Source organism: Furipterus horrens, unplaced genomic scaffold (genome assembly GCF_987537825.1).
Source record: "Furipterus horrens unplaced genomic scaffold, mFurHor1.1.pri manual_scaffold_7, whole genome shotgun sequence".
NCBI lineage: Eukaryota > Metazoa > Chordata > Mammalia > Chiroptera > Furipteridae > Furipterus > Furipterus horrens.
In genome coordinates, this window is record NW_028327177.1 from 101,852,570 (window position 1) to 101,923,949 (window position 71,380).

A 71,380-nucleotide genomic window follows, 5' to 3' on the forward strand; every position below is an offset into this window, starting at 1 on the left:
ACATGCTTCCAATGGGTTTTCCCCACACCACCAAGCAATTCTGTGACACCAGCTGAGTGTCCTATAACTCAACTGAATTCTGACACTAACTCCCTGGAGTTAGCCTCAGACCTTACAGGTTAAGGGCTCAGTCCCACAAGATTATTTCCCAGATACATTTCAGATGTCGATCACATATCCAGGTTGTCACGTGGGCTTCTGACCAACTGACTATAGATTAGAGGTCCCCACGACCCCCTCCTTCGGTTCCATGAATTTGCTAGAGCAGCTCACAGAGCTCAGAGAAGCAGTTTACTTACGAGGTCACAAGTTTATTATAAAAGGATGTATCTCAGGAACAGCCAGATGGAAGAGGCGCATGGAGCAGGGTATGGAGGAAGGGAACAGAGCGTCCTTGCCCTCTCTGAGCATGCCACCCTCCCCAAATCTCCATATGTTCACCAACTGGGAAGCTCTCAGATCATTGTTCTTTGGGGTTTTTATGGAGGCTTCATTACATAAGCAGGGTTGATTAAATCACTGGCCACTGGTGACAGAACGTAATGTCCAGGAGGTTTTGGGTGTGGGACTGTGCCAGGAATGGGGATGAAGACCAAATTATCTGTTATTATAAATCACAGTATCACACTGCCATTTTCCCACAACCTGGCCACATCCTTCCTGCCCAGGTTCCTTGGCTCCAGGGAACCAACCAAGCAGGCCACTTTTTGCCTGGTCCACTAAATGGGGATAAAATCAAAGTCCATTCAAAGGGTATACTATTCCCCCTAATAAAATTAATTCCTCCTACACGAAAGCACACAAACAGCAGATGTACATGTGCATGCTGGTAACAAGTAAAACAACTTAATGCCAGCTCTCAAACATATTGAAATATTACAGTGGTATCCTCACATGTCTGAGCAAAACAAAGACTTCTTATATATCTAAACAAAATAAGGACCAACCGCAAACCACAAAAATTCTACTTCAACAAGAATGGCTTTTATTTATAGGGCAGATGTGCCAAGTCCATCACATAAATACGACCTCAGTCTCCTTTGCTGCTTCAATTTAATGATACAGTGATACTATTGAATATGTTAAAGTGTTTCTTCCTGGCTGACCAAGGACTCTTCTTTTCTAATACACAGAACTAAACTTCCCACAGTGATTTCCTACACATTCTGTTATCTTTCCTTCCTTTGAGCTGGGGTTAAATTTAAGCTAGTACGGGTTGGGACATCTTATTTCCTTCCAGCCCCTGTGCAGCTAACCCTGCTCTTCTCATCCTGACACCAGCCTTGGTAACAACCAAAGGCCATTTCCCTAGTTTCCAATCTGACAAGCTTCTTTCTCATTGTAAATATACGTTTTGTAACTCTTCTTGTCTGAGTTTGGAAAAGGATGTGCTGTTCCCCATGAAGGAGCAATCACAACTAAGTAATTTCACAAGAATATCAGCCTTTGTGTCCTCAGGATGTCATCTGCTCTTCTTACTCACAATAGCTGTTTTAGCCCGTGTCATTTTTAATACTAAACTCGGCCCCTTCTTCCCCATGACAACAGGCGCATTGGGATATGTAAAGCTCTATGAAGATGAGGAGCAGTCACAGGGAGGAGCCACATTGCAGACCAGATGGCACTTGCCCCCAAATCCCCACCATGAATCCCTTCACTCCCTCAGTTGGCCTCCTAGGCCCCAGCTGCCAGACGGCCGCACGGCCCTGACCTCCTTGTCCCCACTGCTAGACTGCTGGTTCTGAGACTGGAACTCTGAGAGGAGCTTTAATAATGACTGATGCCAGGTTTTAGCCCAGAGGTACTGCCATCCATAATTGATGTGGACTGTGGCCTGGGCATTGAGATTCTTCAAGCCCCTGAGGACTGTAGCCCCTCAGGCCTGCTCTGCCCTTCCTCACTCAGGCAGAGCCATTCAGCAACACCCCCAAGCTTGCACACCCAGCTCCTCTCTGGGGAGACGGGGCACATGACCTCCAGTTTTCCACAGTCCCACCACTTCTTATTGTCCCCTACGCTAGGAGTGAGCATCCCTTGCTACCATCATTAATACCTGCCCTGTTGGTTTTCCCACAGCTAAAAGGAAAGTGGTGTGTTTCTTGTCTCCAGGTCTTTCAAGAGAGAATTGACCCCCAAGACCCTGTGTTTCTCCCATCTGGCCTACTTCATTCACCTCCCTTAAGGGCACTTAAGTTTGTGACTTTGGCATTGTCCTGATGCTGTCCTGTCAATATCATTCAGAAAACTCAGGTTCAAGGTCATACAACACAGAGCTGGTAGATCCGCTCAGATCAGTTTGACTCAGAAGCTCTTAAGACCTCCAGGATTCTGCTTTCTCCAGTGAACTACCTATCCTATTCTACTCTCCAAGAGCTCTGGCTGTTGGAAGTCCCTCCTTATGCAGAGTCCCAACTCTGCTTCACATCTGCAAGCATAGCATTCATGTGAAAAGAAGAGGGAAGGAGGGTCTGGGAGCTGGGTGCATTTCGGCTGCCCGGTAGGCTCTGCTCAGCTGGGGGCCTGCAGTGTCTTTCTTTGCTGTCCAGACAGACTGCCCTGGCACATGGGGCCCCAGAATTCCCACAGAGCCAGAGATTGCTGGCTTGAAAGGAATCAGGGGCTCATATCCCAGCAAGCAAAAAGTGAAAGATCCCTGGAGACCAGAAATGTGGAGTTTGAGGGGGACTGGGAGGGCAGAGGGGAGGCAAGAGCCTAGAACACAGCCCTAAACAGAGACTGAAGGGATGCACTTGGAAGACAGAGGCAGGGGCCACGGACCGGAGAACACATGTGGCCTCTAGAAGCGAGAAAGACGCAGAATGTATTCTGATGGCCTGCTGACTCCAGAAGTGTAAGACAGAAATGTCTTGTCATTTTTACAATCGGTTTTCACTCACTACAGCTACAAAAGGAAACTAATACAGTTAGCAGTTTGGGTCCTTCCACCATACATTTGTTTCATAGGATTGTAATGAAGGACCACAGACAGAGTGGCTCAAACAACAGAAGTTTATTCTGTTGTAGTTCTAGAGGCCACACATCCGAGATGAAGGCATCTGCAGGGCCGCACTCCCTCTGAAGGCACCAAGGAAGGGTCTGTTCCAGGTGTCTCTCTTAGCATCTGGTGGTTCCCTGGCTGTGGCAGCAGAACTCAGATCTTCACCTGGTACTCTCCCTGTGTGGGTGTTTGTCTCTGGGTCCACATTTCCCCCTTTTTGTAAGGACACAGTTATGTGGGACACGGGCCCACCCTAATGAGCTCATCTTAACTTGATCATCTACAAAGACTCTATTTCTAAATAAGTTCACATTCACAGGTATTGGCAGTTAGGACTTCAACAACTTTTGGAGGGGATACAGTTCAACCGATACACAATATTACTTCTGAGAGTTGCCCACCTTTACTAAACTGGAGGGAGAAAGCCCACAATTCCTCTCCTGCAAAGCAGGCCATCCTAACATCTTCCTGCACCTCTCACCTCGCTCAGGGCAATGGCGTCTACCCAGCTGCTCACTGGAACTTCATCACACTTTGCAGGGTCTTTGGGTGCTGGACTGTCTCTCACCTCCTACTAGGCAGTGAAATCCTCCCAGGCAGGAATCATGTTGGTCCCTCCTCCTGTGGCTTTCTTCTAATGTTTGCCCCCTGCCTACATGTGCAGACAGTGCTGGGCCCTCTGTTGGTCACTGTCTTTCCTTGGCTGCCTCCTCAGCAGAACTGGGCCATCTGCCAGGTCAGGACCCCAGTCCTCTTGTCCACTGTACCCTCAGGACCTGCGATGTGCCCACACTCAGGAAGTGTGCGTTGAAATAATGCATTGTTTATCTTTCCTTCCCATCCGCTGAGCCTAGCAGAAACAGCAGCACTCAGTCACTGCTTAGCGAATGGAAAAACAGCCCTGGGAAAACTTCCTTGACACAGAGGAGCTGAGCTCAACCTGTTTTCAAACCAGGCATTGTTTGCGAAGTAAGGGCATTCTCAGAATCACCACCGCTTGATCTGCAGGTCAGCTCCACAGCTAAGGTGGGATTAAATTGGAGCCAATGCTTTCTGCAGCCAAGACATGATCCTACAGGGAGACAAAGTAGACACATACAGGAATATCTTAGCCCCTGTATAAACGCAGCAGAATGATGTTTCAGATCAAAACGTCACCTCCAGGGCACCCTGTCTCTGGGGCAACAGTGGGGGTCTGGATCAGCCACCATGCCACTCAAAGAGAAATGCAGAAATCAAGCCAGCACCACCTTTTCAGACATCAGGTCTCTATGAATTAATGAAAACCGAGCTGAACGCAGAAGCTCCTGCTGTTCTCAGAGACCAAGCTGAAAGAAAACAGCCAATGCTCTTCCCCTCCAAGCACGTGCACCTCCCCTTCCATTCCCAGGAGCCTGCTCCACTGTGGTGTCACAACAGTGTTGGGGTCTACCTCTTTTCTCTCAGCCAGGAGGAAAGGTGGACTCCAGCTGAGCAGTGGCAGGGCCGGTCTCCCCTGTTTTGGTAACTACCTTTGAGGGAAAGAGGGCAACTTGGGTTCATTTACTCCAAAGGGATGGAAGGATTCGAGGCATCCTGATGAGGTATGGGACTCAGGCAGAGGTATTCCTCCCCCAGGTGGGACAAGGCAGGAGAGCAAAGCTGTGGTGGCTCAGACATGGACTGAGGCTGGCCAGGCATGACTCGGTGGCTCCATCCCAGGGTGGCTCTGACGACCATCTCAGGACTCTAAAGCCGGGTCAGCAAACTACAGCCCACAGGCCAAAATCTGCCAGTCACTTATTTTGATACATGAAGTTCTACCGGGACACAACGATGCCCCGGGATTCCCGTACTGTCTGTGACTGCCTGTGTGCTACAACGGCAGAGTTGAATCACTGTGACAGAGACAGCACAGTCTGCGAAGCCTAAAACCAGGTCAACTTCACGGGCATGTGACCCCCAGCTTAGAAGATGCCCACAAGCTTGGTTTAATGCTTTGCTGCTGCCATATTGAAATTCTTAATCATTTTTTAACAAGGGCCCTGCATTTTTGTTTTCTACCAGGTCCTGTAAATGAATGTTCCCCAACCGTTTTGGCACCAGGGACCGTTTTAGTGGAAGACAATTTTGTCAGGAGGGTAGGGGGATAGTTTTGGGGATGATTCAAGTGCATTACATTCAAGCTCACTTCCTGCTATTGGCCCGGTTCCCAACAGGCCCAAACTGGTACCGGTCCACGACCCAGAGGTTGGGGACCCCTGCTGTAAATGTGGCAAGATCTGCCTAAAATATTTACTGTCTGGCACCAAAGTTTACCTGTCCCTTGACTTTTCCAATCCTAGGCTGCCTTTCACTCTCTGCCTTAATAATTCTGGCCTCAGGAAGCTCCCCCTTTCTGAAGCAATCTGTTACACTTCTGGAAAACTGAGAGTCAGTTTCTCTGGTACCCTTAGCGGTAATCCTATCAGCTATCATTACCAAGAGGGACTATTATGAGCCAGGCACTAGGTTGAATGAAGCCAAAGGCTTCCATTTAATCACCAGTCCTTGGAACCATCCAGAATAAATCTCATCCTTTAAACCTTCAAGTATTTGAGTTAAGTTCTTCTGTCCTTCCTCCATGAATCTTCTCTTTCCAGCCCCAAATTGTTCTGTTTCTCATAAGACATTTCAAGTTCCTGCACCATCTTACCCTCTTTCATTAGGATCTAATTTCTCAAGACCCCTCTTAAACCATGGAGCTCAAACAAGGCTCCAACCGTAGTCTGACCAGTGGAGGGTTGAGTAAAAGAGTCACCTCCATCATTCTAGATGATGTATCTCTCCTAATGCATCCTGAGATCACATTGTCCTTTTGGGAAGTATCCCAAAAATCTCCAAAATATCTGGTAGGAATTGAGTACCAAAATCTGGTAAGAAGAGATGATTTTCTTATCCTCAGTACATAGATGAGTAAAGTAAAGCTTGGAGGAGAATGACCTGCTCTCTGGCATGCAGCCAATTTTTCCCAGTTCTCTCTCCAAATGCCCAGCTCCCCACTTCACCAACTAAGACTCTTCAACTGTCCATTTCTTCATCTGCAAAATGCAGGAAATGGGTCTCTTCCAGCTCTATAATGTTGTGATTTGTCTTCTAAAGGCAAGCTCTGAAAGCCAAATCAGTGAACAGAAAATAGAAGATCTCTGCCTAGATCTAAAACTCCTAGGGGAAAAAAAAGTTTCCTTTTCTACTACTCAACCTAGCCTTATATTTTTGTAAGTGATATATCTTGCTGGTTAATGGCAGCTCTAAATTTGAGAGTTAATTGAGTCCTTAGATTGAAAAGCTGTGACTTCCTCAGTGAGTTTGGTCTCTATATCGTCTTTCCTAATATTTCCTCTTTTCACACTCCACAAATTTGTTTCTTCTTGCACATCCTATTTTTAAAGATTTTTCTCTCTCTCTCCCAAATAACAACAAATGCCTTGAAAATAAGCAGAGCCCTCCATAAAACCTCAGGCACAGAACGGGCTTTGGAAAGTCGCTCTCCCTCCTGGTTCTTCTGTCAGAAGCATTGTCCTGGGGTTGACTTGAAAGCTTCATTTTTCAGTGTGTTCTTCATAACATTCTGTCTGCGGGTACATGGGTCTGTTCGTGCCCCGTTAGGTTTGCTCCCTGCATGTGAGAAATGAGGCAGGTTCCCTATTCACATTTCACAGGTGAGAACACTAGGCACGGAGAAGGCAAATACCTGAGCCCAAGTCACAAAGCTGGTTAGTGATGAGGCCACAAAAGACCTCAAGACTAACAGTTCCTGGGTTAAGTGCTCATCCCACTTCTTTATCTTTGGATTGTCTTAATGAAATGAGACACAGCTCTGCCTCTGGTGTCTTCCTCTTTCCACTCTGCCTCTCTGATCCCCATCATTTCTTCTGGTCCAGCTGAAGTGCCACCACCTTCAGAAAGCACTCCCTGGTCACCTCAGGCCACAGCAGTTCCTTCCTCTGAAGTTCAGTACCTGTATTTGTTGTCCCACAACCATGGCCCTCAACACGGATCATCAGCTCAAAGCTGCTACACTTTCATGTGACAAATGAACCAACGTACACATGCCATGGGGTTTTAGCATGACACCAGCACTCAGTGAACCTCAACAGACAGTAGTAGTAGCTATGGCTTCTAGTATCACTCATGGTCCCAGGTATTATGACTGTGAAACAAGCTACCTCCAAATTTAGTGACAATTAAAAAAAAAAAAAAAGTCTAATGCTCATGGACACTGTGGTTTATGTATTTTTAAAAGGTACAGAAAAAAAAACATCTGTCTCTGTTCCATGATGTCTGGGCTGCCACTGGAAAGCATGAAGGTTTAGGAGTGGCTTGAAGACAAGACTGGAGCCATTGAAAACCTCATTCATTCCCACGTTTAAAGGCTGACGTCAGCTGACAGCTGAGGGCCTCAGCTCCTCTCCTGTGGTCTCTCTCCACGTGGGCGAATTGGGGCTTCCTCACAATGTGGCCACTGAGTTCCAAGGGCAATAATCCTGAGAGGACAGAGCAGGAAGCTGTATCCTTCGACAGCCTGGCTCAAAGTCCCGTCCCGTCAGTTCTGCTGCTCTCTGTGAATCAGAGTCATCTAAATGCCTGTCGCAATTAAAGGGGAGGAACACAGACCCAGGAAGGAGTGCCAGCCCTGTCGTAAGAGCACAGATGCAGCCATCTTTGAAAAGGACAATCTTCCGTAACCATTACTATCATCTGCTTTAGGATGAGCCTCTTCCAGGTGGCTTCCCGCCTCTGCTGACAATACTGCCACCCTCGCGACAGCCCCAGATTTGGCTGCCCCAGCTTTTCACATGTCTGGTCCAGCAGTGGACAGCGCTCAAGCTCAGGTCCGATCCCTGTCATATTCCACATGAACACAAGCAACAACATTTCCGTTGTCCCAATCGTTTTGCAGGAAGAAGCATTTATCCCCGGGACAGGGCCCAGACAGACAGATAAAACTACAACAGAAACAGGAAGTTCCTAAGAGATTTAGCAACAGAGTGTCTAGTCGCCAGTCATGTATCCCTAGTGGCACCGTGGGGACTGACAATGTGCTCAGCTCAAAATCTACTTTTCTAGCCTCCTTTGCCATGAGAAATAAACAGAAATTGTCAAGAGCGGTTTCTGGAAAAACTAATGGAGCTGACTTAGCTGGCAGATGCCTTTTCCTCCCCCTGCCTCTGCCTTTGTTCTTGTCTAGACTCAGGTATGATGGCTGGAAGAGCAGCAGATACCCTGTGCCTGTGAGGTGGCTTTGAGAAGAGCAGGACAGAAAGACGGAGGTCTGGGTGCCTAATGAGGCCATGGAGCCACCATAAACATCCTGAACTACCTATTTGTATTACCTGAGAGACTGAGAAAGAGAGAAGTCCCTACCTTGTATAAGCCATTATTATTTTACATCTTCCTTATTAGTAAGAATCCAAGCACAATTACTGATAGAGTGCTGATTGCCTCCAGATTTTGATTAGTCTCCCTGCCTTGAAATTCACCCACTTCTAATAGCCAGTGATGTTCCTCACACACAAATCTGATAAAGACTCTCTGCTGCTCTGAAGCCTTCCATGGCTTCCCAGCACCTCTAGGTAAAATCCACACTCTTTAGTACGACACTCAGGATCCTTCAGACCTAGGCCCCAACAGAGCCATAACTCCTTCCCTACACCCCAGACAACCCATACTCCAGCCACCACACACTTACCAGCACTCTAGTTCACACCAGTCCTCTGATATCGACAGTCTTCCCATGTCAAATGTTTCATGTGATGAACTCCTGCTTGTTCTTAACATCTAATTCTAAAGCCACCTCCCCCAGGAAGCCTTCCCTAATGACCTCAGAGTGAGCCATTGCCTCCTATGGCCTTCTAAGGCAGGTTCTTTGTAAAATATCTCTTATCTGTAGCACTTGCTGCACTGTATTATAATTATCTATTTTTGATCAGTCTCTGAGTTCCTTAAGGCAGAGACAGAGCCTGATGGGACTGCTTAGCCCCAACTAGTCGCAAATCCTGAATGAATGAGTAGGTGGGTAGGTAAATGGATGCATAGACCCTGACAATTAGGGACTCAGAGTCTTCATTCTTCATGCCATGGAGGCTTCGAGTGATGACTGAGTTGGAAGAGGACACAAAAAAACTGAGCAGACCCCTAAGAGAGGTGCACCCCAGTGATGCCGATGGTCCATGAATACCCTGGAGGCTATCACCAGGGGTAGTTCAAAGGGCAGCATAAGCATGGACTTCACAGCTCCACCTGGCTCACATGAAGAAGGCAGAGGAGGGTGGGCAACCCCATCAGTGGTCTCCTTCCCTGTCTCACCCCCACCGCACCCCATGCCACAGTCCATCAACTCCCTGTCCAGGGAAAACACCAGAAGTAGGGAAACCTCAGCTTTGTTCAGGCCGCCAGAGAGTAGGGCCAGGCACAAAGTACTCTAGCACAAGTCCCTCGCAGGAGGCATTTCAGTGCCTTTGTGAAGCCCTTCCTCACACTTGAGCTTGCCTCCTCCTTTCCACAAGGGTAAGCAGAGCCCCAATTATTATATTAGGGCCCCATTTCACAGGTGGGGGGACACAGTGGCTCAGAGAGGGGAGGTGTGTCCAGCTCACATAGCCAGGCAAGAGGCAGTGCTTGGGCCCTACGCACCCCCACCCCCAAATGCTGACACAGTGGGACAAATTCCAGGACCTCACATGAACAGCCGAGTTCTGCTGCCCAGTGGCAGCAGGGGAAGCCAGGCCCTCTGCTCCTCGCGTGAGGCCCAGTGCCCGCAACAGCCCCCTTTAAGGGGTGCTGGGCCATCCAGCAGAGCGCCAGTCTTAATTTTAGCTTGGAGGCCTGCCACAGAGGCTTTAGTGAGAGGCAGGCTGAAGTTATGTGGGACAGCTGTCAGCTGGCATGCTGGGTGGGGCCTATTTAGTCGGCAGGGGCACAAGTCTGGGGACACTGAACTGGTGTCCCTGCCCCAGGTCTTTCCCACCCGACCGGCCACACGGCTCACATCTCCCCCCACGGGTCCCCAGGCTCCACGATGATGGCCGACGAGCACACAGACCTGGAGGCCCAGATCATCAAGGACATTCACTGCAAGGAGATCGACCTGGTGAACCGAGACCCCAAGAACATTAATGAAGACATAGTGAAGGTAGGCTCGGTGGGCCTGCCCAGGCGCCGCCTGTCCAGAGCGGGTGGGGTTTGCCGGGCTTGGGGCGCTGGACAAGGGAGGGCTGTGCTCCACACACCATCAGCTCCCTCTGTCTTCTCCAACCCCTCCCTGAAAAGCCGGCTTGTGCACCCCCGCAAAGAACCTGTACGTAAACAAGACCAAAGAGTTAGCTAGCCACACAGGCACAACCCAGGCACTGACTGGGCAAGGAAGGCACGTCAGAGTCCTTACTACTCTGCAGCTCTTCCCATTAGCTCCTGGCCATTGTCCCAGGATGAAGGCGAGATAGCCAATGTGGATTCTTTTCCGTGCCAGGGGCATTTCTATGGCCTCCACAACAGGCACGGGGCTAATACCCAGAGGGCGGCTTCCGGCAGGGCTGGTGGTCCTCTCAGGGTCACTCACCACCTCTACCCCCTGTAGCACTGCCCGGCGCTCATGCCAGCTCCCTGCCTGAGCCCTGGTTCAGTGGCCAAGCCAGGCCAGAGGCCTCTCAGAGGGCACCCACAGCCTTGAAAGGAAATGCTCAGGTGAAGGGTGGGTGGGCAGCCTTCAGGGAGTGTCCCCCACCCACGGCCACTGCCTGAGTCAGGCCCCTTTCCTTGACTGGCTGCCTCCAGGCCCACAGCCTCACTCCCACTTCCACTCGGTACCCACAGGGATGTTCCTACAGCAGAACTGCTGGGGGCAGGGCGCCCAGCCACCAGCATCAGCGTCACTGGAAGGGCTATTAGAAGGGCAGGTGCCTGAGGCCTCCTGGGTCCCACTGAATGCCTCAGACTTCAGACAAGTACTGTCCGATAGGAACATAATGCAACCCATTATGCAGACATCCAATACAATTGTATATTTTCTAGCAGCCATGATTTTAAAAAAGAAAAACAAATAGGTGACATTAATTTTCATACGTTTTATTTAACCCAATACATCCAAAATAGTATCATCTCAACATGTAATCAATTAATATAAAATGCTTATCAAGGAACTACTGCCCAGTCTTGCTTCATCTGCAAAATCCAGAGTGTTTCTTAGACTTAGGGTACATCACAGTCCAGACTCTAAATTTTTATCAGAAATCCTTGTTCTGTATTTAATTGCATAAAAGGTACCGTTGAAATGCCCATATCTATTCACTTGCCCAAAATGTTCCAAACTTTCTTAAAAGACTGCCAACTCTAGAACTGAGTTATCAGTTTTTACATGACCACTGATTACACAGTGTGGCTAAGGACTTGTCCCAAAGCATTCCTGCATTGCCATCCTTCAGTGGGACACCCCCCATGCTGGAGAAAGTCTAGCTTTCAAACCTCACCATGATCTTGGCCCCAACCTTCTCCTCTCCTCCCACCTTCCAGCCACTATGCTAGGATGGCCACACCAACCAGAACACACTCCTGTGTCTATGCCAGGAGCACCCACCTCCTGGCATAGCCTGCTCAGCCTTCAAGAACAAACTAGACTGTCACCTCCTCCAGGGAGCCTTCCCCAACTCCTGCAAGCAGCTGGTAGCTGGCTCTTCTGTGCCCCTACTTTCACTCAGGGCGTTTCTCCAGAAGAGCTCATATTACACTATTATTGCATTTATACATATAAAATTAATGGTGGATGTAGGATAATTACAGCACAGTGTGAAAAGTACTACAAAGGTACAAAGGGGATATTGGGGAGCAAACTTTGCAAGCTGAAAAGCACTATATAAATGGAAAATAGTATTTATCATGGTTTGCACAGTGTGGTCTAGAGGAAATACTCCTGGACTTGACTTTTACAGATCTTGTTTCAAATCTAGGCTCTTGTACCTAAAAATGACCTGGGCAAGTCATGTAGGTTTTTTGAGTCTGAGTGGCTTCTGTAAAATAAGCATAATATCATTTGCCTTCACCAGATAAACGAATCTCAGAGCAGCACTGTGCAACAGAAATACGCTGGGAGGACTAGATGAAACAAGGAATTTGCAAGGGCCTGACACAGTCCCCAGCACAAAGCAAAGACGTGATCAATGCAAGCTGAGTGGGAGCCTGGAGGAGCTTGCAGGATAACAGAGCTAAGCCAGAACCAGCCTTTACACCCAGACCCTCCTCTGGTGGTCCCAAGCCAACACTAGGTGACAAGTGGAGAGAGGCTCTTCAGTCCTGCTGAGCCAAGAGGGAGCCAGCTCCAGGCTCTAGGCCCAGATTATAACCTGAGGTGGGGGGACCCCACAGATGCAGCTGCTCATGCACCCTCCCCTGGGGGTGAGCCCCAGAAATGTATCTCTCACAGGCAAAGAAAAGAGGCCCTGCAAATAATCTTGTCAATATTATTTGGTATGGTTATTGGACATTCCCTGGTACGGGTAGTTATTTAACTTTTTCTTTCTTTCTTTTTTTTTTTGAGAAATGAACATGTTTTGAAATTTAGAATGGGGATCTTAAAATGAAGTCAGATAAATACCACAAACAGGTTCAATCACACTTCGGAGTGGTGTGTTGGTCTGTGAAAGAATCCAGAGAGGAAAGGAGAGAGGCAAGCACGGATCACCTGGGTGTCTTTCATCAACTGGGGAAACAGCAAGCTGGAGGGAGGAGAAAGGCAAAGGGGGTGAGGGGTGAGGGAGACGGAAGCTGAGATGAAGACTTGGAAGGCACCTTTCAGGGTGGTTTCGTGAGTGGCAACAGGCTCCATGTGGCCTACAGTGAGTGACAGAGTAAGATGCTGAAATATAGACCAGGCTACTGAGACCCAAGTTCTGGTCCCAGCCCTGACACTAACTTGCTGTGTGATTCTGGGCAATCCTTTCCCTCTCTGGGCCTGAGTCCCCGGTGTAGATAGAGGCTGGGTGGAAAAGAGGGAGACGCATCCCCTCGACCAGTTACTGAGGTTTCATACAGAAAAGCCAAAAACAGAAAGTAGGGGATACACCCAATATGTCCATGGATTTGTTCCCCAGCAGATGGGAGATGCTCCCTTTTACCTTTTCAGAGTTAAAACCTCCCCAAACTCCCCTGAGCAAGGCCTGCTGCTGCCCTTGAAACACGTGGGAAAATAAGTGCTAAAGACAGAGGGGAGCCTGTACAGCCTAACACACTTGAACTGTGTCTCCAAGGTTTGGGGCTAGGCCTAGGGCAGATGGTAGGCTGACAGGGGACTAGATCTGAGGAGCTGGGAAAGCACACCATTCCTTTTGCCCTCCACCATTAGCACCATTCAGGGAACATTGACTGACTCCACAGATTGTCACTGAGTGCCTGCTAGGTGCCAGGCACTCTGTTGTGTCAGAGGAGGTGGTGATAAGCAGGACTGCCCCCCATGCCAGGCTCTGGGGGGTTGCTGAGTGTGTGTCAGTGGTCCTGGGGCTCTGCAGCTCACCAGTGAGGGCACCTTTCCCTTCAGACTGAAGGTGTAAAGCCTCCAGCCCCCCTCCGCATGCATTCCTGCAGGAGCACAGCCCCGCCCTCATGCCCGGAGCCGTTTCTGAGAGGGCTCAGGGCTGTCTCATCAGCACCACCCACGCTCCCTCCCTACCTCACCCACACGCCCCCAGGGGCTCTCACAGTGATACCTGAGCCCAGAGGGTCAGGCGGGCCCTTCAGTTTCTAGCTTCAAACTCTATCTCCTTAGGCACTCAAAGTTGGCCCTTCAGACAGGGCAGGGGACAGACATGACCCTGGCCCAGCAGCCTAGAACCCACCCCACCCCCAACCCACTCTTGCTGCCAAATGCCCTCCTCCTGCAGAAAAACCACACAAACAGCCTTTGCTGCAAACACCCAGAGCACCCAGCAGCCCACCAGCTCTACAAGCTCTGCTCCCAGCGTGGGACCACCTGGACATCTTGTTCCAGAAAGATCAAACTGACCTGTACTTCCTCCTTCTTCTTGAGAAGAATCCAACCCAGCAGATGAGATGAGACTGAACTAATGAAAATACAGGGAAGGTGCTAAACGCCATAAATTACTGCCAGCTGAAGTGTCACAGGTTAAGGGAGGAAGACATTACTTTCATCTGGGAAAATCAGGAGCCAACTTCATGGGGTGGGGGTGGGAGTGGAATCCAGATGCATTAAAAAATGGGGAAAAATTTTAAAACATTTTAAAATTTATTTTTAAAGAGAGGGTAAGGGAGGGAGAAAGAGAGGGAGAGAAACATCGACGTGTGGTTGCCTCTCTCGCACCCCCAACTGGGGACCTGGCTTGCAACCCAGGCATGTGCCCTGACTGGGACTCTAACTGGGGGCCTTTCAGTTTGCATGACAATGCTCAATCCAGTGAACCACACCAGCCAGGGCAAAAAAAAAAAAAAAAGGGGGGGGGGGATTTAAAAAGTGAAATGGGGGAATAAGGCTTTCCCAGAAGTGGAAACAAAATAAGCAAAGGCCGCATCGTTGAGAAGAATCCTGGGCAGAGCCAGCACATGTGAAGGATGGATATTGCCCTTCCCCAACCTGTGTCCATGGCAGACATGACCAATGGATCATAGCACTTTTCCAGGAAGCCACAGCCCATCAGCTAGGCAGAGTTGGCACAAAGATAAAATCTCTTTGCTACCCTGTCTGCAGGAGAACAAGGGGACTAAGATAAAGCATCCGACAGGGAATTTGTGGGAGAGAAGGCAGAAGGGGCAGGTTGAAGTTGAATTATGGAAGGTCACCCAACCTTCCAGTCATTCCACATTGGCAATTCTTTCCTTTCGGAAACATCTTGTCATCTGTCAAGTATCTCTAGGAAGGGCTACATTGGACTAACTCACATTGAGGTATTTATAAGTTAGTGTTGTAGGGAGTTCTGGCTATCAACTAGTCTGGAGTTCTTCAAAATATAGTACATTTATTTGGGGAGCTTGTTAAAATGCAGATTTCTGAGGCCTGCCACTAGAAATTCTTATTCAACAGGCCTGGTGAACGTTTTGCACTTTCAAGTGCAAACAAGTTCCTCTTATCCTATAGAACATGGAATCCAGAGTTATCACCAGTCTTCCCTAAAGATACACTGAATTAGTTATCTGTTGCTGTGTAACAAATCACCCCAGAATTTGATGGCTTAAAGCAACCACCATCTCACAGTTCTGTGGGTTGACTAGACTCTGCCAGGCAGTCTATGGGGCTCACTGACAGCAGCTCCTGCAGCTGCAGTCAGATGCTAACGGGGGCTGCTATCACCTGGGGCTGCTTCTGCACTGGGACACCCAAGATGGCTCCCTCCCAGGCCTGGAGTCTTGGCAGGTACAGCGGGAGGTGGCACTCTGCTCTGATGCTGGGATATCTCCATGTAGTTTTGGGGCTCTCCCTTAACATGGCCTCTCCACCAGTCTCTAAAACAGGGTATCGCAATGGATTTGTAACCACACTTGTCTCTAGATTAGAATATAAGAGTAAACTAATAATGGTAGCTCAGAGCTCCCCAAAGCAGAAGCTGCCCGACCACTCAAGGCTCTGGAAAAGGCACAGCACCCCTTCTGCCTCGCTCTGGTGGTTAGGGCATGTCACGGGGCCAGCCGAGACTCAATAAGGATGGGGCTATGGAAGAACATAAATGCTCAGAGGCATGACTAATTGGGGGTTATCTTTGGATACTAGCTAACCACCCACCAAAAACTGGTGCACGGCCAAGCCTACAACTCAACCCAGGGCTACTTATACCACTCTCCGTTCTACCTGCACCAACTTTCCTGAAGGCAGAGACTGAGAGGGCAGGAGAGACAATGGGACGCGATGGGCAGGAGGGAAAGAAAGGACAGGGCTCAGGAGACCCAGTGGGGGGTTTTCTGACAGGGCCCCTTCTCTCTCCCTGAAGCCCTCTGTTATCTCGATCTCTTCACAGCTCTTTTACTAGAACTCAAGTGCCATTACAACCCTGCCCAGATGCCCCAGATCCCCCCTGTAGCGTCCTATGGACCTCAAGTTCCAGTGCATCCCTGACCCCTCCTCGTGCCCTCAGAACTAGCCTCTGCTGCCTTCTGTGCCTCGGCTGCTACTGGCATACCAGTCCTGCGATGACTGTGGCCAGGGAGAGGGCAGAGGAGATTCAGAATTTGATGTCAGGCCAACGTGGGCTCCACCCCTGCCTGTTCCATACATGCTGGGTGAAATACTGGATATAAGATGCATGGCCAGAAGTCAACATCTACAAGGGCCAAATTGTGGGTGTTGCTATAGTTATCCCAGATTGTACAGAATTCTATTATTGTTAGTACCAATTACAACACAAGAAGCAACGCTTTGCCATTTTTCAGCTGTTTTGCTGCATTCACCCCATTTAGCTTCCTACTTTATAGACCAGTGTTTCACAAACTATCTCAGTGAGGGCTAGTTTTATTACGATTATTCCAATTTGTTTCTACACCAATACTTTTATAAAATTTAATAAAAGTTAATTACTAGAAAAATCAAATTAAAAAAAAAAAAGCCATCCATAGTGTAAGTTCCAATTTTTAGTATTCTTAGAGTCAACAGACAAGATTACCAGGTCAAATTGCTGAGAATATTTCTAAATGCTTACTCTCAACTTCTGCACCTGCCTTGTTGTGGAGGGGCAACTGACTGAGGACCACCCTTGAAGTCACAAGGTAATGAGTAAGAAAACTAAGACCCAGCAAAGCTAAGCCACCCTCCTGAGTCTTCTGACTCCAAAATTGACTCCGCCTCATGAGGGATCTTGGCCCAACCCTCTATGTGTAGAGTTAAAAATGAAAACAAATACAAAACAAAAAACAAAAAAATCCCAGTGCCCAGAAAGGGGAAGCCTCACCCCAAATCACACAGCAATAACTCAGTGGTCAAGTGGAGACTGGAACCAGATGCATATCCCCCTGACAGGAGCTGTCCCCCCACCACAAATACCGTCTGAATTGCCCAGGGCCCTGGACGCCCAGGGCCGAGTCATCCGGGGGAGGTATTTTTGACAGAGGGTGGCTGCTGGGCGCCCCCGCACCCTCCAGCACGCCTGGCCCCGCTGTCCTGCACCAACCCTGCCCTCTTAGAGACTGCGGGGGCTGAGCTGGCTGGTTCCGATTAATCAACTGCCTCTCTTGCTGTTCCAAAAATAAATAAGCCAGAGAAGGGGACACCAACTGAATGAGCAGCCACATTCTCCACCTCCCACCCCCAGCCCCTCCCTCCAGCTCTGCTGATAGATCCAGGACCCCACCCCCGACCCCGTCCCACCACCCTCTCTGAAAAGAGCCATTTCCCCATCTGCTTCTGAAAACAAATTAAGAAATGAAGTCATTGTGTGCTTCTGATACACTGGCACGACTGCCTTGCACTGCCTGAGCTGGGCCTTATAAATACCTCCCCGAACTAGCACCCTACGGCCATCGCTGTCTCCACGCTTAATCCTGGTTAGGGGAACAGCTGCCTCCTCCCATCGTAGCCCACCCCTCTGAGGGCACATTTTCTGATTCACAGAAAACAGGTCAGCTCTCCCATGCATCGGGCCTGAAGGCAATTATTGGAAGTTAATTCAAATATCAGCATCAATGGCATCTGCAATAAAATGATAATTAAAAGACAGAGCAGTAGAATCCTTGGGGGTATAAATATTACCATAAACAGAAAATAAGGGAGGAGAGGGCCCATCCATTTTATCAGTGCAGGCTGAGGTACATGTGCGCACACACACTTACGGCTAGGTAGGTAGGCTATAGAATTGTACTTATGATCTCAGGTATCAACAGATTTTCTGAAATATGCTTTCATAGGAACTTCAGAGCAATTGATCAAATAATTACTATCACTGAGTGCCTACCACATGCCAGATATTGTGAGAAGCACTGCCTAAGAAGTGGTGTGCCTAGCACAGAGTAGAAGCTGAATAACTACTTGTTGGTGTGAGTGGATAGATGGATGGATGGATGGATGGATGGATGGATGGATGGATGGATGGATAGATGGATGAGTAGATGAAAAGTTATTTCTATTCCTCACAGCAAGGTGGTAAGAAGTGGCAAACCCAGTTTACAGGTGAGATAATGAAGCTCAAAGATGTTATTTACCTAAGTCACTCATCAGATCAGCAACTGCACTGGTGTGCAAATTCAGGATTGGGACTCTAGCTTCAGGACTTTAGCTTCCTGCGTAACCACCACTGCCAACAGCAGCTAAGAGTTCATCAGGTGTTCTGTGCCAGGCAGTGTTTGGAGTATTCACATGTTTTAACTCATTGAATCCTCCGACAAACCTTTTAAGTCGAGGGAAAGGAGGCAGGAAAGCTAAGCCACTCGCTAAGGGTCACAGAGCCAATAAGGAGCGGAGCTGGACTCAGACCTGAGTGGTGTGGCTTGAGGCAGAGTTCCTTCCCACTCTGTCACTTCTTAGAGGCCAGACACAAATAATCGAATGTGTTGAATGGAGGAATGTGCTGGGATAAATGAACAAAGCAGGCTGGGGACATTGCTGACTGCTGGGAGTAGGGTATGTAGCTGGGAAGAGGGAGCCAGGCGCTGTGGTGGGGCAGGTCTCTGGCTGACGAGGACCACACCCCAGAGGGGGCTGTCATCCTCCCTGACAGCCAGCATCTCCCTCGGGGTCTGATGCTGGCTGGAGCAGTGTGAAGCCCTTAGATCCAACCCAGGCCCTGCCTCCCTCCTCCAGGCCTGTCTGCCCACCTGTAAGGTAAGGAGGCAGGGCTGGGTGATCTGTGAGTGGAGAGGCACCCTCCTAAGGAACAGCCACAAGAAAGGTAGGAGAGGACCCAGGTGCTCAGCAGGGGAGAGGTGGAAGGTGGGAGCGCTGGCTGGGACACAGGCAGGGAGGCACGTCTGCGCAAGTGCCGCCCCCTGCTGGCAATGTTCCTGAGGCCACAGCACTGCAGAAGCCGGCCTGGGTGCTAAGAGGCATGAGGCAGGAGCTGGGCATTGGCCACCATGGAGGAGGGGCAGGCAGCAGAGCGCAGAGCATCTCACCAGCAGATTCCAGGCTCCAGGAGTTTGACTGAACCTCGATAATCCTGGTGGGTATACCCAGGTCAAGGCTGGAATGGTCCCCAGGCCCATACACCCCAGTTCCCCTAAAAAGCAGCAATTGAGTTTTTGCCCCATGCAAACCAGATGTAGAAGATGCCAGTACTTTCTTTCTGTCAACTCTTCAAAGCCATGAGGCATTCCCCAACCAACTTGGGCTTTCTTTTTGAAATATCCAGCACACCAGTTTTTCATCTCTGCCTTGTAACCCAACAGTCTCCTAAATCCCCAGCCAGCCACCACCTACTGGAAGCCCTCCAGGAGTAAGTGCCATCCTTCCCATGTGATGAGGACTATATATTCCTCCCCTTCCATTCAGGGGGCTTTATGAGGCTGAGACTTACAGGAGGGGCCTGGCAGGCCTTACTGACTCCCTGGGCCAGCTTTTCCACTTCCCCTGCAGCCTGGAATCTCACCCTTTAAACTTCGCTCCCTGTTAACCTTCCACCCTAGGTGGGGCCTCATCCAGAGCTGTCCCCAGGGGAATCCAGGGATCTAAAGCACGGCACAGGAGCCCAGAACCTAGTCCTGTGAGAAAATCAGGACTCAAACTTGTATATACAACGTGGTTATATCTGCTCCCTTCCCCCAAAAAAGTTACACTGGAAAGAAAAACACCAAAGCCATAATATTTTTAGTGCCAGAGAAATACAAATAGGAGGTGCTTTCGTTTTCTTTTTGCGCGTCCCCTAATTTTCTTCAATGTGGCTATGTTATTTTATAATGAAAACTAATTGTAATAATACTGTTGTGCATAGAGGAGAGAATTCCCTCCCCCCAACGAAAGTGGGGAACGGGGCCCACCCTGGAAGACTGAAGTTTGAGCTCAGGCCCCACCAGCCCCCATGAGGGTCCACCTCCCATTAGTCTGATTAGTCTGTGCGTTCATTCAACCAACTTTCATTGAATGGGCCTGAAAACATTGAAGATGGTCACTCCCCCTATTTTACAGACAAGACAGCTAAGGCTTAGTGACACTAAATGACATCACATATTAGAGAGTAGCCACAACAGTGCTTAGTGCCTCGTAGGGACTCAAGAAACGTTAGTTAAGTGACTTGGCTGGAAGTCATCTTTTTTTTTAAGTCATGTTCCCACTCCCCAAGTGGGGTCTTACCATTTCAGTAGGATGTATGAATCAGATTCCTTGAGTATCCATGTTCCTTCCAGCTGCAAAGAGGGCTGTTGTGGGCAGTGGGGGGAGGAAATCTGAGGTCCCTGCAGAACTAGGTCAAGGAAGACAATTCTGCCTTCTCCACAAGGTGCTGCAGGCCGGCTTGGCCACACTCAGATACCAGACTCCCTCAGGCGCCAGAACAGCAGGGCCCTCACTTTGCCACATGCCAGGTCCTAAAATAGCTCTCAGACCTGTGCACCTCTCTAACTCATCACCACCACGCCAAGCCAGGCCACCACCAGGTCCTGCCCAGACTGTTGCAATGGCTCCCAGCTGGTCTCTCCTCACCGTTACCCCAACCGAGTGGCCAGAACGAGCTGCTCTCTGCACAAAAGACCTCAGAGACTGTTCACCATGTGGAGGCCTGTCCTGTTACCTCTCCAGCCTCACTCCAGTCATCTTGGCTTGTACTCAGCCTCCTGGAAGCACCTGCATCTCCCTGAGAGCACACACTGTCTCCCCCAGCTCCTAGCCCCTAGCAATTACTCTCCTTCTGCCCAAAATGCTCTTTTCAGCCCACAGTCTTTCCCTCTACCTGACTACTTAAGATACCAGCTTAGCTAGATGTCTCTTCCTCCAGGAAGCCTTCCCTTTCCCCAGGCTGAGTTCAATGTCCTCCTGTGGATGCACACAGCCCCCGGTCTTTCCTTTACCAAAGCACTTACCACTGTGGTACAACTACCTGCCATAAGCTCTAGGACGGCAGGAACCTTTGCCTGTCCATCACCTTATTGGCAGGCACCCAGTGAACCTTTTCAGTGTGACTATCGCTGTCCAACTCCGTAAGATCATAAAATAATAGCATTTGAGAATCGTGCCCGTAGGCCCACCTCTGACTAATCTCTGGCATGAAACAAGTCCCTCAGCTCCGCAGGCCTGCTTACCCACCCGTAAGGTGAGCAGTCTAGTCTCCCTAGGGACCTGCGGGGTCAGGAGTCCTCCAGGGGGTTCTGATGCTCACACACCAAAGCTTGAGAAGCAGGTGGGTGCTGTGATTGAGGATCCCCTTCCTGCCCCTGCAGGTGGATTTCGAGGATGTGATTGCGGAGCCTGTGGGTACCTACAGCTTTGACGGCGTGTGGAAAGTAAGCTACACCACCTTCACTGTCTCCAAGTACTGGTGCTATCGCCTGCTGACCACGCTGCTGGGCGTCCCGCTGGCCCTGCTCTGGGGCTTCCTGTTTGCCTGCATCTCCTTCTGCCACATCTGGGCGGTGGTGCCGTGCATTAAGAGCTACCTGATCGAGATACAGTGCATCAGCCACATCTACTCGCTCTGCATCCGCACCTTCTGCAACCCGCTCTTCGCCGCCCTGGGCCAGATGTGCAGCAGCATCAAGGTGATGCTGCGGAAGGAAGTGTAAGGCCAGGTGAAGCAGGGAGGCCAGGCAGGGGGAGTCAGGCCAGGCCGGCCCCACGGTACTGCTCCACGGGAACTGCTGGCGAGCTCTTTCTCTATAGGGACTGCTGTTTCCCCCCAAGACAGGAGCACAGAGCTTAGGGAAACCAGAATAAGAAGACAGCCCTGCCACAGAAGCACAGTGGCCCCACCACGATAGCCCCATAACTGGGCATGTGGGAGATCATTTGCTAAGAGGCAGCTACTGCAACTCTTCGTGTTCACGTGTACTGTAACAGCACAAATCAGCACTCAGTTCCCACCCGGGGTCGCCGCCCGGGAAACCCACCAGTGACTGTCGGCTTTGGGACAGTGGCTCCAATAAAGGGTTTTGGCTGCATTCGGAGAATGCTGTGTTTTGTACATGTCCATAAGGTGTGTGAATGTCCTGGTCAGTTCCAAAAATGTATTTCACTGCCCGAAGAAACAGATGCAGGACAAATTGGTTGGGCCCTTCTCTTGGCCAAATCCAACAACCAGAACAGAGTTTGGTTTCTATTGGGGTTCTTCTTGTTATCTGGGTATCTGCTCCCCCATGTTCCTTAGGAGATTATTTCTCACTGACTTCTGTTTCCTCAGGACCAGCTAGTGATCAACAACAGAGGAAAATAGCCTCTGAACTAGAAGAGGTAGAGGACCTTCCCTGGCAACACTGAGGTGAGGGCCTGGGTTCAAACCTCTCGTAACCTCCCTCATGGCTCCTCAGACAGGCCCCTGGCACTGCCAGATGTGATGATGGCATAAGGCCTAACGGGTGCATGTGTGGACTCAGAATGTAAATAAGAAGCAACAGAAAGGGCATGTCTCACCTCCCTGGCCCCTAAAAGAAAAAAGAAACACTCAGTAATCTTATATTCTTTAGGGATGCTTTTCCCAGCTGTGTAATCAGAACTTAGTCCTCAAAAAACAAAAAACAAAAAAAAGGAGGTGAAGGCTTTTGTGGTTAAATTTATTTTTAAAATGTTATGTATTTCTCTTAAAGATTTTCAATAGACATTAGCATGTTAAAGGCTCTGAGAAGTCCTGCAGTAAGAATCTTGGTTAGGCCAATATCTCCCAATCCTATTTGACTTTCTTTTTTAATGCAGTACCCATTTAAGTCTCATAAAATTAAGGTCCCACGGCACTTTTCAAGTTTTCATAGACATCACCTTTTTCGTGTCTGGCCATGACCCCAAGGGGTTGCGGGACAGTGTGGTGCAATGGACCCCACACGACGGAGAGACGGGGCACAGGCAGCCTTGTTCTTGTCCCGCCTCTCCTCCTAGTTGCCTTCTCTGGCCTCAATTTTGTCATCCACAAAATGATCTCTAATGTCCATTTCAGCTCTAAAACTCTGCCCATTTTTGTTTTTTCTAATATCGGATGAAATTTTCAAACACGGAGGGAATTTGGAAGGGTTTGTGGAGTCACCTACACACACACCATTTAGGCTCCACAACAAACATTTTATGGCTCCTGTTTTGTCACATCTCTACCTACCAATCTCGTTTTTCTCTATGCATTTTAAATAAGTTGCAGGTATCAGTATATTTTGCTTTTGAATACTTCCTAATTAATCCCTTAGTTTTTTCCAGATGAGAAAGTTACAGCCCAGAGAGGTCAGCAGACTTGCCAAAAGGTGCACAGCTAGCCAGAATCTGCACTGTGCTCCCACCTGCTGCTCTTTGCTCTGCCCCCTGGGGCTCTGCACATTCACAAGTGGACTCAGACTTGGGGAGCCCAGGCTTTCCCTGCTGAAAAGGACTGAAGCCAATTATACTGACAACCCCCTCAAAGGGCCTGCCCTTCCAAACACCTCTTGAAATCTACAGGCCATCAGTTTCAGACTTGTAATCTTGGGTTATGCAGAGATTTTTCATCATCTTGGCATTTGCTGAAACCCGATTTGACTATGACGCCAATTTTTCAAGCTTGCTCTCTTTCACTGAGAGCAGTGTGACAGGAGCTCAATTACCTGTGAAGTGCACAGAACTGGAGAAAAGACACACACTTAGACACATGTATATCTGAGGAGTTCTGTTCCTTCCAGGAACCCCCTTGAGAAGCAGAACACAGAACTGCCCACCACGGGTGTGACGTGAATGGGGCAGAGGAGGGCGGTGGAGTTTCACTCTCTGTGTGCTACATCCAGGTAATGAGGAACTCTTGCTTACACGAAGGTTTGGGGCCCTAGCTCCAGAGTGTGTGTGCTTCAGTAGTGGTGCCCAGGAATGAACACAAACCCCTTTGTGATTTCACAGGGGGTCCCTATATCCCACTTGATGAAACATTTGTTGGGGTCCTTTCAAGGTGACAATCTAGAATCCTATTAACTCCCAAGTTAGACTGTGGCACACAGTGTGTGTGGTTACATCATACAAGAGGTTTATTTCTGGGATTTAGAGCATTTTCCGACAGAATTCTAATTAATGAGAGCACTTGTGCCCAAAGACAGCGGGACCAGGACCACCCCCCTGCCACAGCCTAGGTGCACCTCGCTAATAATCAGGCAGATAAGTCTGCAACCACACAAGGGAATTCAAGTCTGCAAGCACCAGGTGTGGTCACTATTCTTGGGATGGAGAAAAAGGCACAACAACATATGAAAAAAGACAAGTTTATTAAGTGCACCTTTTATAAAGCAGCTAATGAAGCAGACATCTCATTACTGGCCACACTATTCACCAATGGGCACATTTCACGAGGGTACCACAGAAGTCACCACAGCAGAACAAAATCAAGGAATTCACATTTTGCATTAAGTTGTGTTTCACTGCAATTCAATTCAAAAAGGTTAAACACTTTGAAACCAGAATCTTCATAAAAGGCAGCCTCCTACAGTCTCAACCCACAGACCTGTCTCGAAAGGACACCAAATTATATGACAGATTTTTTTTCAGGGCCGGAAGAAATAGGGCTCAGAGTCTTCAAGTATTCACATTTCACATTTGACCATCAGAACAACACAACATTCCAGAAGAAAATCTGCATGCTCCACTTTATTGACACCTCCAGCCACACGCTGGGTTTGTGAACTAGAGGGCAGAAATGGCGGAGCTCCAGGTAGCATTCTGGACCCCACATGCTTTGTTTTGGGCTTTTGTTGAAGACTGAGACAGTGAAAATATTCTACTGGATGAGCCAGGAACAGAAGAGGTGTACATCCAGATGTGGTGCTAAAATCAAATTGTCACTGATTTGCTACAAAACACAGATGCCTGTGCCATAATGAGACCCGAGGCACCACCCAGAGCTTTCACAGAACTAATCAAGTATCCTAGTTGGTTCTGGTGCCCAAGAACCTCCCAGCTCTAGGGTTCTCAGGAAGGTTGTGCCTGGTCAGAAAAATCCACTATGAGTCACTGTCTCCTTGGTCCCAGTGGCTTTTGTAGGCTGCTAGGATGGCAACTGCCCTGGGAACAGCAGAGACAGGGGCATCTCTGGCTGGTGAGCAGAGCTCAAATGCCAACAGAGCCCACCATTGCCACATGTGCAACCAGAGTGCCCCATGGTCCTGTATGTGGACAATGAGAGCCCCAACCAGCATCCTGTTAGCTTCCCAAAGAGCAAGGACTGGCTGGTGCTGACACTATAAGCACCTGTCACAGCAACACTGTGCAGTGACTCTAGGCCCGAAAATAATATTTATTGTCTTCAGCTTCCAGTTAGTACTGCAGATCTTGAACTAAATGCTGACTTCCACCACTGGGATTTCAGTGCAGGTCTCTCTTCTCCCTGAACACCTACTAGCTCACCACATTGTGTGCATGCATGCGACTGTGTGTGTATGTGTGTGTGTGCGTATACTGCCATGTGGAGGGGGAAGAAGAAAGCCTATATGGAGGGAGTAGCCTTTGGGAAATGCTTTTACTGTATCACAGTGAGCCCAAAAGTATTTGTAGAAATTTTTAAAGTTTTTGAAGTGCCCCAGAGAGCTGACCAGTCTGTATGAACACATCTGATCTATAATGTCCTGTATTTAACAACTTGAAGGTATTTTTTGGACACAGTCATGTACTACCTCAAGGCTGAGAGGACATTTGAGAACATGTTTACCAGGTAAGTAAAGCCTTTGAGACCCCTGATGAATTGTTCCTCTAAATAAAACACAACACTTGAAGCCACAAGGCACCAGGGTTGGCGTATCATTACTGCTGGCCCTTTCGGTCAAACTGGAAACACCATCTCTTTCAGAAAAACTAAGTAAGAAAACCATGGGATTCCTAGAAATGGTGAGTCATAGAGAAACAAAAGTGCTGGGACATAAGAGATTCCAAGGAATTCATCCTTCAGGCTGAATTCAGCTGGTAAAAACTTTTGAGTGTTCAATGCAGTGGTTTTTAGAATATTCTCAAAATTGTGCACCATTCACCACTAATTCCAGGAAATTTTCATCACTGAAAAAAGAAATCCTATATCTATTAGCAGTCATTCCCCATTCGCTCCAGCCTCCAGCTCCTGGCCACCACTATCCCATGATCTCTCTTTATATAGATTTGCCTCTTCTGGACATTTCACATAAATGGAATCATATAAGTATGTGGCTATTTGTGATGGCTTCTTTCACTTAGTATACTGTTTTCAAGGTTCATCCATACTGTAGCATAATCAGTACTTCATTTCTTCTTATTCTGAATAACATGCTATTATATAGATACAACACATTTTATTTTACCTACCCATTCACAGTTGATAGATATTTAGGTTATTGTCGTTTTTTGGCAATTATAAATTATGGTGCTATGAACATTTATATACAAGTTTTTGTGTGTACGTATGCTTTAATTTCTCTTGAGTAAATACCTAGGAGTAGCATTTCTGGTGCTTTAACTTTTTGAGGAATTGTCAAACTGTTTTCAGAAGTGGCTGCACTATTTTATATTCATTCCCACAAGCAATGTATAAGCGTTGCAATTTCTCTATATCCTTGCCAACACCTGTTATTGCCCATCTCTTTTATTACAGCCATCTTAGTGGGTATGAAGTGGTATTTCACTGTGGTTTTGATTTGCATTTCCCCAATGAATAATAATACTGAGCATCTTTTCATGTGCTTATTGGTCAGTTATATTATCTTCTTTGGAGAAGATATAAAAATATGTCTTCAAAAAATATGTCTATTTGTTTATTCAAATACATATTTTGTTCATTTTTAAAACTGGTTTATTTGTCTTTTTATTAAGTTGTAAGAGTTCTTGATATATTCTGGATACAAGTATGATTTGCAAATATTTTCTTTCATTCTGTGAGTTGTCTTTTCACTTTCTTGAGAGTGCTTTGAAGCAGAGAAGTTCCATGCCCGGTTTCTATGAGGTCCATTTTACCGAGGTTTCCTTTCCTTGTGCTTTGGGTATCATATCTGAGAAACCATTGCCTAATCCAAGATCACAAAGATTTTTGCCTCCACTTTCTTCTACAGTTTCTCTAGTTTTAGCTCTTGCATTTAGGTCTTTGATGCATTTTGAGTTAATTTTTATATAGAGTATGAGGTAGGGGTCCAACTTCATTCACTGGCATGTGGCTAGCCTGTTGCCCCAGCACCATTTGTTTAAAAAACGATCTCCCCTATTAAATTCTCTGGCCACACTTGTCAAAAATCAATTGGCCATAAATGTAAGGATTTATATCTGTATTCTCTATTCTATTCCATTGGTCAGCATGTCTACCCTTAGGCTAGTACCAGACTGTCCTGATTATGGTAGCTTTGTAATAAGTTTTGAAAGCAGGCTGTGTGAATCTTCTTTTCAAGGTTTATTTGGCTATTCTGGATCCTCTGCATTTTCATATGAATTTTAGGATCAGTTAATCAATTTGTGCAAAGAAATCAAATAGGATTTTGATAGGAATTACAATAAATCTGTAGACCAATTTGTATAGTATTGTTATCTTAACAATATTTAAGTCTCTGACATATGAACACAGGATGTCTCTCAATTTATTTGCTTTCTTCAATTTCTGTGAATGATATTTTGTAGTTTTCAGGGTATAAGTCTTGTATTTTTTTCACTAAATTTATTCCTATTTTATTCTTTCTGATGCTACTATAAATTAAATTATTTCTTTTTTTTACATCTTTACCTGAGGATACGTATATTGACTTTAGAGAGAGAGAAAGGGAGAGAGGAAGAAAGGAGAAGAAACATCAATCAGCTGCCCCCTACACGTGCCCCAACCAAGGATCCAACCAAATCCACAATCTAGTTATGCACCCAGACTGGGAATCGAACCCCCAACCTTTTTGTATATGAGATGACACTCCAACCAACTGAGCCATCCAGCCAGGGCTAAATTAAATTATTTCTTAATTTTATTTGCATATTATTCATTGCTAATATAAAGAAATACAATTGATTTTCATATATTGACCTTGTACTCTGCAATTTTGTTGAACTCATTAATTAGTTCAAATGTGGGTATGTATGCATTCCTTAGAATTTTCTATATATAAAATTGTGTCATCTATAAAGAGTTTTACTTCTTTTCCAATTTGTATGCCTTTTCTTTCTTTCTTCCCCATTTGCTATTTAAATATTAGCTTGTTAAACATTATTAACCCAAGTTTTAATCGACTACCTGTGCCCAATCGTCTCTTCAGAGAATCCCCTTCTCCTTGGGCCATCCTCTGACAAGCTGGTACCCAAGCATGCTGCGCTAGATCCACTCAAAGGCAAACACACTCTGAGGGGTCAGGAGGATATGAGCACCACCTCCCTATCTGAGATCCCATTCCAACTCCTGACTCCAAGCTCAGGACACTAAATTTCCAAACACAATTGGTCACCAATCCTATACTTATTACCTTTTACAAAATCAGAGAATAAAGGAGAAAAAAAGATACTGGAGTGAAATTACAGGTCCAGGAAACATAAACCACCCATCCAGCAGCCAGGGGCGACAGTGGCATCTAGGGAGCAGAAGTACCTGCAGGAACTCACTGGAGATCCAAGGACAGTCTGGTGGCTGAGTCACCCTATCATCCTCCCCGAAGGAGACCACTTCCCCACCCCGTGTCAGCATCCCCCACCCCACGCAAGCTGCCCCAAGGTATGGAGGTGTACCTTACACACATACATACACGGCCACCAAGCGGCTGACTGTCCATGTCACACATCCTGATCGAAGGGAGGCCATGCAGCCCCAGGCTGGTCACACCGAGGACAGCTGTGAGCTGCTCCTCTGGCTGGAGCTGTGCCGGCTCAGGAAAAAGGTGGACGAGTTGCTCTTTTTGCTTACACTTGTCTCTCCCGGCCGGGAGCCCCTTAGGTAGCTGGAGGAGCAGCAGAGGAGGCGTTGTGCCAGCTCGTGGAAGAGGTGGCCCGTGAAGAGCATGTAGATCCAGGGGTTGCAGCAGCTGTTGAGGCTGGCCAGGAGCATAGCGATGATGAAAGCCGAGGCTACAGGAAGAAAGAACAGGGCATCAGGACTGGAGTGTTAACCACTGTTTCCAGTACCAGCAGCTGGGCCACCAGACCGAGTACTAAGAAACAAAGTCTCTCTTCCCTCCACATCCTTGCTCTGGTTGGGCGCTCAGCCTGCCCCCCACCCCCAACCCCCCACCACCCCAAGCCCTCCTAGGCTCAGCCAGCCCTGGAATAATCCCGATCCTTTCTCTCATCAGACACTTCCCTACTGTGTGCTTCCACGTGCAGGAGCTGTCCTCCTCATGGCCACTTATTCAGTCATCGCTCACCCAGCAGGTATGAGTGCCGACTGCTCAGAGTCAAGGGCACAGAGTCCGGCAGCTGCCAGACCTCATTTGTATTCTAGCCCCACCGGGGACAAATGATTTTAACTTCCCCTCAAATTGCTGTTTTCCAGTCTCTAAGTGGGGACAAGAGTACACAAACCTCACGGGAATGCTGCAAGGACTAAAGAGTACCTGGAACACAGTGAACGCCCAATACACTGGCGGCTACCATCACAGCCACATGCCAGGCAGCAGGCTTGGCACTGGAAACACAAAAATAGAAGGAGTAGCACCATGAAGTGGGCACGACATGGTTCAGGTGAGCACACCAACCAGGGGTGCAACTCTCTGAGAGAAAGTCATGGCCGGCCCCACAGAAACCAGCACTGAAGCTGACACCTGAAGGATGTTCATGAACTTTCCAGGCAGAGAAGGGAGGGAAGGAATGGCATGGGCAAAGGCATGGTGGCCAGAAAGTGGATGCTATCTTCATAGCTGAGAACATTGCAGGCGTTTCTGTAAAGATGCCCTGCAGAGCACAACTTCAACACAACAACGGATTTATGTAAAAAAGAAAAAGAAAAAAAATAAAATAAGGGCAGCAGTACTAGCCCTGACTAGTGTGGCTCAGTGGGTTCGACATCATTCCGCAAACCAAAAGGTTGCCAGTTTGATTCCCAGTCCGGGCACACGCCTGGGTTGTGGGCCAGGTCTCAGGAGAAGCAAGACCAATATTTCTCTCACACATCAATGTTTCTCTCCCTCTCTTTCTGTCCCACTTCTCCTATCTCTAAAAAATAAATTTAAAAAATATATTTTTTGACACTCAAATTTTAAGAGGCACTATGTAGAAGCCATTACACTGAGTACGTATTGAGTTTCAGACAGAATTAATAATCAGAAATCAACTTCAAAACATTGCCTGTCACAAATTTAAGTTTCAAAGGGAAAGAAAATTCCTAACCCTAAATATTTTTAAGTAGAAAGAAAAAAAATCTGGGTTTCTTTCAATGGACTTAAATTGGACCAACTTCAGACATCTTCCACCAACAGAGGAAGGCAACACCTCCAGAAACCCAAGGAAAACAATATTCCCAAGAATTGGGTTCACAACCATTTCCTCATGAGGGCAGGCAACTGCAAAGGCTCAAAAAACCCACTTGTCTTTGGTGTTTTCTGAGAAAAGTTTCCAAAAAAATAACTCCAGAAGTCTACAGCTAAATCCAGGAGAGGATTTTTCATGAGGATGCTGGAGTTGTGAGATCTAGATGCCACTGTGGACAAAAGAGGGGCCACATACTAAATCTGATGACCTCAGGGGAGGCCTGCCTGCTGCGCCTTACAAACACAGGGACCAAAGGGAACACACAGGGTGGTCTGAACATAGAAATTCCTAACTAAAAGCGTGTCATGGCAGGTACTCACATCCTAGGCCTGTAGCTTCCTTGACAAAGGTCAGTCTTTACCTTACATCAGACTATGTTCTATCTTTGTATTCGAGACAGCAACCTTTGCAATGGCAGAGGAACCTCCTTTTCCAGATGCCTCAGGGCACAGGCTCAAAACCTTGGACCACTCATTGTCGCCTTGCTCCCTGAATACTACCCCTATGTGCTATAAACTTATCATGTACCCACCCATGTAAAATAAGTATGTGTGCATTTTGCTTTTTATCTAATACAAGATTTCCCTGCTTTACTTCCTCTAACCCCCTTAATCTACCAACAATGGATTTCATGCATGTCTTCTCCTTTGATTCTAATGTATAAGATAAGCTGCAAAACTGCCATTCTCCAGAGCATTTTCTCAATCCATTGAGATTTTTCTTTGGCTCAAATAAACCCATAATTCTCTATAGGTGTGGATGTTTCTCATGTTGACAGCACCATCAATGCAGAGTGGAGTTGTTCATCTGCACCAAAGGGAGGAGAGCAGTTGTTTGTGAGACAAATTCAGTGGTTCTCAAAGTGGGGTACCCTGGAACATGTTAGAAAAGCTGGTTCTCAGGCACCATCCTAAAATTACTGAATCAGATTCCTGGGGGCAAGGTTGAGTGATTTGTTGTAAACAGCCCTTCAGGGGACTCTGACGCACACCCCAGTGTGAGAACCACTGTTCTTATTACTCGGGATTCCTCGAATCAAAACAAACTACGACAGTCCAAAAAGTAAAAAAAAATCTTGCAAAAGAAAAAGTTTGGAGCTTCATCTGACCAAGATGGAGGCGTAGGTAGACAAGCTGCACCTCCCTCCACAACTAAGAAGGAATTTACAACTACCTCAAAACTGGAGACAATCAGAAGTTCCAGAAAATCAATCTGCGTAGAAGTCCAACAAACAAAAAGATAAAGAAGGAATACTCATGCAGACAGATAGGAGGGGCAGAGCTGGGGCAGAGAGGATGCAGTGTGAAGGTGGTGGCAGTGACAATGGCTGTAACCAGCCAGTGGAAAGTGCAGTCACACATTTTAAAAAGTACGAAGAGACACCTTGGGGGGTGCTCCCAGCACCAGACCAGACTGTGTAGCTCATGATGCCAGCACCAGGGAAAATAAGCCTCATTGCTTCTGACTGTGAAAACCAGTGGGGGTTGGGGCAGTGGAAGAAACTGCTGGTCTCTTCAGAGTCCATTTGTTTAGAGGGCCCCCATGGTCCTAGAATGTCCGAAAACCCACCCACTCTGGGAACACGGCCAGGGCAACAGCTAGAGGGGAACCAATCCCATACGGAAGTGGGAGAAGTGCTTGGAAAAGGAGCGAGTGCTGAGCAAGCAGCATTGTTCCCTCTCAGACCCCTCCCCAACATACAGCGCCACAACATGGTGAAACAGATCGCCCCACACTGATGAATACCTAAGGCTCTACCCCTTACAGTGTAACAGGTGCAACAGCTCTACCTAAGACACAGAGGCAAACACAGGAGCTTGTCAAGTTGAGGAGACAGAGAAGCATGGCCCCAAAGAGGAAACAGATCAAGGTTCCAGTGGGAGAACTAAGTGACAAGAAGCTAGCCAACTTAACAGATGCAGAGTTCAAAACATTGGTGATAAAGATGCTCACAGACTTGACAGATATGCTTGAGTATAGCAAACATAGAAGGGAAAAAGTGAAGGCTAGGCTAAGTGAAACGAAGGTAAATCCACACAAAACCAATGGTGAAGGGAAGGAAACCTGGGTTCAAATCAATCATTTGGAACATGAGGAAGAAATAAACAACCAGTACAGAATGAGGAAACAAGAATTGAAAAAAACAAGGAGAGGCTTAGAAACATCTGGAACAACTTTAAACATGCCAATATCCAAATCATAGGAGTCAGAAAGAGAAGGAGAAGAGCAAAATTTGATAACTTATATGAAAAAAATATTAAAGTAAAACTTCCATAATTTGGCAAAGGAAATAGACATACAAGTCCAGGAAGCACAGAGAGTCCCAAACAAGCTAGACTCAAAAAGAATCACACCAAGACACATCATAATTAAAATGCCAAAGGTGAAAGATAAAGAGAGAATCTTAAAAGCAGCAAGAGAATAGAGTTACCTACAAAGTGGTCCCTATAAGACTATCAGCTGATTTCTCAAAAGAAACTTTGCAGGCAAGAAGGGACTGGCAAGAAGTATTCAAAGTGATGAAAAGCAAGGACCTACAACCAAGATTACCCTATCCAGCAAAGCTATCATTTAGAATGGAAGGGCAGATAAAGTGCTTCCCAGACAAGGTAAAGCCAAAGGAGTTCATCATCACCAAGCCATTATCATATGAAATGTTGAAGGGACTTATTTAAGAAAAAGAATATCAAAACTGTGAACATTAAGATGACAACAAACTCATACAACTATCAACAACTGAATCTAAAAAATAAAAACAAACTAAGTAACCAGAACAGGAACAGAATCATAGGTATGGGATCATTTGGAGGGTTATCAGCTGGGAGGGAGAAGGAGGAGAAATCGGGAAATGGTGTAGGGATTAAGAAGCATAATTGGTAGGTACAAAATAGGGGGAAGTTAAGAATAATATAGAAAGGGTGAAGCCAAAGAACTTATATGCATGACCCATGGACATGAACTAAGAGGGGGGTGGGACTGCTGGAGGGAAGGGGGGTGCTGGGCAGAGGAGAGCAAAGGGAAAAGAAATTGGGACAACTATATTTTTCCGGCAGCCGTCCGTCTCAAGAGACGATGGTGTAGCTTCTTAAGAGTCTATCTGCACCGCCGAGAATGGCTGTGCAGTCCAACTCGGGAGTGACACGGTATCTGTCTCCTCCCGTGTTGAATCGACATCTTGCGATGATGCTGGAGTGTCCTCTCCAGTGAAGCTGAAGCTACAGAGCCTGGGCAGGGTGATATGGAGGGTCTGCTGTTGCCCATGCCCGTCCGTCTCGAGAGACGATGGTGTAGCTTCTTAAGAGTCTATCTGCACCGCCGAGAATGGCTGTGCAGTCCGACTCCGGAGTGACACGGTATCTGTCTCCTCCCGTGTTGAATCGACATCTTGCGATGACGCTGAAGCTACAGAGCCTGGGCAGGGTGATATGGAGGGTCTGCTGTTGCCCATGCAGCAGACCCCCCCTCTCTTCGCAGCTGAAGGGTCCAAGGGAAAGACGGAGTCAATACAGCTTGGCTTCAGGTGCGCCGCAGGAGTTGCCGGTGTTGACTACAATGTCAAACCGCCTTAGGGACTCTGGCTCTGGATTTTCTGTCGGGGTTTACTCCCTTAGCCTTTCCCCTGAAGAGGTATGCCGCAAGGCAGCGGAGGTTTTTTGGAGTCAGAGTTTTCCTTCTCTGATGTACCCTGACTGGAAGATCGAACCAGCGACACTTAGCTCGCAGGCCGACGCTCAATCCACTGAGCCAAACCAGCCAGGGGTAGGACAACTCGTCGTCGTCGGCAGCCGTCCGTCTCGAGAGACGATGGTGTAGCTTCTTAAGAGTCTATCTGCACCGCCGAGAATGGCTGTGCAGTCCGACTCGGGAGTGACATGGTAGTATCTGTCTCCTCCCGTGTTGAATCGACATCTTGCGATGACGCTGAAGCTACAGAGCCTGGGCAGGGTAATATGGAGGGTCTGCTGTTGCCCATGCAGCAGACCCCCCCTCTCTTCGCAGCTGAAGGATCCAAGGGAAAGACGGAGTCAATACAGCTTGGGTTCAGGTGCACCGCAGGAGTTGCCGGTGTTGACTACAACGTCAAACCGCCTTAGGGACTCCGGCTCCGGATTTTCTGTCGGGGTTTACTCCCTTAGCCTTTCCCCTGAAGAGGTATGCCGCAAGGCAGCGGAGGTTTTTTGGAGTCAGAGTTTTCCTTCTCTGATGTACCCTGACTGGAAGATCGAACCAGCGACACTTAGCTCGCAGGCCGACGCTCAATCCACTGAGCTAAACCAGCCAGGGCGGTAGGACAACTATAACAGCATAATCAATCAAATATACTTTAAAAAAAAAAAAAAAAGAAAAGTTTAGAGCAAAAGACAGGAATCTAATCCTTAAACTAAAATAATTTTTAAAAAGAAGAGCGAACCCTGGCTGGTGGGGCTCAGTTGGTTGGAGTATATATGGTGCCCGAAGGGTTTCAGGTTCAATCACTGGTCAGGGCACATACCTAGGTTTCAGGTTTGCTCCCCCCAGGGGTGCGTATAGGAGGCAACCAATGAATGTTTCTCTCTCACATAGATGTTTCTCCCCTACCCCTCTACAAAGCAATGAAAAAAAGTGTCCTTGGGTGATGATTTCTTTTTTTAATTTAAAAAGAGAGAAGAGGGAAACAAGCCAATAATTCCGAATTCTTCACTTTTTGTAAAACATAATGAAAAAAAGTTTTGCTCTGATTTGAATGGACAAGGAGAAGATGAATTTAAGTTTAGGAATTCTGGTGAAATATCACCAAGACTAAGAACAGGATGTCTTCAACATCATAATTAAACATACAAAATGAAAGAGGCAAAATCAACACATAAAAATCAGAAATTTAAAAAGCATCGAAAAGTAAACTATCAAGACACCAGGGGAAGAATGTTGGTGTGTAGGCCATATAAATGGGATAGAATGAAGTTCAGGCTTGGACAGAAAGGCACTGTTTTACCTAGCTGTGCAGTTACATGGTACAATCTCCGCTGTTCATTTAAGCTACTTGCCTTACTCTTTACATTCGGATCTTTTAAATTTGGGTATCCTATTTGTTAAAAAAGAAAACAAACAAAAATTACATAAACAACAAAAAAAGTCAACAGTCAATGAATTACTGAGTGGCTGGCCAGCCCGAGTGGGAGAAGCTGGGGCCACGGTCAGCACCCCTGCCCCCACCTGATGGCCACAGACACAAATAACCTGCCTGGCCTGGCTCCTGGGGAACAGATGACCCTCTCTAAGCTGAACCTGCTCACATCAAGTTGCCAATGCTAAGGCACATTTGGACTTTTTTTATCTAACAAATATCCTAATCACCCAAGACATGAGTCCCCAGTGGTGGAACTGCAAGCCATCAGCAGGAAAGAGAATAATCTGGGAATGGAAACAGGGGCCATGGAGGACATCTCGAAGGGAAAAGGCATCAGGAATAAAGACATGGAAGTGAGAATGTCCAAGGATATTCAGGGACTGCCAGAGCCGGGGAAGGGAAGATTCGTGGAAGAAGAGACTGGAAAGAGCCAGGCTGCAGAGACTCGGAATCCAGGCTGAGGCTGAACTTTAACTCTCAGGCACTGGGGAGCCATTGATGGTCTCTAAGAAGACGAGTGACTGCACTCACCTGCTCTCTGCACTTACTATATCTTGTTTAGGCCACAGCACTGCCCTTTCATAGGATTGCAGAGGAGCAGGAACAGAACAGAGCATGGAAAATATGTCCTTGCATTTCACAACTATATTTCCAGGGAACACATGACAATGTAGCAATGTTGCCCATTTACATTACCAGTCAAGCTCACACAGAACAGGAGAGTTTTCAAAGCAGCCTTATCCCCATTTTATAGATAAGGAAAGGGAAGCTCAGAGAAGGGAAGTGTCTTCCCCGAGGACGCACATTAAGTCACCCTATGTTCCTATCTGAACTTAACAAAGTCTGATTCCTCTTAAAACTAGGTCTGCATTCACACATCAGGTTGAGTGAGTCCAGGTAACAGATCCTCTGTCCCAACGCAAAGGCACAGGCTGGATGGGTAATCACCCACAAGGTGTGACTTGAGGAATAGTCAGAGCACAACTTGCCTGTTCCCACAACAGATGTAGGTCTCCTCAGAAGCCAAGGACTGCCCATTCGCCAAGGATGGTCTTTTAAAATCCAAATGTAAGTGGGAAGAGAAACAATTGCCTCTTATCAGAGCACCATCCTTCCTGGCAGAAGTATCTCCTAGTCTAGACCAGGGGCCAGCAAACTACAGCCCAAAGGCTAAACCCTGCCTGCAGCTTATTTTTGTAAATAAAGTTTACATATTATCTATGGCAGCTTTTGCACTACAAGGGCAAGGCGAAGTAACTGTTACAGAGATCTTATACCCTGCAAGCCTAAAATATTTATTGTTTGGCCTTTTACAGAAAACCTTAGCTCATCTTGATGCCTACAGGAGGAGCTGATGTTTAAAAGCATAGAAAAAAGTTCAGAAAAGGGGGGGGAGGCAGACCCAAATGGCAAACTCAGCCCACTTCTCCCCAAATTACTAGGAGCAGAACTTTGCTTTCAAGCTACCGAGGCCTGGCTCAGACACTTTGCATCTGTGTGTTCTTGGACAAATTACCTATTGTCCATCTGTGAAACGGAAATAATGAAAAGAACTTCTTTACAGAATCATTGCCCAGTTTAATTAGACAGGATTCCAAGTGCTCACCATGATTCCTGGCACTCAACACTAGTAAATACTTAATAAAGCTTAGCTACTGTCCTTATTACTACAATTATGTGTATGTGCACAATAAATTGTTATTTTTCTTACCAATAGCAGAATTAGTGACAATGTGTTCATGTCAAACAATGGAGGAGGCTGCTCTCTGGGCTGGTCTGTGTCTTGGAATCTGAGGCAGCCCAGGATGGGGCACAGAACACAGGATACTCACAAGGACTTTGGAAATTTTGAAAAAAAAAGTGTAAAAGGCTTTGTGAATGGCAAAGTGTTGATTCAAGTAATTAGCTTTATTATTATTAATGTGTATGAGACATGATTCATTGTATAATTTTTTTTTTTATTTTTTTATTGATTGCAGAGAAAGAAGCGGGGAGGCGAGGAGGAAAAGGAGAGGGGCAGGGAGAGAGAGAAAAAAAAAGAAAGAGAGAAACATCATCGACGTGAGAAACATCAGTTGGCTGCCTCCCACATGCGCTCTGACTGGGGATCTAACCCACAACCTAGGTATGTGCCCTGGCTGGGAATCAAACCAGGGACTCTTGGTGCACAAGACAATGTTCCATCCAACTGAGCCACACTGGCCAGGACTGACTAACTGCAAAAATTTTTAAAGCCAAAGGTCTGGAGACTCCTGCTCCCAAGCAAATTAAAAACACTGTCCTTTGCCCTTTTTCCCATGACTTTAAAATATTAAAAAAAAAAAAAAAAAAATCAAAACTGAGAGCCCTTGGATTGGGTTAAGTGACACCAAAAGAACTTCAGATTTTGGAAAAATCTTACTCTGCCAGCGACATAAGAAACCCAAAAGGGAAGGTGGCAGCAGCTCTCCAACTGACCCTCCATAAAAATAACACCTTTCCCCCAGGACCAGCCCCAATGTCTACGCACTGCTCTCTGGTTCCTGCCTAAAAGGGAGGGCAAGTGGGAGGCACTGGTCCAGGGACTGGCATTCACACTACCTGACCTCAAGCTCAGAAGAGGAAGTGGAGGAGGGGGAGGATAGTGGGGAGGAGGGAGATTATGAGAAATGCATCCTTTCATGCTACTCTACTGGGTTCCAGCCACTGAGCCAGACCTGGGGACCTGCCCTCAATGGATTTACAAACACCAGTGGGAAAAACAGAGAAGTACAAGACAGGCTCTCAATTAAACAAGGAGTTACAGCATCTGGGGGAGGGGCTGGTGGGCCCAAGACTGGGGACCACAGGTAATCGTCAAGGGGGGAACTCCAAGCAGGGAAGGTGAGAAGAAATGGCCACACACCAAAAGCCAACATCCCGTGCTGAGCAACTACACCTCAGGAGACAAAAATAACTGCACTGCCACTCAGCACCGTGACTCACAGGCCACGGAGGGCCACTCCAGGCCTTCAACCCCCTACCAGCCTGGCTTTACTGAAACCCCAAGAACTCCCCTGTTCAGATCTCAAGGCACTCCCTCCACTCAAATTTCCAGTGAAGGCCCGAATTAGCCCAAAACAGCTGACATGCAGCTGCCCCAGGCCTCTCTGGGATATGTTGTTCCTGAGGCATTTCACATACAATTCAAAGGCTTGGCTCATCTAACATCTCTCCAAATCAAATCAAGCTCATCAACTTTTATACTCCAGAAACCAATCACTAGGTTCAAGGCCTCCTCATCTCCCACAGATCAACACCCTTTCTCTTCTTTCCCCACAACTCCGCTCCAGGAGATCTGGAATTCAGGTTTAAGTCTTTTATTCCTACAGGGGCTGTGTAGAATTTGGGACTTGTAGTCTAAGGAAGACTTTTTTTTTTTTTTATGTACATGTATTATAAAGACGGAAGACCAGCTATTTAAACTGGACCAGGTATAAAGGTATAGGTAGACACACTTCTCCTTCTCGTACAACCATAGAAGATTACAATTAACTCAAAACAAACAACAACCAGAACTGCCAGAAAACCAAACTGTATGGAAGTCTGACAACCAAAGATTTAAAAAAGAAATATTCATCCAGACGGGTAGGAGGTGGGAGACAGGAAGCTGGGCCAGAGAGGATGTGGTGAGTGGGAGTTATGCAGCAGTGGCAAGGAGCGGCTGCGATGGTGGAATGAGGGGTCCCACATTCACATGGGGCAGAGAAAAGCCGGGAGGGACAACGAGGGAGCAATCGCAGCCCCAGGCTAGACCACACGGCTCACAGTTCCAGCACCGGGTGGAATAAAGCCTCATAGCTTCTGGCTGTGAAAACCAGTAGGGTTTTGGGAGGTGGAATAAACTGCCTATCTCTCAGGAGAATCCATTTAGAGGGCCCTCACGGTCCTAGAATGTATGCAAACCCATCCACTCTGGGAAGCAGGTGAAGTGACTGGAAAAGAAGCAAGTGCCAAGCAAGCAGCATTGTTCCCTCTTTGGCCCCTTCCCTACATAGAGTGCCACAACATGGTGAAACAGGTAGCCCACACTGACAAACAACTAAGGCTCCGCCCCTCACAATGTAACAGGTGTCGCAGCTCTATCTAATACACAGAAGCAAACATAGGAAGGCTGTCAAATTAAAGAGATAAAGAAACATGGCCCAAATGAAAGAACTCATCAAAACTCCAGAAAAAGAGCTAAATGAAATGGAGATAAGCAGTCTATCATATAGAGAGTTCAAAACACTGGTTATAAGGATGCTCAAGGAGCTTAGTGAGGACCTCATCCTTATTAAAAAGATCCAGTCAGAAACAAGGGTACACTAATTGAAATAAAAAATAACTTACAGGGAAACAACAGTAGAGTGGATGAAGCTGAGAATCAAATCAATGATTTATAACATAAGGAAGCAAAAAACAACCAATCAGGACAACAGGAAGAAAAAAGAACACAAAAAAATGAGGATAGTATAAGGGACAATTTCAAGAGGTTCAACATTCGCATCATAGGAGTGCCAGAAGGAGAAGAGAAAGGGCAAGGAATTAGAAATCTGTTTGAAAAAAATAATGAAAGAAAACTTCCCTAATTTGGTGAAGGAAATAGACATGCAAGTCCAGGAAGCACAAAGAGTCCCAAACAAGATGGAAGCAAAGAGTCGCACTCCAAGACACATCATAATTAAAATGCTAAAAGTTAAAGATAAAAAGAGAATCTCAAGAGCAGTAAGAGAAAAGAAGTTAGTTACCTACAGGGGAGTTCCATTAGACTTCCAGCTGATTTCTCAAAAGAAACTTTGCAGACTAGAAGGTGTTGGAAAGAAATATTCAACGTCATGAAAAGCAGGGACCTACAGCCAAGATTGCTCTACCCGGCAAAGCTATCATTTAGAATTAAGGGCAGAAAAAGAGCTTCCCAAGCAAGAAAAAACTAAAAGAGTTCATCATCACCAAACCATTATTATATGAAATGTTAAAGGGACTTATTTAAGAAAAAGAAGATCAAAACAATGAACAATAAAATGGTTAAAAATACCTATCTATCAACAATTGAATCTAAAAAACAAACTAAGCAAACAAGAACAGAGACACAGTGATGTATATGGAGAGCGTTTTGATGGTTGCCTGATTGGTGGGGGTGGGGGGCAGTGCACCTAGGGGAATGGGTGAAGAGATTAGGGAATTAAGTACAAATAGGTACATAGTTACAGAGTAGCCATAGGGACATAAAGTACAGTATAGGAAATGGAGTAGCCAAAGAATTTATAGGCATGACCCATGGACATGAACAATGTTGGGGGGATTTCCTGAGGGAGTTGGGGGGGTGCTGGGTGGATGGGGGGCAAAGGGGGAAAAATTCAGGACAACTGTAATAGCATAATTAATAAAATATAATAGTAAATAAATAAAATCACAATTTTACAACATAGAAATTGTTTTAAAAATCACAAGCGTGTGATCATATCCCATGTATCATAAAGTAGGATTAACAGCCAAATTTGTGGCCTACAGAGTGTTAAATGGGCTTCTATTATGTCATTGATTAAACCTAGGGGACGTTTGGGTTCACTGGATGAACCTAAGGATTAACCACATTCTGGAAACAGAAAAGCAGGGGCCTTTTTGCAAACAACAAGCCCTCCTCTACCCTATAAGCACAACGGGGCCCGGCAGCCAATTTGGACCATATGTGTAAAGGCAAACTGCATATTTTGGTTAAAAAGATAAGATATTAAAGACTTACTATTCAATGTGTTGTCAGTGGGCCAGCTGCATGGGCATCACAGACATCACCTGGGTGCCCTTTAAAAATGCAAACCACCCAGACTTCCTGAATCAGAATCCACATTTTAACAAAATCCCCCACATGATTTGTGTGCACACTGAAGTTAAGAAATATCCCTCCAATAGGGCTAAAGATAATAAAGTAACTGTCTAATGATCTTAATATGGAACATATGTCTGCTGCTTTGCATAGCCAGCTCCTACTCCTCCTTCGAAACCTTTTCCAAATGCTGCTTCCTCTCTGAAGCTCTCTTAATTTTTTTTCCTAGAGAGAATCAACAATTCCCTCTTAGGGCATTCACAGTACTTGATAAATAAGTATCTCTCTTACAGCATCATCCCTTCATACTGTCATTATTTATGTGTCATTATTTATGTCATTATTTATTTATAACGTGGCTAGAGACTGTCTCATTTGTGGCTCTGTCCCTGGCCAGCAAAAACTGGAGAGTAGGGAGCATGAAATTAACAGACAGGAGTCCTAATAAATCAGCCATCCCTACTGGCACATTGAAAGGCAAAAAGACAATTTCCCTGCTTGACAACAGGAGATGGCCTCCTAACAAGATGACTGGACTCAAATGCAATTCCCTCTAGAAAAATTAAGTTCACACTCACATATCAGGGTCAGGTGGAGAGAAGAGAAAGAAACAGAATGAGCAAGAGTGACCATGACAGTGTGAGCATGGGCCCTGGGGGGCAGAGACACCTAGTACTGGAGCATTTGGCAAACAGATAGAAAGCTTCCAGTGGAGCACAAAGGGAGGCTCTGGCAGAGGCTGTCCCTTAGTGGCCAGGAATCAGGATCACAGGAATCAGGGGCTGGAACACTGAAGACCGCCCGGTTACACCCCACTCCTGCCCACCTCTCACATAGGATTTTCAAAACCCAGATCTAGAACCTCCCCACGTCACCTCCTGCTGCCTCCTCCAGTGAGGTCTTAAGTTTTTCTTTATTCGTGACACTCCTGTCCCCAGCATCCCTGGGTTTCCCACCATTCCTCAACTGAGGTTGCAGCCTCTCTGCTAAAATGCTGCTCTGAGTGCCAAACAATACCCACCCCCTCAACTGTACTGACTTACCCTAGAACCCTGGCCTGTCTTGAAATTTCTCTCTTTTAAGGCAAACATTTATTGAGAACTTACTATATGCCAGGCACTATGTCATTGGCACATTCCACCCTCCCCTTAACCTAAACTCTATTCTTAACCCCAGAAAACTGAGCTCCAGGCAGGTTTGGTCAACTGCCCAGGTCACTGCTGCCGCTCCATCTGGCTACCCCTTGGGACAGACATAAGATCCCAACACCAACCTGGCAGCTACTGGGGGTGTCCCTCCCAGAGTCCTGTTGTATATGCCCAGGATTCTGTGACCAACCTTGGCCTGATTGTCCCACGTTTACAAATATAGCAGTTGTTGACCACGAGAGGGCAGGCAAAGGCCTGAGGAGGGCTCCCTGCAAAGTTTCCGCCCCAGGGAAGGACAGATCAGAGCAGAGGCTGTGTGCCTCGGGGGGCACACTGAGTGACTGTAGAACAAACCCAGCATTCAGAGGAAGGAAACCCTCCAGATAGGGTAGCGGGAGAGAGTTTCATGACGGGGGCACTGGAAGAGGCTGCCAGGTCCTGTGTTGGGGTTGTCCCTGCACAGCTCCCAAGAGCATCCTTCTCGCAGCCCTGAGGTAAATGGCACCCCCTGGAGTTGTGTACAAAGCAGCCCACACATTGGACCTGGGCTCTGAAGGATGGGTCTCCACAGCAGAGACTGGGGTGGGCACTCCTGTGGTGACAACGGTATTGGCATGGGCGCACAGCAAAAGGACCTGCAGGAAATGGCAAGTCGGCAGGCCTGGCAGGGGACGTGAGGCCGACTGGCCAGAGCTCAGAGCAGAGGTGACAAGGGCACAGTCATCTTGCTGGATGTTAGTTCAGACCAGTCTGACGCATGGCTCTAAACCAGCGCTTCTCAACCAGGACAACTCTGCCCCTTAAGGGACATTGGGCATTGTCTGTAGACATCTTTGGTGGTCACACATGAGGGGGAGGTGCTAGTGGCATCTAGTGGGTAGGGTCAGGGATGCTGCTAAACATCCTGCAGGGCACAGGACAGCAGCCCTCCCCACACCACACTCAAAACAAAGAGTATCTAGCCCAAAATGTCAACAGCCAAAGTTAAAAATGGCTGCTCTCAACCAAGGAGGTGGCAATGAAAGGGAAAGGGAAGTGCTGACGTGAGAGGTGGGCAGCTAAGACGGCGGGATCACTGGTCTGCAGGGAACAGCAAGCGACAAGGCTTAGAGCCCAGAGTGCTGACAGGGCAGTGCCATTGGCAGCCTTGAAGCTGGGTGTTGCTGGAAAGAGCCCAGGAGTCGGGGCGCCTGGGCCACAGACAGGGTGCAGGGCTCCGGTACAGTGGTTCTGAGGCAGAGGCAGCGCCAGGAATAAGCTTTTTTAACAATTACCCAGGAGATCCAGACAGTGAGGGGAATAGAACACCTTGAAAATGCTGATCTGCAGACAGGGGCAGTGCAGTCTGGCAGTGTCTGATGTGAGAGGACTGGGTTCAAATCCCAGCTCCACCACTTACTCAATAAGCAGGCCATACCTCCCTGAGCCTCAGTCCTCTCATCTGTAAAATGGGGATAATGCACCTTCCCCTTGATGTGTTTGGGTGAGGATGAAGGATGGGGTCAAGCACAGAGCCTGGCACTTAACAATGGGTGGTACTGATATCAGCTAATCCAACCCCTCAACTCCCTGAAACTGATGCCCAGAGAGGGTGTGTTCCATCAGGAAATGTTATCTCCATTGCTCAAATGGGATGGCAGAGGCCCAGAGACCACCCAGAGACATGCCCCAAGGGAGCTTTCCTCCCTTCCCAGTGCTGTCTTGGGGTCCAGGGGCTCTGGCTGATGGGGACTGATATATGAGGTCTGGCAGAGCAGTTCAGCCCCCAACCAGCCCCTGGGAGTGAGCCTTAGGGCCTGCCTTAGCTTCCAAGAGTGGCCCAGGGCAAGGTGGTGGGGTCATCAATTGGGCCAGCCCCTTAGGCCGCCGAAAGGCCAGCTCCGGACCCCAGGCCCAGCCCAGTATCTAAAGAGCTGATTTCCTCCCACAGACCCTCCCACAACCCCTGCTCCCCTTCCCTGCCCTCTCCCCAACCCACTCAGACATCACTCAAATGGGAAAAAATATGCAGCAAAGCCTCACCCAAGGTTTTTATTTTTGCTGTTATTAATCAAACCTTTAAAAAATAACAATAAAAATAAATAAATAAAAAGGTCACCTTGAGGCAAAAACCCAAAGGGAAAACATTAGCAATAGCCAAGAACATAAAAGAAGTCTCAATTGCTTAATCCAGCAAGAATACAGTCATTAACTGTCCCTCTGATTACAATTTATACGGAGAAGGAGCAAGCTGAGAGCTCTCCCTGGCCAAGAATGATCTGTCCAATCTCCTGCCCACCTTCTCCCACTGCTCTTCATATAAATGGTCACCTGAAGAGTGGACCCCTCTCCAAGTTGCAAACCCACCCACACCTTGGCCAGTGTCCTTGTAAGGTAGGCAGGCCACACTGGAGGGGATGCAGTTCCACAGAAACAGAGAGGGGCTGGGAAGCTCATTTTCACATGGGAAAACACTTAAAACCAAGCTTCCTGTTCATTTCAACCTTCGCTCTTGTACAACACCCCTGACAAATGTTTGGTTGCCCCCAGTGATAGAGCACTCACTTCTTTACTAGGTGGCCAGTTCTACTGTTGGAGGGCAGCTTAGAAAGTCCTTATTTCTCTGAGTCCAACTCTACACACTCATCCCTGTCTTTTCTCATGTACCTCCCTCCTTCCACATCCCATGAATTTGTTCAACAAGCATTGGTTGAAATCCCAATGGATACCCAGCCCTGTGCTAGGCACCAGAGACATACCAGTGAAAAGGACAAGCAGTGTCCCTGTTGTGACAAGGCTCCCAGCCCACCTCTCCAGCCTTAACAAGGGTCTGCTCCACATACCAACTGCCTGGACACAGAGCCTACTGTGCAGCAGTCTCTGGGTGCATCCCCTTCTCCCTCCACCCAGACTCTCAAGAGAAGAATGTCCATCTCCTCCCTCAGGAATAACTGCCAAAGTCTCAGAGTCAGTTCCAAGAATGAAAACAAGACTTCTAACATGTGGAATGGGGGGAAGGGGAGGAGGAGAAGAGCAACACTGATCACATGCCCCCATGTGCCACAGGTCACAAGTCATCCTCGTAACAACTCCATGAGTCGGCTTTGCCCTCTTCTTTATACACAGGAAGAAGCAGTGGCTCACAGGGATGAAACAACTTGCTCAAGGACACACAGCAGAAAACGGCCGAGCAGCCTCCAAATACCAGCCAGCCGCGTCACCCTGTGCCTGCACCATGGCATCTAGAGGCCCTGCAGTGCCCGCCCATTGTCCTGGCCGGTGCAGTGGAGGTCCCTGCTCTGTTCTCTGGGCACGTTCTTGCTCCTATGGAAATCAGCAAGTTTGAGAGAAGAGGGGACTATTCTGAAAGATGAATATGGCTCATCTACAAACGTGAGTGAGATATTCTTTTAATTAAAAAGGTTCTCCTCTACACCCTGGCTGCTGTGGCTCAGTGGATTGAGCATCGACCTGCAAGCCAAGTGTCGCTGGTTCGATTCCCAGTCAGGGCACATGACTAGGTTGCATGTCAGGTCCCCAGTTGGGGGCGCAAGTTAGAGGCAACCACACAGTGATGTTTCCCTCCCTCTTTTCTCCTTTCCCCTCTCTCTAAAAATAAAATAAACAAATAAATTATTTAAAAAAAAAAAAAAGATAAAAGGTTCTCCTCTACCTTGCCAGCACCTGAGAATGGTGATTAGACAGGAGTTGCACTGACTGTTCGGGGTGTACAGGCAGCACATCCCAGCCCATGTGCCAACCTGCCCCCATCCTCTCTCATCTCTGCCCACTGGACTGGGCACTTCACAAGAGACACGCCAAAAGGGAAAAACTAGGGACGAAGACTCAGAATCAGCTCACCATTCCCAAGTTCTGGAAAAACAAAAACACCCTCTCTACTTCCTCCTTCAGAACTACTCCAGAGCTGGAGTTCTCAGGCCCAGCAGCAAGGAGAAAAGTTGGTGTCAGTCTTTGGCTGCGGGATTTGATTCTGAAGGATGCCCGTGGGGTTTGTCAAACCTGCATAAGTGTCTGGTCTCAGCCCTCCTTCTGCAGTCTCACCAAGTCAGGACTTTAGTAGCACCTGGATGCTCTGAAGAGGGGAGCTCATTAAATCACCACTATGCCCCTCTTCCTTTTAGGGGACTTGTCCAATACCTCAAGGTTTGACAGGGGCAGGCTGCTAACTCTCTTATCACTCATTGTTTTTTCTTCCAAACAGTGGAAATATTGAAACTGAGAGTTTTCTTCTGCTTTGGCTCTTATGAAAAGGAAGCCCCATGTATACAGAAGCTCACCTCTACACAGACTTTATTTTTATTATTACTTATTATAATTGTCTTACTCCCCCCCCCCCCGTTTATCTAAGTTTTCTTATATCTACTTTATCTTGCCCCAGTGCTTGAATGTTAGTGACCCATCTCAAATTATTTTTGGAATAAGGTGAACTCTAAACCCATAAAGGCAGCCCTTGGTGTGAATGAAGGTGTAGGAGATTGGGGGTGGGGAGAGTCGTTCAAGGGCGAGCAATACAAAAGGGTCACCTGGGTTTCAAGAGAACCAGAGAGAGTGACCCCGATGGAGGCAGGGACTTGACATCCTACAAGGGGCCATGAGACCAGCTACCAAGGTGAGTGTGACTTTTCCATCCACTCTGATCTGCAGCCGGTGGTTAAAGAGCTTCTAGTTCTGTTTCCCAGAGATTTTCCTGATGAAGCTATCTGCAGGACGAGATCCCACAGCTGCCCCGCTCCTGCCTCAGTCTGAACCCATCTGCCCAGCTGTTTCCCTGAACAATGTCATGCTGCTCACAACAAGCTCCCTGAGCCTCCAGTCTCCAATCCCCAGGAAATGAGCAGAGTAAGGAGCCCTGATCTAGATACTTTGCATCTCTTGTAAATCACTTTCCTCTTGGACAGGAAAGTGGGGGTTGTGCACCGATTCCACTCTGCTGGTCAACATCTCCTGAGCTTGCTGATAGTTTCTAGATTGAGTCATATCTCCAAGGTGACTGTAAACATCATCATTTCTGATGGCCTGCAATTATCCAGATAAATGCCAACTGGGCACAGGACGTGCATTCTGGCTGAGCCCACGGCCACGCGGAATCCTGCATGCCGTGGCCAGGCTGGTGGCCAGAGCCCAATGGCCTTCTCACACGTGGACTGGCGCCTGCTCCTGGCAACATACCAGAGGTGGGGAGGGAGTGGGGTGCTGGCAGCAACACAGTCACGAACCCCCTGTGGGCTGCATTTGTACTCTTCTCAAAGCACCCAGGACAGAATGTCCAGGAGGACCAGGAGGACCTGGGCTTTTCATGTGAGGCCCAGCCTTTCCTCTGAACTAGGAAGATGCAAAGGAGAAAAGGGAAAGATGACCTGAGGTTCCTAGAGTCCATTTCTTTCCCTGCTCCTAGAGCCTGAGCAGAAGCCCATCTTCACTGCAGGCCTCACCCCCGGACACCCTCCAGGGCCATATGTACCCAGAAGGCCGCTGGCCCTCACTTTGCCTAGGAGTACTCTCTATCTTCTCTTTTCCTGTGTCTTGTTTGTAAGACAGATCAATTGTTTGCTGTACTGTTTAAAGATACCCCACTCATGAGTGATTATAACATGTTGAACACATGCTCTCGATCTTTAGGGAGGAAAGTGAGAAAGAGGAGAGCAGGTGAGAGGATGGACAACAGGAAGTCATGTGGGATTGGAGCAGAGGGACCACCAGGGAGAAAAGTGAAAGGGAGAGATGAGGGGGCTACAAAGAGAAAAGAGTCAGAGTATCTGCTGAGTGAATAAACTGAATGCTGAAATATCCTCACTCTAAAAGTAAGACACTAAGGGTCAAGGGTAAGAGGGAATCCCTCAATCAAAGTCCCACAGCTAGGAAGAACTGGAGGGAGGACTGAGGTCTGCCCAATATCTGCTCTAAGCGATTGTCAGTCTCACTTCCTCAAGGGCTAGTGTTTGAGCTCCTCAAGACCTGGGTCTGGTCTCTCCAGAGCCTGCCCAGGAAACAGGGATGGCTTGGTGTTTTATCTTATTTACAACCCTCTACTGCTGGCTTTTGCCCAGTCTAACTCCCTAGTCGTGTGCCTTTCATAAGAAACCTAGCACAGGAAGAAATGGAGGGTGGACAGGAAACCTTAGCTCTAGTCACTGCCTTGACTAGCTGTGTGACCTCGAGCAAGTGCCTTCCCCTCTCTGGATCCCTGAATCCCCTCCATAAAGTGTGACCAGGGGCTGTGTAAAGCCAGGCAGGCTTTGCAGAGTCCAGTCCTCACAGCACCCCTCACCCCTCACAGCTAGATCAGCATACTGCCGGTGCTTAATAAATATTGAATGACAATTGACCTAGGTAGTAACGCAAACACTAGACTAATTGGGAAGGCTGGGAAAGCCAGGAGCCTGTGGTTTGGGGAAGAGAGCAAAGCAAAGTTATCCAGCTGAATGAAGGAAGACTTCAGCGTGCACGGGATGGTTGCGTTCGAGACTGTTGAGAGCAATAATGATTATATCAGGAAATGGGACATTTGTGCTGTCTCAAAGGCAGACAGGGTGAAAACAAAGCCCCTGGTCTCTCCTTACAAACATTTGAGTCCCTGGCATCCCAGTGCAGTTTTAGGTGTTTACCCTCAAATAAAAAGGTGTGAGTTATTTACCACTGATTACTCCTCTCGCTCTTTGCAAATTGTGGGCAATGAGGCAGCAACTGCCTGGAGCTCCTAGCCACCCAGAGACAGCTACAGGCCCCCAGCCCTGGGAGTCCGCCACACACTCTGCTCTCCCAAACTCCCTCCCCACAGACTACCCCAATTCTATCCTCTCCTCTTCTCCTACCAGTCACCAGACACGAGCAAAGCTTGGACAATGGCCCCTGGCTACCCTCAGCCCTCACCTCCACAGTTCTCCAACTGGAGGGCAAGTTCCCTGCAGAATCACCCAAACCTCCAGGTCAAATCAGAAAATTTGCATCGCTGCTCCCTTCTCTTCCCCCAAATCCCCACCCTAAGTGGCATTACCCAGCCCCCATGCCTGCCTGCAATACCCATGTTACCTCTTTACCACCTCCACTAAGCCAGGGTTCAGAGACTCACCTTCACCTCCCCACAATGCCCCGTCCAGCCCCTTCCCAGCACTTCGTTGAAAGAATCTAATCACCCATCTCCCATTGCCCTTATCGAAACCAGACCCCATGGGTTCAGGCTGACTTGAACTTAAAATCGAAGTGCAACGCAAAGTGAACTTAAAGTGGACGGATCTTGAACTTGGGCCTGGGTTCCAAAGTTATCTCCAACACTCACAAACCATGCATAAAACACAAGTCACTTGCACCTCAGTTTCCTGGTTCATAACAAGGAACCATAAACCATACACCCCATGTGTAGCCCAAGGGCTGTGCTAAGGACTTTATATGCATTTCCTCATTTCATTCCCCTACTGCTTGGTGAGAGTTGGGACTTCTAACACTACCGCCATTTTACAGCGGAGGAAGTAGAGGCTCAAGGAGGTTACACCCAAAATCACTCGGCCCGTTGATGATGGAGCCATAACTCAAACCCAGCTCTTCAGGATTATCCCCACAAGAGGCCCTCAGACCCCTGGACGTATGCAGAGGCAGCCCAAGGAAGGTCCTGCCCAGCCGTGGTTGCTCCTCCTGGTCTCCCACCCCAAGCTACCTTCATAGGGCGCGTTGGTGTCCCAGACGCTCCACATCTGCACGAAGAAATATGGCGTCCAGCACACGATGAAGGCCAGCACGATGATGAAGGTCATCTTGACCGTGCGGATCTTGGCCCTGGAGATGAGCCTGACGCTGCTGACGCGTGCCAGGGCCTGGTGTTCCCTTCTGTTCGCCACTGCACCCTCGGGTCCTTCCGCCGCCCTCACCGCCGCCGTCTTGATCCGAAAGTTCTGCCAGATCTTGAAGCAGATGAGGCTGTAGCAGGTGGTAAGCACAATGACTGGTACAATGTAGACGGCGAGTGTGATCCACGTGACGTAGGCCTTGGCCCCCCAGGGCTGGATGAAGCTGGCCCAGCAGTCGAAGACACCCTCGGCTACCTCCTGCATTGAGAATATGTGCACCTGCGGCGCGCTGGCCACTAGGCAGCCCAGCCACGTGAGGAGTACTGCCAGGCGATCCGCCCGGCGGTGGAGGGTGCGCAGTGGCTGGTAGATGGCCAGACAGCGGTCCAGCGACATGAGCAGCAGCAGGTAGGTGGAGGCGAACATGCCCACCACCTGTAGGTACTTTACCAGGCGGCACAGCAGGTCGGGCCCGTAAAAGCGGAAGGTGATGTCCCACACCAGCTGTGGCAGTACCTGGAACACCGCCACGACCAGGTCAGCGATGCTCAGGTGCTTCATGAAGAAAAAGAGGCGCGAGTGCTTGTGGCGCGTGATGCGCAGCGCTAGCAGCACGCAAGTGTTGCCACTCAGCGCCAGGATGAGGATGAAGCCCAGCACCGCCACCTCTACGCGCGCCAGGGCCTCGTTGCGCTGCGGCCCGTAAGTGCGGTTGCCCTCGGCCCCTAGCGGTACCGCACTTCCATTGACCGCCTCGGTGCTCCAGTTGGCCTCAAGCTCGCCCTCCATGACTGTGGCCACTGCCGTGCAACCCTGGCCTTGGTGCCCTTTGAGGTGTGGAGTGGCAAGGCGGGGCCCGACGCGGCGTCCGGGCGTGCCTGGGAGTGCGGCTCGGGTTCCACTCCCGGAGTTCTGCAGACCAATCTGCTGGGTGGGACCCTGAAACAAACCCCCAGGGCCTTAAAAAGACCGCCGCGTTCTCCCGACGCACTTGCAGCCCAGGTCTCCCCTTCCCAGGAACCCCAAATCATCTGAGACTCGGGGCACAACTGCCTGCCCCGGGATTGCTCAGCCGCCACCCCAGATATCCCCGTTTGAAGTACCTCCTCCGAGACACTGGAAATGAGCGCGAATCTACCGGACCGCCAGTTCCTTGAGGTTTTCAGTCGCTTCGACTGAAGGAGAGGGGAGAGTCCTAAAGAGCCACTTTATTCCTGCATGGGGATGCCTACTCAACCAGCCACCTTCTCCAGAGATCCCCAAACTAGCTACCCCCCAGGTTCCTCAGCTCTGCTACCTCCTGCGAGACACCCCCCACTTCCCCCAACCAGTCACCTTTCCTATTAAACTTTAATCCAGTTATTTTCTCCGGAGATCACCAGCAGCCCTTGCCTGGAGAACTCCAGCTCGGGATCATCCTCCAACCTCCTGTTTCTAAGACCCTTAACCATCCCCCTCAACCCCGAAGCTTCAAGCAGCGCCTTCCATGGAGCTCCAGTCCAGCAGTCCCTCCTAGAGGAACTCCTGCCTCAGTACCCACCCCCAGGATGACCAACCGCTGTCCCCAAAACCCCTCCCGCGGTGATCCTTCCTCAGGGAGCCTCCCCAGCCCAGCAACCTCGAAGGTCCAGGAACCCGACGCGCATCTTGGCCCCCGACGATCAAGGGCTCTGCATCTCGATCCCAACCAGTCACTTTACAATCTCTCGGTGCACCTCGTGCGCCACAGGAACGAGGAGCGCGAGGCACTCAACCACTTCCATTTGAGTCCGGATGGCCCCATCAGTCCCAGCCATCCCATCCACCGGTGGGCAGGACCCAGCTACCTGCACGGAATCCACAGACTGGCCTGAAGTTGGCTCCTGAGTTGCACCACCGCGGACCGCTCCAAAGATGCGTGCGCTCCCAGCCCAGGGTGGGATGGCTGCTGTTGGAACCGTCTGACACTATCCTGAGACCTCGGACTCTGGACCTTCGACTGGAATCCCCTCGCCCGTAGCCTGGCTAGTCGCTGGATAGGGACAGACAGCCAACGAGGAGCGCTGCCGAAGCTGTGAGCGCCGACAGCGTCAGCATGCGGAGTTCTGTGCCTGTGCCCCGCTTTTCTGCAATTGGCCAAGACTGCACCGCCACAGGAGTCCGCTGGGGGCGCAGGAGGCCGACAGCGCTGACCCCCGCAAAACAGGGTTAAGTCACCCAACTTTGGCCTCTGAGCGGTAACAAACAGGTTTATTTCACAGCAGCTTAAAACTGCAGGAGGGAAGGAGCTCATAAATAACCCGATTGGTTTCTTCCTTTCTTGGTTTAGAAGCCCCAGACTCTTGCGCAACGGGAGGCTTCAGTAGCCATGTTTTCTCCTGAGTAGGTGGTGATGAAGTTGCAGAAGCATTTAACTGGTATATTCTGTACCAGGTTAGTTTCAGCGCTTTTCCCCTGCTCAGGAGTTTGATGTGGTGAGTTTAGCAGTGAATTCAAGTGAGTCCTTCCTTTGGAATACTTTTGCTCATATTCCCATTCATGAGCGATCAGAAATGCCTTCTGTTCTAATCAGCACGGGAAGAGATAGATCATTCTTTAGGTAGTTTTATGGAGAGTCCTCAAGGGGGTAAATTATATCTTCATTTTAAAGTGACTCTGCCCATGTGAGGAGCTAAATCATTCCTGACTCCTTGCCATGCTTCAAAATTAAAATCCTAAATGGTGCCAATAGAAGCCCACTTCTCTGACTCCTAGATTTTCTGTTCTAAAATTGTTTTTTTGGAGTAATTCACAGTGGCAAGAATTAAGGCAGAAGAAAAATAAAGGATACAAAAATGAACAGAGCTCTTTAAAATTTATTAAATGCGATTTCCTTTTGACATTTAACTTCTTTTAATATGTGGATTGAGTTGATTTGGCCAAGGACCCTGTTTCCTGACTCCACAATTAAAGTCCTGGGCCAAGACACCCTAGTTGCAGACTCTTAGGCAGCCCTGGTCCTAGGATTCTAGTTTATTTAGCCTGGTGGGCCTGGGAATTCCAATTCCTGCAGCATTGTGAAGGGATGAGAGACAACAGTTGTCTTTTTCTTGCCCTTGGGATTCGTGTCAAAATATTGCTTAAAACAAACAAAAAGATAAAACAAAGAAGACCCACCCTGGCCCCAGTAGGCTCAGTTGGTGAGCTTTGTGCATACACCAAAAGACTGCAGATTTGATCCTCCTCAGTGGGGCTGCATACAGAAGGCAACCAATCGATGTTTCCTTTTCTTTTTCTTTTTCTTCCTTCCATCCTTCCTTCCTTCCTTCTTTCCTTCCTCCCTTCCTTCCTTCCTTCCTTCCTTCCTTCCTTCCTTCCTTTCTCTCTGTCTCTCTGTCTCTCTCTTCCCCCTTAAAATCAATGAACATATGCTCTGATAAAGATTAAAATTTTTCCACTGAGTAAATTTTAAAGATCATCTTGGTTTTTTTTAATGATTCATGAATCAAGCAGCATCCAATCTAGCACATAGAAAGCAGCTCAGAGGAACTGTTACAAAGTAAAAAGACTTTTATAAGCAGAAGGGAGCGGAAATAAGGAAGTTATGCCAGGCAAATAGCAGATTGGTTATTGCAAGGTTACTTTCCATGTGGCGGATGACAGGGGTTTATCAGGCAGATTACCTAATTAGTGTTGATCAGGTGATTCCGGACTGGTTTAAGATTCCATCCCCAGGGAAGTGAAACTGTAATTAAGTTAAATCTCAGTTTGGCAATGTGGGGCTTAGCATAAGCAATTCCATTTGGGGCCTATTGCCTTGTTTTAAACAATATTAATTAATAATATCTGTCACACAAATTACATATTAAAGTTACAGACCACTCAGGTGAGGATTAAGTGACCTGGGCCTCCATTTCCATGGATGTTAAACGAGGGCTGGTCAGGATAGCTAATTTCTGGTTTTCTGGAATTTTATGATTTATGCCACCTCAGAGCTTAATTCTAGGGGGTAAAACATCTGACCCACTCCATGGACAGATGAGGAGTGGTTTCCCCTAAACACCCTGAATGGTAAATTCTAGAAGGAAAACACTGGGCCTGCAGACCCCACCATGCCCTTCGCTTTCCAGGAAGAGAGCTGCCTGCAGTGAACAGCTTTCCTAGGCCATTTCTCCAGGGCTGGGCTCTTCCAATCCTATGCCGAATTCTGGACACACTTGGCAGGACCATTCAGTCTCATGCAAAAGCTAAGTCCTCATTTAGCCTTCATCAGGAAAAACAAAGTGAAGAGTTTGATTCCCATTCCTCTCTTGTTTTATTTCTCAACATGTGCAAAAGCCAGGCAGGGGAGAGAGGTGCTATTTACTGTGGGGTGCCCTTGAAGGCTCCTCACAATGAATAAGGCATGCTCCCACGTCCTGGACCTCTAGCCAGGGAGACAATCATTCACATCCAGCAGTGTGATGGTAAATGCTAATACAGGGCTGGGGCAAAGTGCAGGGTAGGATTTGCGGGACGGTGTCACAGTAAAAGGCAGCTGAATTTTGAAGCCCAAGAACAAGTTCTCCAGGAAGCAAAGAGAAAAGGTGCTCTTCATCAGAGCCATTCCAGGGTGTACGTGGCATTTGGGGGCACTGACTATTCCATATAGCTGGGATAAGAATTGATGCCACTAGTTAATAAATGCTTTTGGTGCTGAAGAACCTTGGAGACCGTGCCAGGGGTAGATTTTATTCTGTAAACCCACATTCCACAAAATGTGGGATAGAATACTTTCTCTGATGGTACTCAATATGTGGATTTTAGTATAGAGAGGTACTGAATGACATGGTGAGGAAATTAGTTCTTTTTCAGTTGTTTTATTAGTTTTGATTTCAGCAAAGAGAAAGTCTGATATAATAAAAATCACAAAGGTAGTGCTAGAGATTTGGGAAACAGTAGTGGGAAAGGTGAAGCATGAGGAAGGACTGTAAATAGAATATGATGAGGTCTGTCCAGAAAAAGTCCAGCCACTGTAAATATAATAAGAACGGTTTGCATGACACCCATGTAAGCTGGCAGCCAAGGAGAGTGGACTGGAAAGCACATGCATGAACAATGATGACTTCACTGTACTAGTCAGTGGGGGTGGTAGAAGCCATTGAGTGAGCATGTGTACTGTGTGGCCATTGCAGTCAAAATGACTGAGTAGAGCAACAAATCTGCTTCAGTTTTGCGATAGTCTGAGAACTAGAAACTGATTTGAGGATTCCAAAAATTACTGTGTCCAAGATTTTGACATAGGATCTTGGCATGAAATGTGTCATGGCAAAATTCATTCCGTGGCTTCTGTTACCGGAGCAGATGGAACATCATGCTGCAGTTGCTAATGACTTCATTCAAACTGTTACCAATGAACCAGATCTCCTCAAGAAGGTCATAACTTTAAAGGGTACAGAGGCATCATTGTCCTATGTACAATGTTTCTTGTATCTTGTATCCTCTTCAATAAATGTCTCTTTTTTTCATATTACATGGCTGGATACTTTCTGTGCTTCAGCACAAGAGCCATGGGGGCAACAGGGAATATGGGAATGGAGAGACTGGCATTAAGGAGACTCATGTGGATCCAGGCAAGAGATTCTATAGTCATGAACCAGGGGACTAACACATTGAAGAATATATTAGTCAGGGTTCCCCAGAGAAAAAGAACCAATGATATACATGTGTGTTTGTCTATTTATCTATCTATCTGTCATCTACAAAGAGATTTATTTTAAGGAATTGGCTCACATGATAATGGAAGCTGCCAAGTCCAAAATCTGCAGGATGGACTAGTAGGCCAGAGGCCCGGAGGAGAGCCAATGCTGTAGTCTAAAGGCTGCCTGCTACAGAATTCCTTCTTCCCCAGAGGAGATCCACCTTTGCTTCTATTTAGGCCTTCCCTGATTGAATGGGTCCCACCTACATTGAAGAGGGCAATCAGCTTTACTCAAAGTCTATGAACTTAAATGTTACTCTCATCCAAGAACACCCTCACCACATCTGGTCACGGTGGCCCAGACAAGTTGACACAAAAAGATAACCATCAAAGAGGACAGCTCAGCAATCACTGTTTTTATAAATTTCCCAGTCTTCCTCAGTAACCAAGCATCTTGAAGGCAGGGCCATTATTGTATATACTTGCATTTCAAAAGACCCAGGGCATTGCAGAGAAGGCACTTTAGAGACATCTATGAACTATACAAGGATGGAGTTGGGGAGGGAAGGGAGAGAAGAAATAGAGTCCCCATGGGCAGTTTCATTCTCTTGAGAACAGTACCATGCCACCTGAGAAAGGTTTCCTGCCCAGGGGATGACCTGTCACGACCCACTTTCATGTTCTGGAACTGGATCCCAAGTTTTAGTATCTTGGGTATGTTCCAGTTCTGGTACATTTATTTACATGAATCCAAACCCAGATTGCCTCAGTCTTTTGGCAGGCTAGAAATGAGCCATGAACACATGTAGTTTACTCCTGCCCTATGCCACCCTTCAACACCACTTCACCCCACCACCCCACCCCAAATGTGATTTCTCAGATTCTGCCAGGGCCTGTAGCTCAGGAGGGCATCAGAGGCACTCTTAGGCATGAAGGCTGAGAACACATTTTAGCAATAATCTTCTGCCAGCAAGCTTGTCACCCAGCCTTCTTACATTTAGCAATGCCGTCCAGATGTAGCAAAATTAGGGCATGTGGGGTAGCCTAGGAAGTTCATGAGGCTATACCAAGCTGTTGTGTCAGGATGCCAGTTTGTAATTCTCACATTCTACTTCTAGCCTGTGTCATTTGGGGCCACTTCTCAACCCATGCTTCATTCCCATGTTCCATGGAGGGTTAATAGAGAGAAGAAAGATATTTTCATATCAGAAAGTTCTCTGAACCTTGCAGCAATAAGTTCTAGCATCTGGGTTTTCCCATGTACTAACTGTGTGGCTTGTAAGTCTCTCTGTGGCTCAGTTTCCCCAAGTGATGGCCTCATGGGGCTATGTGAGTAAATAAGAGTTAATCACATGAGGAGTGCTTTGCAAACAGTTAAGTATTACACAACCGAATCTGTATTCTCATGCTGACAATCCTCACCCCAGGATCATCCTATGAAAATAGTTTCTCATCCAATCAACCTCCATCTTATTAATATTTCTGAATGGAGTTCACATGTCTTTTAAATTCAGTTAGAGAGAGAGAGAGAGAGGGAGAGTGTGTGTGTGTGTGTGTCACTGACAGGCAAGGAAAGTAACTCCTTTGAACTTGAAATGGTGTGATGGGAATTCTAAATTTTTACCTCTTCAGGGAAGAGCCCTCTCTGACCACACTAGCCCACTGAGACTTCCCCATTTTCTGAACCTCTGCTGCATGAGTGCAGATTTCACTTATAAGTTGAATGTGCTCAGTCTTCCCCATTCAGTTGTAAGTGCCTAGAATTAGTCTCATATATAAAAGTCCTTTATATATTTACTCACCATTTTTTCCTATCATACATACATATCAATAAAAATATGTTGAGGAAATGATTGATGTATTACTCAAGAACATCCTTCAGCAAATTAATCGATAGGGGCAGAGCCACGCTTCCAGGAACAATATTTCTGCAGATATCAGGATAAGGAGGGCTATTTGTGACAAAGCATGTTATTCATACATATGTACCATTCTTCCAGAGAGGATGTGATGACAAAGATAAAACATGATGCTTCTAATTCCACAAACATGCCCATCGACGATGGATGTCACAGCACAACTGTTAAGGAATTGGCAATAAAAATGCATTCTCCGTTGGTAGACACTTTTGGCCTAGGTTAAGACATAACTACAGAGAAAAGCATTTTTCAAGAATAACAGACCTTGGAATAAAAACAGGCTGTTCTTTTGCAGAAGAAAAGGTTTATTGAGAATTGGGATCTTTGGAATTTGTTACTTCTTTTGGAGGATATGGCCTAGAGGGGTAAAGTCACTGAAAAGTGGTTGTTGTCCTCTAAACAAGCAGAATGGCTGGGATTCTCATGTCGGTTTCACAGAGGGGGAAACTGAGGTTCAGAGAGGGGAAGGGCTTGCCCAAGGCCACGCAGCTGGTTAGAGAAGGCCAGCACGGCTGGCATGAAGCGTGAGACAAACCAGAAAGGTTGGAGAACCAGACCACCCAGTCTGGTAGCCATGGTGGGACTCTGCCCTCTCTCTCCCTCTGAGTGCCAGGAAGCTTTGGAGGTTTTAACTGAGGGAGAGCTGTGATCAGTGGCAAGCGTTTGCATTGTGGGGATAGGAGGCATGGACTGGAAGTGGGCAAATTGGTCAGGAGGCTGTTGAGAATGGAGCTAGCCTGAACAGGTGGTGCACGGGCCCACACGGCAGGGACTTGCCCCAGCTCCCACTACCATCAGAAGTGAAGCCACACCACAACTCTGGTTTGGCCATGGACCCAGCCACCCCACATGTCATGAAAGGTCTGAGAAACACTGAAAAGGTTCTGGAGATAAAAGCTGGAAAACCTTTTTGGTGAAGTAGAGGTAAGGGCTTAGGAAAGGGGATAAAAGAAACAACTTGAGACAGTCCCCTGGAATCACTTGAGGTCAGTCTAGATTCACAAAGGACATGTCAGGAAAACAAAGCTCTCTTCTCCCTGCCCATTTCTATGTTCACCTCTGGTAGGACATAGAAGGAACCTAAGGGAAATTCCAGCGACCCCACAGCTCTAAACACAAAATTGCCCCAAGCCTCAGGCAGCTCCATCTCTCCTCCCCCATCAGTTCAAACAGCCCAGGAATTGTTCTTTTTTATTTAGAAGAAAGAGAGAGAGAGAGAGGCAGAGAGAAAGAGAGAAAGAAAGAGAAAAAGAAAGGAAGAAAGAATGAAAGAAAGAAAGAAGAAAGAAAGAAAGAAAGAAAGAAGAAAGAAAGAAAGAAAGAAAGAAAGAAAGAAAGAAAGAAAGAAAGAAAAGAAAAGAAAAGAAAAGAAAAGAAAAGAAAAGAAAAGAAAAGAAAAGAAAAGAAAAGAAAAGAAAAGGTTTATTTCTTCCCAGAGATTTCTTCCCCAAACCAACAGAAGTCTGCCTTTCTTCCTGGGATGCTGACCACATTTTTACAAAATGTACTATTTTCTGTGCTCTGTTATGCACAAACATTGGTTTAATACATATTTTCTAAGCACCTATTTGGTGTCCAGTGAAGTGACCCTGAATCACAGACCAAAAGGTAGTGCTGTTGAGTCTGCCTCAGATGGGCACAGGTAACCAGGTTCTTGGTGATCACGAACAATGAATTGAACCAAACACAGAGAGAGTTCGTAGCAGGAAGAGAGAGAGATCGGCTTTATTAAGCGAGAGTACACTCCACAGAATATGGGAGAAGGTAAACTCCAAGTAGAGATTGACCCTCAGAGGCTGAAGGGATTCTGTTCTTTATAGGGCAGATATTTCCTGGCTAGTTTTGGTGGGCTTTTATTATGCACGTACCAGTAGTTATATTGCTTTTAAGCTACTGCACATGCGATCTTCCATGATTTTCCTTGATTGCCAGTGGGGGAGGTGCAGTGCTAATTTATTATAATGCTACTATAATGAAGCAGGGGTCATGTAGCATCTTTTTCACAGGTGCAGTCATGATTCACCATGACTCAGCGATTTTCCAGAAAACAGGAACAATGTGTCTTAGAACAGGTTTCTGTCCAGTATCGATGTCCTTTGTCCTAATCCTGGGGCGATGCTGGAGTTTCCTCACTCTTGACTATCTCCTGCCTGAAATCCAGTGTTGAACTCCACCAACCATGTCTCCCAGGATGGGTGAGAAAATCAAGACAATCAGAGGGACCAGAGTCTCTGCCTGAATTCAGAGTTACAGTTCTACCAGGAATGCACTGCCCTGTATGACCATAGGCAAGCCCCCATGCCTGGCTGGCCTCAGTTTCCTCTCCCTAACGTAAGGCAATCTCTAAGGTCCCTCACAACTCTCACTTCCTATCATTCTCTAAGTCTGGGCAGCAAAACACACACAGTGAAGCAGTAAGCACAAAACAGACTAATGGAGCATCCTCAGTATCAGGGAGGCTCAGGTACATAATAGGTACTCAATAAACACGAGCAGAAATAAGGAGTTCTGTGTTGTACAGGGAAGGCTAACATGCTCTACAGGGAGAGTGAGTCCAGCAAGTGAAATATCATTTTTCACCTATCAGAATGGTGGAAATGAAAAAGGAAAGTAGCTCAGGGGCAGGGGATCTGACACTCTCAAACGTTGCTGATTAAAAGGAATGTATTTTGGAATAGCCTCAAGAGAAAACTGGCCAATATGTATCAAAGCCTCAAAACATGTATACCTTTTGACACAGCAATGAAGCCTTCTAAATGATGTAACTTAAGGAAACAGTTAATCAAGTATTGTTGGTAACTATGAAGGGGATGAGTGGAACAAGACTGTTACTACACACAGCAGGTGAAAAGCTATATAGAGGGTAAAAAAGACAGTGGATCTGTGTTAATTGGCGTGGAAAGGTGGTATGTGTGTGTACAAGAGAAGAAGAAGGTGGCAGGGAGGATGGGGAAGGGCAGGAGGGGCAGGGGTAGGGGGGAGAAGGGAAGACTGGTCTATATAAAGAATAGTATAAACAAATTAGCAGTTATCTCTGTACGGTAGTGTTAGATAAGAGAAGGGTTTCAAGGTCTAGGTTTCAAGTTCTAAATGTTACTTCTTGCTAAATGTTAAAATGTAGCATAGTATTTTGCAGACTCAGCAATAACAGGATGAACTGACAGGAACTGAACTGGATGTAAGGAGCCAACTGCAAAGAAGAAATCAGTATGTAATTGACAAAAGAGTGTATAAGCCTCCCTTATGGAAGGAAGGACTTTGGGTATGAATCCTAGCTCTCCTTTACTTACTGCACGTAAATAAAACCACCTTGCAACAACCATGCCTTGTTTTCTAATAGAGCACCCATGTGGTGAACCCCTGGGGTTCAGTAATAGTAGAGTTATGGGTGGTTTCAGTGTTTTCATTATTTGTATCTTCTGATTTTCATAGTGCATATGGATTACTTTTGCAATGTATAGAGAATCTATTTCCAAAAAGCCTCATGACAGACCAACTTATCTCCATCCTCTACGTTCTGCTCTGCCCCCTTGGATAGACTCACAGCCCCTGGAACCAGCGCGTCGCATGGAGGAGCCAGGCAGGCCTGGATTTAAATCTTGATGCTGTCACGGACTAACTGTGTTACCTTGAGAGACACCGCCAGCCTTTCTGTGCCTAGTTAGCTAACAAGCAAGGATGGTGATATGCTCCAGTTACTATGGCTACAAAACCAATTGCCCCAAATGTAGTGTTTTAAAACAACGTTTTGCCCATGAAATAATGACTTGAGCAGGGCTTGGCAGGGCCAGCTTGCCTATGCTCCATTCACCATCAGCCAGAGGAACTCGAAGGCCAGGAGTTGGAATCATCCTCAGCTGGGCTTGTGAAGGACTGTTGGATCTCTCACAGAGAGCAGTCAATTCTGCCTGGGACCCTCGCTGGGGCTGTAGGTCAGAACACCTACGTGTGGTCCCTGTGCTGCGTCCCAGCATGGTGGCTGGGTTCCAAAGGCAAGCACCCTGACAGAGAGACAGAGAGACAGAAAGAGACAGAGATGGAGAGAGACAGAGAAAAACAGACACAAAGAGGCAGAGATCCGTGAAAAAGCCATTATCTCCTGGAGTTTAGCCTGGGGAGTCATACTGTTACAGAAACAGGGGAGTCCAAAAACAAACCCCAGAGTTTATGGCTGGGAGATGGGGAAAAGGAAGCAGCTTTCAGGATGCCTTTGCAAGTCTGGGTCTAGTAGCTGGAAACTTTGTGCAAAAAGATCTGCTTTACTTCCAAGGCTCAGGAAGATGGGAGGGATCTTGGACTGTGGGATGGTATGGAAGGAGCAGACAGAACCTGCGTAGTGTTCTGTGAATGGTCAGAACTGTTTTGTAACACCCACGGGGTCAGAGGACGCAGTCATGGGATAGATAAGCAGCTGCGGACATTTTAGCTGGGGCTCTGGGGCTGGCTCTCTCACTCTGGCTCTGGCTCTCTGGGTCTTGGGCTTACGCGCTCTCTGGCTCTCTGGGGTTCGCTCTCTTTCTCTGGCCCTGGCTCTCATGGGCTCCCTCCATGTGGCTTGGAGGAGAAGGGGTCTCCAGGCTGCTTAAAGAAGAAGCTCTTGCCATGCGGTTTTGAGAAGAAGAGATCCATGCGGTTTACAGGAAGAAGGCAGTTTGCAAGGAGGCTGAGAATCAGGCGGTCCCGCATTGAGAGCTGGAGGGCACCACAGCACAGGAAGGACCTCCCTAATCAGATTTGAGTGATTGGCAGCTACCGGTAAAGCTGAACTGTGCCTAGGAAGTAGGGAAACTGTTTCTGACTCTCCTAAAACTGGCCAGGTCTGGGAGGAGGAGGCAGAACTATGTGCAAATAAACAATTCTTTTTCTTTTCACCAAACTCTGGTATTAAGAGTTATAATTCTAGCGGTGGGCAATCGGGCCCCTAACTAAACAGCCCGTGGGTTCTGTTTCAATCGGAGCAGCCCAGGGGTTCTGTTACAATACTGCACCTCCCCCCACACCGTGTTCTCGTCCACAAGGCCATCTCCCAGAACCCCAGGCTCAGAATGAGGATACACACACTCTGCCTCTGTGTGTACAGAGGCACTGGAGGGGTATGAGACCAAAGGTATTGTTACAGAAACAGGGGTGTTCCAAAAAACCCCAGAGTTCGCAGCTGGGGGATGGGGAGAAGGAAGCAGCTTTTCAGAATGCCTCCACATGCCTGAGGCCGGTGGCTAGTGTCTTTTTTATGCAAAATGGCTTTAATGCATCCAAAGCCTCAGGTAGATGGGAGGAGTCTTGAACCGGGGGACGGTATGGAAAGCACACAGAGCCTACGTAAGGGTCTGTGAATGGTCGGAACGGTTTGCAACGCCCACTGCGTCAGATGACGCAGTCAGGGATATATAAGCAGCTGTGGACATTTTAGCTCTCTCTTTCACGCTCACGCGCTCGGTCTGGGGCTCTCGCTCTCTCGCTCTCTTGTGTGCTCCCTCCACGTGGCTTGGTAAAGAGGCCTTCTCCATGTGACTCGGAGAAGGGGTCTCCAGGCTGCTTTAAGAGGCTCTTGCCATGCGGTTTTGAGGAGAGGAGATCCATGCGATTTGCAGGAAGAAGGCAGTTTGCAAGGAGGCTGAGAATCCAGGCGGTCCTGCATTGAGAGCTGGAGGGCACCACAGCACAGAAAGGACCTCCCCAATCAGAATTGAGTGATTGGCAGCTGCTGGTAAAGCTGAACTGTGTTTGGAAAGTAGGGAAGCGGTTTCTCTAACTTTTCTAAAACTAGCCTGGTTTGGAAGTGGGGGAGGCAAGGATATGTGTTTGTGGGTATTTTAAAGAGCATAAGACTTAACAACAGAAATCTGCAAATAACTAAATCTATATAACTGTTAAATAAACAATTCTTTTTCTTTTCACTAAACTCTGGTATTGAGAGTTATAATTTTGGCGGCGGGCAATCGGGCCCCTAACTAAAGAGCCCGTGGGTTTGTTTTCAACTGGAGCAGCCCAGGGGTTCTGTAACAATTTGGCGACGCAGACGGGACGTTAATAATTGCCCGTGGCAGGTCGACCCCCTTGAGAGACACCCTCTGAGGACGCCGACCGCCTAAGCACGCCAGTGTGGTGAAAAGAAAATAGAACTGAGAAGGGATTAGAGAAGTAAGATTGTTTGCTAAAACTTATTTCTGAAGTATTTCTGAAATAATGGCATCATGGATACTAGATTTGTTTGTCCGATTAGGAGAATTCCTGGAAGTAATAGAACTATGGATGCCTGAGTGGTATATATGCTTTCTGGTCTTTGGGGTTTTTCTGGTTATAGCCATTGTCATGTATGTCTGGGTCAATAAAAGCAGTTCTGGGCAAGTCCCTGATGGCAGCCCACTGAAGAGAATTTTGGAAAATTGGGATATGTACTGTCGTTATCCTATGACTAAGAAAATGTTAATTTATTATTGTAACACTGTTTGGCCTGAGTACATTCTGGATGGTAAGAAAAGGTGGCCTGTGAATGGTTCTCTGAATTACCTTATGATTAATCAATTAAAGAAGTACTGTTTGCAATCGGGAAATTGGGAAGATGTTTATTATCTAGATGCATCTGTAAAGTTGTATAATGAAGCCTTGGTGAAGGTAGAGGGCCAAATAATGGTGCAGAGGGAAGAAGAGGCCAAAAAGCCTTTTCCTGAAAGTCAAACGCCGGAGAAGGAGGAAAATGAAGAAGTAGCCCTCTTTAACTCTCTAAATCCGGGAGACAAAGGAACTGTTTTGGCGCCAAACTGCGCCCAGGTAAAGGCGCCTCCCATGGCACCACCCCTTCCGCAGGTAGGGGCCGCTCCCGCGGCACAGCCCTCTCCCCAGGTGGGGGCGTTTCCTGCGGTAGCATCGGAGGCTCCTGGGGCGCAGCCCTCTCTGCAGGTGGGCATGGCTTCTGCAGTGCCCACCCATCTGCAGATTCAAGGGACTTCCCTCTCAGCACGCCTTTTGGTTATGGCCTCTGAAGTGACTACAAAGCCAATGACTCCACCTCTTCAGGAGGAGAAATGGGTCTCTCCCTCCAGAGCCCGCATGAAGGTTGTGATTTGGACACTGAGCTTCATAGGTATACTGCCATTTTGGGTAAGCCACGTGAGTGCTCCACCATGGTGGATGAGTCACGTGGGTTTGCCACCATCTTGTGGGTGTTACTTATGGGTGCCACCGTCTTCAAAGATGCTGCATGTAATGCTGCCGCCATCTTTGAAGTGGGCAAAATGGTGGGTTAGGTATGCTCTTAAGATGATGTGCTTTGTTTGCAAAATGGTATATGTCTAAACATTCAAGTCATTGTTGCATGAGAGGTATTTGCAAGGTCTAAGCTTCAGAAAACTGCAGAATATCTACAAATCTAGGGAAATTTTAGCTGCTAAATACTGAGTTTGGGTAGAGTCCTTTACAGTGTGGAAAAGAATTGGAAATGGGTTATGGTTAAATCTGAATGGGTAAATATATGGAAAGTTTGTGAATGTTGCAGAAGGTCTGTGGAAAGTCATAAAATATGTAGAAAGGTTGTGAAAGTTTTAAACCTGGGAAAAGGGAAACCTCAACTACTTGTGGTCTAATTGTATGGTTACTGTACCTCTGTATTGGCATTTAGCCTTGGGACCTATGAAAGGTCATTTGGAATTCCCTGTGTTGGGATTGGCTTTAGCCATTGGTGACCTAGGAAAGGTCGTCTGGAATTCCCTGGATTGGCATTAGCCATTGGGGACCTATGTAAGGTCTAGAATTCTCTGAGACCTAGGAAGGTCTGGAATTCTCTGGTTTGGCATTAGCCATTGGAGACCTATGTAAGGTCTAGAATTCTTGGGGACCTAAGGAAGGTCTGGAATTCTCTGTATTGGTACTGGCCATGTAATCGGAAAGGAAAATTGAGGTTTCCCAGAGAAAGTTAAAACTTCACATGTAGAAAAGTGAACAAAAGAAAGTATAAGGTATGGAAATGCAATTTTAGGGAATATTAGAAGGACAAGGATTTTCCTTCACACTGTATATTTTTCTCCCTACCTGATCCCTCCAGAATTTGGCAATTTAAAGGAGTAAGTAATTACATTAGGTTTCTTTGCATAAAACTAAAAAGACCAGTTGTTAATAAAGGTATTGTTAACCAAGACTTTGACTGGAATGACATGCCTGAAGGAGGCATGCTTAGGCTCTGGTTGTTACCAGAAAGCCCTGAGGAACTGGACTTGACTTTTGAAGCTAAGGAAAGCCCAGAAGGAAAAAGGCCTGACACCTTGGTTGGTTGTGCGGTTCATGGCAGTCTTTCCAGGGAAGGAACGAAGGTTGCTTTCCTGAAGGATGGATAAAAGGAACCTCAAGGCACAATGGAAAACCCAAAGGTTTTGGGAAAACAGGTGTTTGCAGGCAAGGCTGAATGGCAGGTATGTGGCTCAGCTTCTGTGCCCTAATGGGCAAACTAAAAGTCAACATGAAGGTTCCTTGCGTAAGTTCCAGCATAGTAGACTTAAAGATCATATGTGATCAATCACTGCTCTTGTTGTTTTTATGCAAATGAACAGGCTAAATTAAAAACTGGACTTAATGTAGTCCCTTTACTGACAAGGAGGGTGATCTTAAGGAGAAAAATTGTGACTCAAGGAAAATCACAATGCTCAGTGCAGCTGTCTATAAAGTTTGTTTTTCATTTGAAAGTTAAACCAAGTCTGTGACATTATCAAGGATGCTTAATTTACAGGCAAGAAGAATGTCAGGCGCCTTGCAAGTGGATGTCTTAACAATAAGACAGTCTCTCAAGTTTGAAAACTGGTTTGTCAATTGTGTTGTGTGATTTAATATGCATGTTCTTTCTGTTTTCATAGGGCGTAAGCCTATGATCTCTACCTGAGTGATTATCTGTACATATAGGCCTCACTTAAGAAGCCCATCTGCATCGCCACCTCCTGAGACTCAACGGTTTGGCTGAACTAAGTGATTGAGTTGGTGAAGTATAGGGTGGTCTGTGGGCTTCACTTTAAAACTGGTTTCTTTTCTGTCCTAATGGCTTGGACAGAAAGGGCCCAGAGGTCTGAGAGGGGGGAAATCCAAAATTTATACCCCTCAGCCCAAGCTAAGTGAAGTGGGCAAAAAGGCTTTGGACAGGTGTGACATGCCCTGCACACCTTCCTCCAAAGAAGCCATTTCTTTATTTCTAATGTGGGACATTGAAAAATTAACTCCTGTCTTTTGTATATAGTGGTTGTAGGTTGAATTGTGTTTTTTAACCCTGTTGCCAAATCTGTTGCCCTCAGAATACGACAAGGATGCCAGCTTGTCCAGCAGTGCCAGCCCTTGGAAACTAAGCATGCTGCTACCCAGGAACAGCCAACTGACCTGGACTCTGCAAGATCCTTCCCCATGTGGGAAGGTCACCCTCCCCTACATCCCCACTCTTATTAGGGATTTCTAGACCCTAGGGTAGGCAGGACAACGACCACGTCCAGCAGGAAGCAGTTAGAGGAGCATGAGACCTTCGCCCATTGTCCTTTATAAGATTATAAAGGGTCTAAGTCTGAGAGGGGGGAAACTGTTACAGAAACAGGGGTGTTCCAAAAAACCCCAGAGTTCGCAGCTGGGGGATGGGGAGAAGGAAGCAGCTTTTCAGAATGCCTCCACATGCCTGAGGCCGGTGGCTAGTGTCTTTTTTATGCAAAATGGCTTTAATGCATCCAAAGCCTCAGGTAGATGGGAGGAGTCTTGAACCGGGGGACGGTATGGAAAGCACACAGAGCCTACGTAAGGGTCTGTGAATGGTCGGAACGGTTTGCAACGCCCACTGCGTCAGATGACGCAGTCAGGGATATATAAGCAGCTGTGGACATTTTAGCTCTCTCTTTCACGCTCACGCGCTCGGTCTGGGGCTCTCGCTCTCTCGCTCTCTTGTGTGCTCCCTCCACGTGGCTTGGTAAAGAGGCCTTCTCCATGTGACTCGGAGAAGGGGTCTCCAGGCTGCTTTAAGAGGCTCTTGCCATGCGGTTTTGAGGAGAGGAGATCCATGCGATTTGCAGGAAGAAGGCAGTTTGCAAGGAGGCTGAGAATCCAGGCGGTCCTGCATTGAGAGCTGGAGGGCACCACAGCACAGAAAGGACCTCCCCAATCAGAATTGAGTGATTGGCAGCTGCTGGTAAAGCTGAACTGTGTTTGGAAAGTAGGGAAGCGGTTTCTCTAACTTTTCTAAAACTAGCCTGGTTTGGAAGTGGGGGAGGCAAGGATATGTGTTTGTGGGTATTTTAAAGAGCATAAGACTTAACAACAGAAATCTGCAAATAACTAAATCTATATAACTGTTAAATAAACAATTCTTTTTCTTTTCACTAAACTCTGGTATTGAGAGTTATAATTTTGGCGGCGGGCAATCGGGCCCCTAACTAAAGAGCCCGTGGGTTTGTTTTCAACTGGAGCAGCCCAGGGGTTCTGTAACAGTATTGCTGTGTCATTTTTGGAAAATACACAATCATGCCATGTCGTTGAATCGTTCAGGGAGCTTCAACAAAATAAGAGCTGAGCTAGGCTGGTACCTGGCTCAAGGTCACTATCTAGTAAGCAGCAGCTGTTATATGGTTGCTGCCTACAAGAATGCCCAGGAGTCTGAAGACAGCAGGTTAGGAACCGATAGCCATGCCCAGAAGATCAAGCTGGAATCTGGGCTCTATACCCAAAGCCGACAACCTCGAGGTCCACTTCACAGTCACCCCAATTTGAGTGAACTAGAGGCCCATGACAAGGGCACTGGAAGTCCATATCAGTGAGTTTTCCATGTGCCCCCTCCCCATACACCCATAGCACCCTAACGTTATTGCCCAATGTCCCAGATTAGGGGCCAAGGGTGTTAGTCCTAAAGAAACCACACAATACTAAACAAGATGCAAAGTACTGAGCAAATGAGAGCCTGGAATGAGAACAGAAACCTCTGCAAGCTGGAGGGCCAGTGGAAACACAGCGCAGCTTCCGAGAGGGCCAGATGCCTTCGAGGCCAGCAAACACAGTCCTGACAGTCCATGACCCTTCTGCCCCCTGGCCCCCCACCGCCCCCTCAGGGATCTGTGCTGCCCAGCCCGGGCCAAACTGTGATTTGGGGGAGGGGTCTATCCTCCTAACAAGTCTCCCCCTACCCCCACCAGTGAACATCATGCCACTAAAATTTTATCTGAAAAGAGCCACAAATATCACTGCTCCCAGAAATATCTATATTTTGACCTCATGGTGCATTTCTCTCTAATGGTGGAAAATCAAGCAGTGACAAAGCAGACAAGTAAGGGCCCCTCTGAGCCCTCGAAGCTTGCACATCACGGCAGCCCCAAATGCCTAGCACAGCACAGACAGGCTGCCAGGAACCAAAACAAAGACAACAAGAGAATCATAAATACATTAAGTGGTAGCTTAAAAGGACTCCAGATATCATATCTTACATTCCCTTTGTTTCTCAAAGAATAAAAGAGAGGTCCAGAATGGGATCAGGACTGGTTCTGGTTTCTGCTGGTTCCTTGCAGCGCTGTGACCCCTATGGCTGAAGCTCTGGCCCTGTCCCAGCTTGACGGCTCTGGGCAATGAGCCCTCCGGGTCCTGGACCTGTGCCACCTGCCCCAGACAAGTTGATTCAGACTGCCTGGAACTGAACAGGATAGAGGGGTAGGGAAGGGGGGAAGGTGCTGAGATCCTGGGTTCAGCCCCAGGGACAAGTCCAGCTACCTAATTTGCAGGGCCCTGTGCAAAGTGAAAATGTAGAACCTCCGTTCAGACATTATTAAGAACTTGAAGACAGTGGCAGAGAAGTGTTAAGCCAGGTGCGGGGTCCTCTGAGCACGGGCCCTGTGCTAATGCCCATGAAGCCAGCCTACCCAGGAGCTTCCTTCACACCATGACTACACCACAAGAACTATCTGCTTTACCTCCTAAATGTTTCTCGAAGCTGCCTCCCCACTCCTATATCCATGCCACTGCTCCACTCCAGGCTGCCACAACGTCCTTGCACAGCTGCAACCCCTCTGTCCCCTCCCACCTGCTCTCGTATAGCAACCAGAGTTATCTCTTAAAATTACACCTGTCATGATGTCATCCTCTGTTGGAAACAGTTCAATGTCTTCTTTCCGCCCTAGGGGTAAAGACCAAAGGCTCTAACATGGACCGTGGCATCCAGGTGGCCCCGCCCATTACCTAGGCCAGCCTTGTCTTGCACCACCTTCCTTCTGGTCCTCTGTACTTTAGTCAGTGCCCCCACAGCCCTGGCCAAGTTCACCTCATCCTCCTCACTCCATCAGGACCTCTTGCACTACAGACCTGTCCTTCTCAGCACTTCCCACAACTGTGATTTCACCTGTGTTTGTGTGGGTTTTGACTAATGCTTGCCCCCCATGGCAGAAGCCAGGTCTGGTTGCATTCAGCTCTGTATCCCTGTGTCTAGTACATTGTATGCGCACAAGTCATCCATTGAAAGAATTGACTAATGAACCAATGCCTGCTACATACACAGAAATCCAGGGACTGACGGTGTGCGGGGCTGGGCACAAGCGGAAAAGGGAGGTTTCCTCAAGTGTAACAAGATGACAAGTATCCCTTCCTTGAACGGGTGTGAGGCTTAAATGAAACTGCATAAAAAGCACCTAGCACAAGAGAGATGTTCAGTAAGTGTTGAAGGTTTGTGGAGGGACACTGTAAGGCCCAGGCGGAGGTCATCAAGGGAGCCCTCCTCTCCTTCATATCCCTTCCCCTAGGTGTCCGGGATTCAAGGAAGACAGTCTTAGATTCACTTATTTCTACCGATAGGTTAGAGATTTCGTGCATTTTCCCTCCCTGAGGGTCATGCATCTAAAGAGAAACTTCTGGTACTACCCTGAGTTGCAAAATACCCCTCTGCCAAACATAGTATGATGGGTGGGGGAGGGGTAGATCAAATCCAGCTGGGGCTAGTTCCAAACCAAAGTCACATTCTTCTACACCAGCTTGCCTTTGGGGAGAAGGTTTCACCTAAATTAACTAACTTTAGCCTAAATTAGGTTTGGCCTAAACTCTAATTCTAATCTAAAGAACTTTCGGTATTGAGGGAAGCAAGGTAGATAGATAAGCACCCTACCCAGAGTTGTCCCAGTTTAGTCCAGCTTTCTTAGTCCTGAAAGCTTCTTGAAGTTCAGACTCAATGAAAAGATTATAAAGTGGCCTGGTCAACTCAAACAGAAGGAGAACCTTCACTCCCCGACAGACTCCCCACCAGGGACAGAGAGCTGCTGGTCTTCTCATCTAGTCTTACTTTGGTTTGTCCTCCCAGGTGGGGTTTGCAGGGCTCAGGGTCCTGTCTGGCTTGGTGGCAGCTGGGAATTATGAGGTCCCCACCAACAGATAGTTTCCGAGGGTATCCAGAGAGGGAATGGCCACCCCAGGCATCCAAATGAGGCTCTAGGCAGCGGCAATTGAACCTGAAAGCAAAGCCCGGCTCCTCTGAGTCTGCATAATTCAGAGTCCACAGGGAGCCAAATATCCTTTCTAAAGAA

General features: G+C 47.5%; 2 protein-coding genes and 1 non-coding gene across 3 annotated transcripts; 1 reads left to right on the forward strand and 2 right to left on the reverse strand.

Annotated features, from left to right (window-relative positions):
- The first annotated feature begins 9,858 nt into the window (after positions 1 to 9,858).
- On the forward strand, positions 9,859 to 22,024 carry CAV3 (caveolin 3). Its single transcript, XM_090284100.1, has 2 exons — positions 9,859 to 10,151; positions 21,308 to 22,024. The coding sequence occupies exons 1-2, from the start codon at positions 10,038 to 10,040 to the stop codon at positions 21,647 to 21,649; spliced, it is 456 nt and encodes a 151-aa protein (XP_090140226.1). The 5' UTR covers positions 9,859 to 10,037; the 3' UTR covers positions 21,650 to 22,024.
- A 6,686-nt stretch (positions 22,025 to 28,710) lies between these two features.
- Positions 28,711 to 51,107, reverse strand: OXTR (oxytocin receptor). Its single transcript, XM_090284099.1, has 2 exons — positions 50,189 to 51,107; positions 28,711 to 29,060 (listed from the first exon to the last, which is right to left on the reverse strand). The coding sequence occupies exons 1-2, from the start codon at positions 51,105 to 51,107 to the stop codon at positions 28,813 to 28,815; spliced, it is 1,167 nt and encodes a 388-aa protein (XP_090140225.1). The 3' UTR covers positions 28,711 to 28,812.
- A 5,182-nt stretch (positions 51,108 to 56,289) lies between these two features.
- On the reverse strand, positions 56,290 to 56,352 carry LOC150004901 (small nucleolar RNA SNORD66). Its single transcript, XR_016512557.1, has one exon. It is a non-coding gene; the product is annotated as a small nucleolar RNA SNORD66 (small nucleolar RNA).
- Positions 56,353 to 71,380: the final 15,028 nt, after the last annotated feature.

Excerpts from the sequence above, each read along its gene's own strand:
- OXTR (XM_090284099.1), bottom strand. The coding sequence starts at position 51,107 with ATGGAGGGCGAGCTTGAGGCCAACTGGAGCACCGAGGCGGTCAATGGA. Across the intron at positions 29,061-50,188 it reads CACCAACGCGCCCTATGAAG|CCTCGGCTTTCATCATCGCT; the intron begins GTAGCTTGGGGT and ends TTCTTCCTGTAG.
- CAV3 (XM_090284100.1), top strand. The coding sequence starts at position 10,038 with ATGATGGCCGACGAGCACACAGACCTGGAGGCCCAGATCATCAAGGAC. Across the intron at positions 10,152-21,307 it reads TTAATGAAGACATAGTGAAG|GTGGATTTCGAGGATGTGAT; the intron begins GTAGGCTCGGTG and ends CTGCCCCTGCAG.